Source organism: Cryptomeria japonica, chromosome 10 (assembly GCF_030272615.1).
Source record: "Cryptomeria japonica chromosome 10, Sugi_1.0, whole genome shotgun sequence".
Taxonomy (NCBI): Eukaryota; Viridiplantae; Streptophyta; class Pinopsida; order Cupressales; family Cupressaceae; genus Cryptomeria; species Cryptomeria japonica.
The window spans coordinates 737,659,661-737,731,749 of NC_081414.1; the positions used below are offsets into that span (position 1 = coordinate 737,659,661).

Genomic DNA, 72,089 nt, shown 5'->3' on the forward strand with positions numbered 1-72,089 from the left:
ACTAGAGAAGGTGTGTTATTGTAATTTTAAATTTTATTTTCTTATGTATTCTCCTACACCTTTATTTTAGCTTATTTAGGTAGGTTACCACATAAGTTGAGTTTTGGGTGTGGTAGGCGTGACACAATTCCATAATAGTCACACTTTCCCTATTTGAATAATGTGGTGTTTTCTCATGTCGTAGGAGATTCACTTCCTAATGCATGAATTTTCCACCCTTTTCTCACTTTGCATTTTCTATAAGTGTTTTCTTGTTGCTACGTATTATACATGCATTCTTGTATTGGATGAAAACCCTTTATGTTTTTTTAAAATCTTCTATTTGTTTGAACTTTTGGTGATTCTAGCTAGTTGCTTGAGGCATTAGACTTTGGTAGATTTTGTTTCACAAATTTAAGACAATGTAGGATGACTAACTCAAAAGAGGATAAGACGTTTGTAAAACTTTCAAGAATCAGAAACACAAATGTCCAACCATGTTTAAAACTTCACAACTTTTAGTAAAAGCTAAGATCCAAGCCTTCTCAGTGCATGGGGATTTTGAAATTTTAATGCTATGGAAAGATGAGAGGACATGCAAGATGACTAAGTCAAAAGTTAACCAAGAATTCCAAAATCCTTAAAGAAATAAAAATACAAGTTGTCGTCCACATTTAGCTAGCCAAGTGCTCAAATAATTCAATATCAAATGTCAACCACCCATTAAAAAATATTTCTAAATTTGATCTTGCATCCTCAAATAGATAAAAAATACTTTGCAACAGATGAATGCAAGCTTTACTAGTGATGTAATCAACAACTTACATGGAAGTGAATAGAGAATTGTTACCAATTCCATGCAATAATCTTAATTCTTGTTCATGCTAGGGAACTCGAAGAGCCTAGGACTTACAATTATAGACCATCCTTGACAACCTACTTAAGAGTATAAATATAGTCTCATGTTAAAATAATTTTTGATTAGGGTAGAATCTAGCCAGGTTTACTCTTTATCCAAGCATAACTACAATTTATCACAAGTAGGAGATTGAAGACAAATTGGGGATTTTAACCATGAGCTTCCATGATTGAATGTTTTTATGAGATATGATCTTTGACAATTAAAGACAACTTGATTCCTTTCTCTACATTAGATTACCCAGTGTTGTTGGTAACTCTTTGTTAATGTCTAGTTATTTTGCTAGTGAAAGGACTCAAACTCCTAATTAACTAATTTTGTATGTTTTTCTATAATGCATATGATGAACAGAGAAAAATGGAAAAGTAGCGTACCTCAACATTGGGAAAGTAGAGAACCTCAACATTATAGCAGACTTGAGATCAAACCTTACTACACAACTAACTCATCAACATAAATAAAAGTAATTTTTTAAAAATTGATTGATCAAGATAATAGGAAACCTTCACTTATCATAGAATTGAAGGTGTCTTGATGAGAAAAAAGGGTAGACCCTACCACAATAATGAGGCAAATCAAAACCATTCTCCCTACCATTGCTATTTCAATCTATTCACCAATTAAAATCTGATTTAATTGGGAAAATTAATCATAGAATTGAAGGCGTCTTCTTATTGAGATTTCAACATGAGCATTGGAATCTAATGCTTTTTGCTTAATGTATTTCCTTTCTCAATTGGTTGAGCATCTTCATCTTCATCATCCACCTTAAAAACTACTACTAATGATCAAAAGTTAAGTTCCCGTCGCCCTCTATGCTACAAACAAATTAGTGTTGATATAAATTTAATAATAGTATATGATTTTCTTTGATGATAAAATCAAATCAAAATTCATTTTATGTTTAATATGATCCAAATTCCTTTCTTTCGTAATATCATGTCCATAATAATATCTACCTCTCTATTAACTCTGTCATTTGGGAGGAAATCCTATTCCAATGAGAAAAAGATCGAGTTTAGTGATCCCATGAAACATTTACAAGAATTATATATCATTTGGTGAGAAACAATCATTAATTTGAACACTTGCAATAGTTCAAAACATAATGCTTTCAAACCACTCTATTTCTCTAATACGAGTTGAGAAATAGCATCTCATCACATATTTAATACAAATCATACAACAAGGAAACTCGAGTTCCTTTAACATTATGAATGAAGACAAAGACGAAGATTCACAATGCAAAAATGTCTTACAAACAATCATATACACATATGACAAAGAAGCAAATAGAAGAACAAAATAAAGCTCATTCTTAATGGATTAAGAAAAAATCATGGAAACTGCTTCCAAAAGTTTCATTACTTTATTTTCACTCTAAACTTGTTATTTCATGGTTCACACTTATTGCAAATTTCCATTATAGGAGAGTTTGCAATCAAAGAGAGAATTCAAGAATAAATAAATTACATAGAGTTTAGTGTTGACCAATCCTTGATTTGTCATGTATGTGAACTATTTGAGTGGTGTGTATTTACACAAGAAAAAGCTATCGGGCCTAATGCAAACACCGATGAAAGTAGCATGCACTAAAACAAATTTAAATGGTACACAAGAGCAAACATTAAGAACAACATATAATTGAAATCTTTCATGGTGGCATTGGAAAACAAAAACAAATTAAGTCATTACTCTATTTGACAAATTAACATGTATCAAACATCAATGTGAGTACTCCTACAAGGTAGGTTTGGAGATATCTATTGAATTTGAAATCTCATGTCTTACATGACAACATGATGCAATACAAAAACTCCTTTCAATAGACTCACAACATTCATAACATAGAAAAACCTTTCAAAGACTCCCTGTCGCAACATAAACCGTCAAATTGCAACAAAACATAAGCCTATATGCTAACTATAGAATTCTATCCACTCACCCCTCTTGGGCCCTCTCACCAAGTTTCAAGGTGTTATGACAATCGAGTCAAGGAGAAACAGTCAGATTTCTGTTAGAATTGCAAAATTCCAATCATCGGCAACAAAAGGTAACACACTGCACGTTTGAATTCATATAATAATATGCAAATACAGTAAATTGGGCAAACTACAAAAACATAGTGGAAACAAGCTTGCAATTTGGTACCAACGATTTCAAATTTGAAACAATAGTTGCAAAATTACATAGCAGAATTCTCCTATTTCCCCCCCTCTGCCTCGTTGCCTAATTCTCTATCCGTTGCTCATACAATTTTTACCAAATTTGAATTTTCCTGCCATGAGCTTTGGATTGCATGATTGTTCTAATTTAAAAACTGATGAGTCATTGTCGGACACAGGTGTCAGAATAGCAATGTCGAGCTGATAGACCAACACTAGGTACCGATATCGGAATAACAACTCCGATCACGACCTTTGATCTCCCATAAGAATAAGACATGAAGGCAAAACAATAATTTTAAGTCATCCCAATAGAAGAAACCTACCCCGATGTCACTGATTTCGGTATAACTATACCGATTGAGACATGTGGATGCTTGTCAGAATAACCCATCGAAGTCGGCTAGACAATATTTTGCAATCCCAATAGTGTAAATTATCCCGATGACAACCTTATTGGATTAGCTATTCCGATGACAAGTTTCCACCACAATGATGCTTATCGGGTTAACTATCCCGATGCCAATATTGATACCTTATCAGAATAACTAATGAAGTTGGTCGAACAAAATTTTGCAAAACCGATAGTATAAACTATCTCGATAACCACAATGATACCCTTATCGGTTTAACCTATCCCAATAACAGTAATGACAATTTTCACCCCAATTACATCTTATCGGTTAAACTTAACTCGATAACAAAAATGACAACATTTTGAGCAACTTTACAAATTTGAAAATCATGACTCCAGTTTTGACAAACAGACCCAAAAACATGAAATAACATAACAAATGGTCTTAACAGACCTTATTGAATCAAAATAGACCTAACCCTAACTCCTAAGACTCAAAACAACAAATTGACACATTAGGTGCTCCTGCACCAAACACCCGGACTTGAAAAATTTCCAAGTCCCTTGGAAACTGAATTGTCCTTCTCCATCTCTGACCTTCTGAGGTGTCATCCTTGCTTGAGTACCTTGAACTGGTTCTCTCATAGTTGCGATATTTGTCCTTTGACCCTTGCCAAACACTCCCAGCTCCTTATCCAATCACTTGTCCTTTATGCTTCAAGTTCTCTATTGCTGGAACCCCTAATCCACCATGTTTATCAGACCCAAGATGTTCTATTATTGCAGAACATGATTGCTTATCGGTTTCTTTTTTCACTATAGGACAAATTAGAGTCCCAACCAGGATTGCTTTATCCTCCTTCCACCCACCTTGTGGCTGCACATACATCTCATCTTTGGCCTTTGTTTGGTCCATTTCAAGCATCATTACCTTACCTTTGTCATCCCTGATTGGAATAGTCTGCCAACCTTCTGATTTGGTATCTCCCAACATAGGAGTGACTGCAACTTCTCTTGACTCATCTTCACTTACTTTCACCAACTCCTTCTTGCCAACCAAGATGATTTTAGTTGCCTTGCCTCTTGCTTCTTCAATCTCCTGCAATGGGGTTAATACAAAAAAATTTCCATCCCTCAATGGTGTAGGTATTCCTCTTACCATCATAAAGTGTTTGCCTATCAAATTGCCATTACATTCCAAGAATTAGATGGCAACAATCCATGGGTAAAATATCACAAAGTACCGGATCTCTGTATTCTCCAATCCAAAACTCAACATAGGCTTGTTCATTTACCAAAAGTGATTGATTATCATTTACCCAAGATGCTCTATATGGTGCTTCATGAGGAATTCTTTCTAGTTTCAATTTATCTACCATCTCTCTAGACACCATATTATCAGTGGAACTTGAATATATTACTACCTTGCATACTTTACCTTTACATTTGCATGTGGTCTTGAACAAGCTCTTTCTTTGAGTCATCTTCTTCTCCTTTGATTCTTTCAAAAGTGTTCTTCTCAGCATCAACGCTTCACCTACTTCTGGAGCAGCAATAAAATTTGGAGGGCTGACACTTTCACTGTCATCTTCTTGCACAATTTGGACTCTCTTTTCACCCCTTCTTTCACCACTTTGTCTCATAGGACACTTGAATGCTGAGTGTCCAAACTCTTGACAATTATAGCACCTTCCTGAAAATATATTGGAACTCCTACCTCCACTAAAGCTGCCTCTTGTACATCTACCTCTAAAATCTGCACCTTGCTCCTGGCTCTTGTTTGCATCTTCTTGGCTTTCATTTGATTGTCTTGAAGTAGAAAATGTTCCTTTGCCCTACTTGACTTATCTTGTCTTCTCTTGATCTTTTCTTCCACTCTAATTGCCGATTGAAAAAACTCCTACACTGTCCTTTGATTTTCCACAACTAGTTCATCTTGAATGTTAAACCTAAGTCCACCAAGGTATCTAGCAACCTTTTCAACCTCATCTTCCATCCCACTCAATCTTATGCTCAACTTGTAAAATTCATCAATATAAGTTTTGACATCTAACTCTTTTTGTTTCAAACCTTGGAGTTTCTTATACAATTGAACTTCATAATCTTTAGGAAGAAACTTACCCTTGAGTTTAGCAATTATTATGTCCCAAGAAACTATTTTTGCCTTACCTCTCTTCCTCCTTTTAGCGTGTTCATAGTCCCACCATAATAACGCATGTCCTTTCAGCGTGTTCATAGTCCCACCATAATAACGCATGTCCTTTCAGCGTGTTCATAGTCCCACCATAATAACGCATGTCCTTTCAGCGTTGTCTTTGCTATCTTCACTTGTTGCTCATCAAGAACATCTTCACATTCAAAGTGATTGTCCATAGTTACAATCCAATCTAGAAGCTCTTCTTCATCCAAATTACCTCCATACATAGGCAATTCAACTTTCACCTTATGTTTATCACCTTGAACTGCTTTTAGAAGTCTAACTGTATTCTGTTCCTCAGGGTCCAATTGCTCTTCTTCTGCTTCCTGGAACTCTTCTTCTTCCTCTTCGCTCACATCTCCCAAATCAAGATTCCTTCTTGATTAGACTCTAAGGCTTCAAGCCTTGCCAATACAACATTGTAGGACTCCTGCAGCCTTGTACTCTTCTCTATCAACTCCTGCAACTCTCTAGCAATACCAACATTCTCAGGAGGCATCTTGTCTGTAATCACTCACTCACTCACTCTTCTCTCAAACTTCCAGTTTCTCCTTTCAAGGAATCTACTCCCTTGCTCTGATACCACTTGATGCAATACAAAAACTCCTTTCAACCGACTCACAACATTCAAAACACAAAAAAAACTTTCAAAGACTCCCTGTCACAACATAAACCGTCAAATTGCAACAAAACATAAGCATATATGCTAACTATGGAATTTTGTCCACTCACCCCTCTTGGGCCCTCACACCAAGTTTCAAGGTGTTATGACAATCGAGTCAGGGAGAAATAGTCATATTTCTATTAGAACTGCAAAATTCCAATCATCGACAACAAAAGGTAACACACTGCACATTTGAATTCATACAATAATATGCAAATACAGTAAATAGGGAAATCTACATAAACAAAGTGGAAACAAGCTTGCAATTTGGTGCCAACAACTTCAAATTTGAAAAAATAGTTACAAAATTACATAACAAAATTCTCCCAGTTCTCCCCCTCTTTGTCTCCCTGCCCGATTCTCTATTCATTGCTCATACAATTTATACCAAATTTGAATTTTCCCACCATGAACATTGGACTGCATGACCATTCAAATTAAAAAACTGATGAGTCGTTGTCGGACACAGGTGTCGAAATAGCAAGCGCCATGACCATTGGATTGCATGACCGTTCAAATTCAAAAACTGTTGAGTCGTTGTCGGACACAGGGGTCGAAATAGCAATGTCGAGCTAATAGACCAACACTAGGTACCGATATCGGAATAACAACTCCAAGCACGACCTTTGATCTCCCATCGAAATAAGACATGATGGCATAACAACAATTTTAAGTCATCCCAATAGAAGAAACCTACCCTGATGTCACTTATTTCGATATAACTATATCGATCGAGACATGTGGATGCTTGTCGAAATAACCCATCGAAGTCGACAAGACAAAATTTTGCAATTCCGATAGTGTAAATTATCTCGATGACAACCCTATTGGATTAGCTATTCCGATGACAACTTTCCACCACAATGATGCTTATTAGGTTAACTATCTCGATGCCAATATTGATACCTTATCAAAATAACTATTTGAAGTCGATCGAACAAAATTTTGCAAAATTGATAGTATAAACTATCCCGATAACTACAATGATACCCATATCGGTTTAACCTGTCCCGATAACAGTAATGACAATTTTCACCCCAATGACATCTAATCAGTATAACTTATCCCGATAACAGAAATGACAATATTTTGAGCAACTTTACAAATTTGAAAATCACGACTCCAGTTTTGACAAATAGACCCAAAAACATGAAATAAAATTACAAATGGTCTCAACAGACCTTATTGAATCAAAATAGACCTAACCCTAACTCCCGAGACATTGACTAAACCTTGGGTGCTCCTACACCACAACATAATCATTTTTAACATGTAAATGGTCTTTAAACAACACTTTTGAATTCTCTACAGAGTCTACACAACATCTACACAACATCGTAGAGTATTTAGTTTGAAATGCATCTTATCATAAGCAAGATTGTTTTTTATGGTACAAATAACTTTTAACAAAATGCTTTGCTATTATTGATGTGTAAGGCTTATGAAATTTTTTAATCAATCAAAAAATTTGATAATTTTGATTGCTATAATATCTTGCTTGTGAACTAATGCCTAGATATCATTTTTACATAAGCTTAACCAATTGACCCATTATAAGAACAATTGGCCTAAGCTATCCAAAATCATAGATTACCTACTCCATAATCTCATTCATCACAATACCATGATCCTTGATGTACAAGATTTTACAAGCTATCCAAAATAGAAGGTAACAAATTGACCCATTACAAGCTCTACTCAATCGGGCCAAACAAACTGAACCCAAGCTCTATGCATCCCACGTAAGCTACTCCTACCACTCCACCTAGCATTTGGCCTACTTACAGACCAATTAGTAAGACCTCCACAAATCTATATACACTAGATATAATGTTTGATAACGTATTCACCAATTTATAATCTTGCCACACTTTCTCTACACCACTCTAGTTCCAAATTATTACCATTCATCAAATTCCCAAATTTATGTGATGTCCCTAGCAGAGCTAGGGTTTTAAATTCTCAAATAGTTAGAAGTGCAAACAATAACCAGACTGCAATTAATCACGGTGTACAGAAAGATGCGTGCATAGCAATAGGGCAATGTACAACAACATACCCATGAAGAGTTCTGAACCAATAATAGGAGCTGGTAAATACTGATATTAATCTACAACAACAAAGATTTGAAAAAATATAGTTCTCTGGTACATCTAATATTAGTTAGAAAACCCGATTTGTAGGGTGATTTGTCTGCCGTCGCCCTAGTGTTGCTGCAGGTGTTTTCGTGTTCTCTGTTGCATGTTACGATGGTTTACAGACTGATTTGATGCTTGGAACACAATGGTTCATTAGCCAACACTCCCCAAAGAATTGTTAATGAAGCTAAGGGTAGCTCCACCTTAATAATCCCTAAATCTCCTTCCTCAAATAGCTGCGCTCATCTGTAGATGGAGAAATATGGTACATATCAACTCGGAAACTAGAGGGTAGCTCATGTTCCTTGCCCAGGTCGTAGGGAATAGATATTATTAATTAGATTAATACTAGCAGTTGCACGCTTTTTTTCGTGCAACGGAAAGCCGATAGGCCATCAAGCAAGCATGCAAGGTTAAGGGAATTAGCAGTCACAAGGAATAGATATTATTAATTAGATTAATACTAGCAGTTGCACGCTTTTTTTCGTGCAACGGAAAGCCGATAGGCCATCAAGCATGCAAGGTTAAGGGAATTAGCAGTTACAATTCACTCTGTTAATCATTGTGCTAAAAAAAAAGTTCAGATTTAGAGAAAAATATAGCATAATATCTTAATATCTCAGATTTGGCAACATACAATGAAAAGCTCAGATTTGGTAACAAACAATAAATGCAAAACAAAATATACAACAACAATTTGGTTTCTGACTAGGTTAGCACTATAGTTGCACAACTTATAGCCAGAATTGTTAGTCTGAGATTTGTTAAAGTGACATAATATCCAAAATCATCTAACAGCCCAAAAGTGGCATGTTCATAAGTGGCATGTGGAACTTATATATAGCATTCATTATTATGCAGATTACTTATATATAGCATTCATGTTCATAAGGGAACTTATATATAGCATTCATTATTATGCAGATTACTTAACTTCGAATATTTGGAAATAGTAAATTGTCGTCAAGATTTTTCAGCATGTCATACAGCTAAAGGTCTTCAACGAATAGTCTTGCAATAGTAACTAAGTATGATTAAATTCCATTGCAAAAATAAATTCAGCTCCTCCATTAGTAACATTGGATTCTATTATGTTAGAAATTGCATTTTATTTAAATAGATTTGGTAACAAACAATAAATGCAAAACAAAATATACAATAATAATTTGCACTTCCAAAACATTTTTAAAAAACAAACTAAAATATCATTTGTCAATTGCAATTCTTTTATGTTTATTGACAAAATTACATTGATTAAAAGATGTACAACACTGAAAAGTCTCATCCACAATAACATGGTTTCTGACTAGGTTAGCACTATAGTTGCACAACTCAAAGCCAGAATTGTTAGTCTTCAAAATTCATATGCTGTTGTCAAAACACACAATGCTTGAAAAGAGATTGAAAAGAGATTTGTTAAAGTGACATAATATCCAAAATCATCTAACAGCCCAAAAGTGGCATGTTCATAAGGGAACTTATATATGACATTCATTATTATGCAGATTTCTCTAGGCAGTTTGATATCAGAACTTCGAATATTTGGAAATAGTAAATTGTCGTCAAGATTTTTCAGCATGTCATACAGCTAAGGGTCTTCAACGAATGTTCATAAGGGAACTTATATATGACACATTATTATGCAGATTTCTCTAGGCAGTTTGATATCAGAACTTCGAATATTTGGAAATAATAAATTGTCGTCAAGATTTTTCAGCATGTCATACAGCTAAGGGTCTTCAATGAATGTTCATAAGGGAACTTATATATGACATTCATTATTATGCAGATTTCTCTAGGCAGTTTGATATCAGAACTTCGAATATTTGGAAATAGTAAATTGTTGTCAAGATTTTTCAGCATGTCATACAGCTAAGGGTCTTCAACGAATAGTCTTGCAATAGTAACTAAGTATGATTAAATTCCATTGCAAAAAGAAATTCAGCTCCTCCATTAGTAACATTGGATTCTATTATGTTAGAAATTGCATTTCATTTAAATACAAATGCTACAAACAAATTCACATCATACTAAGAGAAAAAATGCTACAAACAAATTCACATCATACTAAGAGAAAAATAGTACTTCTAATATCTGCTCACTATTTCTAAAAACCTAATAACCTAATAATAGTTGAATAACATATTTCACTACCCTATTTATACACCTCATAGAAAGAGAAAAATAGTCTTTGTTTTTTGAAAAAACATTAAAAACCTAACAGCCCCTAATTTCTAATATTGCTCACTATTTCTAGAAACCTAATAATAGTTGAATAACTCTTCCACTACACTACTTATAAGAGTGCATTGTAAAATTGCTTGCACTTTCTTTTTCACTCAAAAGTATAGGTAAAGCAAAATATTTAATAGTTTAACTGCAAGTTATGTACACTAAGCACTATGAAGGATCAAACATTGAAAAATAATGCTTAAAAGTTATAGTTTATGAATAATTTAAGTTACTTTATCCAATCTGAGATAGATTTCCTCAGAATCACTTCCTTATGAGATGCCTAGAAGAATGCCTATAATCTTGAAGCAAAGCTTAAAAATAAGTCCAAAGATGATAGTTCCAAGTCATTTCAGAAAAATGCAAACAAGTTACTATATCCAATCTGTTTCTGATAGTTCCAAGTCATTTCAGAAAAATGAAAAAAAAAAATGCAAACAAGTTACTCCAAATCACTTCATTAGGAGATACCTAATGAATGCATATAATATTTAAGCGAAGCTAAAAAAATAAGCCCAAAAATGATAGTTCCAAGTCATTTTATAAAAATGGAGTCTCAAAACACAAATTTTGAATCTGGCCAAGGGTACACTGGAGAATTTTGATAGACATTTGTAGAAAACCACTTTGACTCACAAGATGGCCCATTAAGAGCCTATTTATTGCAAAGCACGACAACATAACAGGTCTATCAAAAAACTCCAGTCACAAGATGGCCCATTAAGAGCCTATTTATTGCAAAGCACGACAACATAACAGGTCTATCAAAAACCTCCAGTGTACTTTATTGGCCTAAGTTGGTGATGGTTTTCCAGTGTACTGCCTGGACTGAAATTTCAATTGCATTATAGTATTGTTTTTTTTTTCTATTTTACCAATTAAATGGTTCATTAAACTTTTTCTTTTGAAAATATAAATAATAAATTTTAATTAGTGGAAGTTCATAGATCTCTGTTTTGATTGGTTACGATTTAGAAATGTTTAAAAACAAATGTATGGTTAAGATCTCTATATTTTGAAAATTTCCCTTTTTTTAATCGTTGTCACTTGCCGTCCCTGAAAAATAGACAAGGCCCAAAAAGAACCCCATACTGGAAACACGTTACGAAATATTGTCTCAAGGTTTGCGTAAGATGAGAGATGCAATTTTTTTTACAATGGCAACAATACCAGTAGTTATTTCCTGTCATTGTAAACATATTACTGCACAAAATACAGGTCCTTGGTCTGACAAATGATTTCACCTCATGTACCGATGAGAACAAAAAGACAATTGGGTTGAAGCAAAGAAAGAATGATGTGATGACATTAGAAGCAAATTGGAAACTATAGAGGTGAACAATCAATAGAAAGTTACAAATAAGTCCCGACGAGAATGTAAATACAAGATTAAGATTCCGGTGATATGTTGATATAAAGAAGCTAATGGAAGTTGGACCAGATTATAAGTATATTAGTCTTTACACCAGAAGTGGAAAGAAAGAGTAATTATAGAAACTGAACTGTGACTAGGCATGACTTAGAAATGCCACTAAACATGATTGCAAGCTCTGCTGCAAATATCAGAGAAGGAGGTGAGCATACAAAGAGAACACAATCATTCAACGGCAAAAGAGGCACAACATCATAGAAAGGTTTAAAAACATGTATTTCCGAATCTCATAAATGACATTTTCATCATCACAGAATTAAATAGAGATTACATTTGATCGTAAATATACAGGATATGAAAATGCATTGGGATATTTCATGATCCAGAAATTCCACTTGGATATGAAAAGTCTCTTAATCAAATGAAAAAAAAAGAGAGGAGGTGGTTATAATGTCATATACTTGGGGCATAAACATTAGCAGCTACCAAACCATGTTACTTTAAAACTTGAAAAGGCTTCCAGCATATGACCACCATGTACAGGGGCAACTGGATAGTGTTTACATTTAATTGTATAAAACAATGATCTCTAATCTTTCCAATAATTGGTACCACAACAAAATAGTACAAAAAAATCAATTACTCGGAAACCAACTCAAAGGCGTTTGCATAATAATCTCTGTGAATTGGGTATGCTGGAATTTAAAATTAAAATGGTAAAGTGGAACTTATGCACAAAATAATTCACGTGGAGAACCCAATGGAATGTATCTATTTGAGAGAAACTCAACATGTCCATTGGAAAGCTCCGATTTGGAATAAGCACTCCAAGCATCTTTACCTTATTGGATGACTTAATATCGATTCAACGCTACCCAAATTTTTAGTCTCTCGAACCTCCTTGCATTTGCATTCTGGCGGGCAAACTGCGTTGATGTACACCCTCTCTTTTAATCTACACATATCCAGTGACAATAGTAAGTCAGGTACATCAAGATTCTGATTTTTTTTTCAAAAGATCACTCTTTATGAATTAAAAGAAAAACCAAACGACACCCAGACCTGTCATTATACGCCAATAGCTACATAAAAATAGCACCCATGTTAACATATTCTTTAAACCCTAAACTTGAAATAAGTACGGTGCAGCAAAAAGATGAAAAAAGAATATGCAAGTGTTTGAGCTGTAATGGGGCTAGCAGACTAACTGGAAGGACCTAGAAGACGTGAGAATAAACTGCGTCCCATAGGTATCATATTTTGTGCTTTCAAATACCCAGGATTCAGAGTAGACATGTAATGTGAATATCCAAAACATTTCGTAGAACAACGTAAAAGTAATGAAAGAGCTAATGTCCTATTCAAACTATTTCAACATAATCTGGCATCAAATAAATCTACCATCAAAGAGCAATCGATTTACATGGGCACCATAAACACCTATCAGTGAAAGATAGAGCTTGACTCATTTTCTTTGAAATCAATTTTTGATTCACTAAGCACTGGGTGACACAGCATCTTTGTACATGATAAGAACTTCTTCGATTTTTTTTTGGAGAAACAGATCTAGTCTCTTTCAAAACAACTCTACATTTAGTATAATGGATCTTTGTTGCCTAGAATCTGGAATAAATAAACATCTATTGTAGAGCACAAGGTCTAGCTTCTGTCAACATACTTCAAACTTCAGGTTGCAAGAAAGCTATTGTCGGCAGGAAACAAATGTATAGAGGCAAGCATAATGTGCCCTTCCTCATACCCACATCTTCTGTGGCTGTGTACATAAAAATAGCTATGCCCTTATTCACTTAATTACCCCGATTTTAAATGGTGTCCCTATTGCATAGCCCTTGCCCTACATCTCAAGGTAACTAAGCTTAAAAAACCAACTAAAATCAAGCATTGAAAACAACCAACTGTCAAATCAATGGGAGGAGAAAGAGAAATTAATCCCATAGCCAAGCAAACCCAGCACATGCCAAATTGAATATGCCAAAAAGATAACTACTTGAAATTCAAAGTAGCCAGCACAAAATTATTTACTGAAATGAATAGAGCATGTTAACAATCCTTCTCCTGTAATTAAAAAGTAAAAACAATCACGCCAAAGCCAGGCTGGGTCGCTTGTTGCCTGTACAACATAATGAATTTTCTAAAAACCTTGTGGTCATCGTACTCATGAGATAACATAACTTTTAGGCATTTTGACAAGCAATTTACATGCAACGTTTATGCTTCCATAGTTTACCTCCAGCTTGCACTTCCTGGAGGCACTAGTCAAACATTTCGCATACTTCGAGAGATGTTTATACTTGTTTCCAAAGCTTTCATCTTGGCGCAGGCATTTGAGAAGTCCTGTCAAACAAGTCAAGAATGTTGTCACCGACTCTGTATTTTTCGCACGTATCTAATAGAGCATTTCCAATTTTAATATCTGACAAAAACCCATTTTCTACAACTCTTTTTAGTCTTAGCAGCTTGAGAAAATAACATTGCAACCCCTCCAAACTAACATACTAATTATTTGGCGTGTCAACAGATATCATCAGCAAGTTTAAATAGTAAACATAATTAGATCCCTTGAGCACACAACACCTAAACTGAGCTCCAACGGCGCACCAATAACAGCGTGATCCAGATTCAAATCAACCCCATCGCAATAAGTTAGCACAAAACACTTGAAAAAATTGTTCCAAGCTAATTTTACACCTCCTTAAAAGATCACCATGACTGCTACCCTTGACCAAAATTTACCTCAAAACCAAATTGATCAGAAAATCTAGCCGAAATCTTTTAAACTCGGTCCATATCAAAATCTCAACAAATCACCAAGTACCGCCACAGATTATGTCATCTTGTTCCACAGAATACCATAAGTTAAATTATCAAAAAACACAATCTTCAGTCCAACCAACATACCCAATTCAAAACAACAAAATAGTTCAATCCTTCCAAATTGAATGATATGGGAACCAAATGCAAAGAAAAACCAAAACAAAATAACAATCGGTTCGAATCCAACCCAAATAGAGAAAACAGAAAAGCCCAAACTTACTTCATGTTCTGTGAAACAAAGTGCGGGAGCGTGCGAATAGAACTTTTCTTCACGAATTGACCAATAAATGCTTGAAGAAATCATCTTCACAATAGTCTAATGGGCGAGGGCTCTTTTGGCAAGCGCATCCTCCTCCTCATGGCTCGACTTAAAATCATAAAAATCAGAATATAAAAAATTAAGACTCAGTCTTATGGGTCTTCTGAGATTCGCTAAATCTGAGACACGTTCTGTAGAAAAATACTGTTTCATACATTTAGAACGCACTAAGTAGAATGGCGATCTGATAGAACCCAACGCGCACTATGCAAATTAAGCCGTGTTTTGTACGCATTGCAAATTAAGCAGACATTCTCCGTGCTGCAGCGATTCACTTCACAAGAAATGGGAGGAGAATGCACTCTCGAAAAATCCAGAGATTGCGAGTAGGTAGGAGTAAAAGCTCCCAGCACGGCAAACAACAAAAACCACTCCCGAGGTCGTTGCCGAGACATAACTTCATCAGCAAGCCTCGATTAACTGAAACCGACAACCAACTTCCCATTTTCCTGTAAAATGTGATCGAAATTTTTTTTTCCGAGATGGCTGACAATTTTCTGGGCATAAATGCCCGCACTGAAGCCTATTGGCTTAATTATTATTATTATTCTAATGTTTAAAAATAATATTATTAATTATTACTATTATAATAACATTAACACTAGTATAATATTAATACATAATACTAGTGACAATTTTATTTATGTACCGCAGTGTGTAGTTGCATTATAAGGAGGGGGCGAGGAAAATGTAAAATTTGCATACATAACCTTATACAAAATTTATGACTTTAATCATTTTGTTCTGGAATTGCAGGGAATCTTTGCAGACAGACACAAGAATTCAAACATCTAAATTTTATATAGTGCATCCCCATTTACAAATGGTTTTGTTTTCATTCTTTTTAATATCTTAAACATAATATCTTTCAATTTTGCTAACCACGTAGCATTATTAACAAGTGAGAGTATGAAAATATGTTTGAATAATGCCAAAATTCATATCCTAGAAAATACTATCCTCAACAACAACTACGTACTTTGTACAAACCACTGTTACCAGATTTTCTTCTCTAAATTCCCCAGTAGATGACAGAAAGCAAATGGTTAATAAAATTGAATGGAGAAACAAACCTCACTTCGAACTTCAAAAGATTAAAAAATGACACTCATAGAATGAAAGACTAGTAGAAAACCAAAATGCATCATTAACCTAATACGCTTCATTCAGTGTCCTCTAGAACTTTGTTCAAAGCTATTTGTAAAGGCCATGCTTTAGAATCACCTACAGGAAATACAGAATTAATACTCATGCCATCTTGCAAAAGCAAGAAAGAGAAAAAAATGCCTATGATTCTGTAGCGTCCTAAAATTGCGACACTTGCAATTTCGACTGCATTTCGGTCTTCACGATGGCGACGCAACACGCAACCTGAATGGAGACCCCAAAACTTGCTCGCGACACTGAAAACTGCATTTTTCAAGCACCCTGGCCTGAACCTCCTTGCACCCTGCTGTCCCGGGAGGTGGGACCAGAGCGCCCAGCGCCCTGGTCCCTGGGTCCTATTTTGGGCCCGGTCTCCTAAGGGGCTCGGGTCTTTTTGTTTGCAATTTGGAAATTAACTTTCCTGGTCGGCCTAAGGTCGGGAAAATCAGTCTATCAGCCCTAAATGACAAGTATATAAACTACATTTTCCTCTCTCATTGAGGTAGAGGGAAAAAAGGCGAAAGCAAGATTCAAACATTCAAGCATTCAAGCATTCAAGCATTCCTTCTAAGTCTCCATTCAAGGCTAAGTGTTGCATTCAAGACAAGGATTCAACCATTGAAGAGGAGATCACATACTACATGCTACAACATACAACATACAACATCTATACCTTTGCACATAAGGATACAAACATCCTTAGAACAAGGTATTAGTACTTGTTTTACAGTCATTTACATTTACAGCTCTTGCTCATTTCTTGGTTAATTCCAAAACCGGGGTTTGACCTAAAGGCAAACCCCTAATCCCTAACCCCCCAATCGTCTTCGCTTTTCTGTGTGTAGGTTGCAGGTACGCGGCTGAAATTGAAGATCTGGAATCCTTGTGCAGAGACGAACAGATCCCCTTCGTTTGACGGATTTTTCGGAGGACCGTGGCGCCGGGCACCATCGTCCCGACAACTTTTGCTCAAATTTGCAGGACAACGCCGTATCGACATTTTACTGCTAATTCCAGGTCCGCAGCTTCATACTATATTCCTATCTCAGTTTATAAGCGAATCTTTATCACTTTCTATGCATGCTTAGCTTAATTCTCCTATGCACATTCTTTACAAAAGAGGGTAGCCTTGCTTTCTTAATCCTTGAAACACATTTAGCATCCAATCTTGCATTGCGTGGGATTGGATCTTGTGGGTTTCAACCCCTCTTTTGAATGTAAAGTCTCTCCCCTAAGTGAAAACCATCGAATCCTAGCAAACCTCCCTTCTCTCTCCTCGGAGTTGGAAGAGGGGAGAACAACTAGGGTTCGATCGCGATTTTCCGCTTTACATTTTGGTGAACCCGACATGAACATCCTTTCTGATTTTTCATGCTTAGATCTAAAAAAAAAAATTGATTACATTTCCATGTTTGATCTTTTGCAAAATTTTAGAGGTGATTGCATAAAAACCCTAAAATTTCTTTTTAGTAATTAAACTTGTGAAATGCTTAGTTGTTGATGTTTGTTTCAGATCTGCCCTTCTATTACAAATTTTCAATTCATATCTGTGCTTTAATTTTGAAAATTAAGTGGTTAAATGTCAAAACCCTAATTTTTGAAACCCTCTTAATTCAACCTTTGTCCGACAATTTGACCAATCAAAACATCTCCAAATCAGCTGTAACTTTGGATTCTGCAATAAAATCACAATATCCTTCATCCCTGAAAATTTGGAAAAAAGTTGCGAGGACCGTATTGCACTCCGAGCGCCATCGTCCCCGACATTTTTTCCAAAATTTCGGGAGCGAGATCTTGCTGTATTTTCCTGCTAAAATCCAGAATTTTGGCTGATTTTGTCAATTATAACACTTTCAAAATTACAGTCAAAGTTGATCCTGTGATTGCTTGGTCTAAGGCTTCTAATCATTCAAAAATCATTGAAATTAAAATTTTGTGTCAAAATTGCGTTTTTATTATCATAAATCTGAAAATTGTGTTTGCATTCATTCGAAATTTCAGTGCTTTATTCAAATTCTTGCATTTTGTGACTTTTGAAATTAAGTGCTTAATTACAACAACTTTGATTTCCGCTTTCAAAATTGAATTTTGCGTGAAATTGAGTCAATTTTTAAATTTCAAAATTTGCATTGCTTTTGACATTCCCTCTAAAATCATAAAATTCAAAATTTCAGTTTCCCTCTCTTTTTCAAAATTCAAATTTTGCATTTTTCGACAATCTTGATAGGGTTCAATTTTGAGATTGCAACTTTAATTTTGAGATTGAAATTTCCCCATAATGGTGAAGTTGTTACTGTCAATCATAGTCTCTTTAAACCAGTTGAAAGAACTTCTAGTGTTCCTATTGATTACTTTTGGCCTAAACAATTCCAATCTCTTCCCCCGCGAAGTGATCATCTTTTCAAATCTTATCAAAAGTGGAAAATAGATATGATCCTATCTCTAAGTGAACCTAGAACACCTAAACTTGACATTCCTATCATTCTTGAGAAGGAAGTTCTTCCTTTGAAAGATAAAACTAATGTCTTTTCTCAAGAAGATTCCCAACCCATCCCTATGGATGTGACTATGTCTATGCCTAATAAACCTTCTAAGAGTAGACCTATACCTCCTCGTCATGATGGACTTGGTCTTCTCCCTAAACCAAAAATTCCTCCTTTATATGGAGCAGTCCCTCCTCCTTCTTTTTATAGAGAGAAGAGACCTTCCTCTTCTCCTATTATCCAGCCTAAGAGACCACAACCTAAACACCCAAGTGCTAAGGATGAGAACATTCCTCCTCCTCAATCTTCTCCACTTCCTACTAAGACTAGACGTAATCGTTCTGCATGTGAACGCCGACGAAAGCGTCGTCTTAGGGCTCAGGCAGCTGCTTCTCAAACTTTGCAATCTCCAAAAACACATTCAACAAGCATTATTCCGTTTTCTCCTCAGCCGGACATTGAGCCTAAATCTCCTAAACATAAGATGCATGATGATCTTGATCCTGTGCGAGTTAAAGATCCTATTTTTATAAATCTTGATGACGATATAGATGAAAATGTTACTCCTCTTGCTTCTGATAGTGAATATGAACTTGTTGATGTTGATAACCATTTATCTAATGAATTTTCTAAAGCACTTATCCTAGCTCCTAGACAAGAACAATGTGGCTCGGAACATGAACATAGCCCTTGTTTGGATCTTGTGATAGCTCCATCTGCTGTGTTGGATGTTCCTCCTCTAGCGTGTTCCCTGCCTTCCCGAAACATTGATCAGCAAGATCGGGGGGTAGATGACGTGCTAGACTAGTTACATTAGCATAGCAGATTCTTTCCTCCTCTTTTTCGTTACTTCTTCTATATGTTATTCTCATTCTTCTATTTGTTGTCCTTGGTGTTGTCTACTTGAGGACGATGCAAAGCATTGAGATCTCTCGGTCTCTCTCATGTTGACTCAAAAGACACATGTGTTCCCTTCTTCTAGGTGACCTTCCTTGATTGGGGAATGAAGAACAATTATGCATACATACATATGATATACATGAATTATCATACAGCATACTGACCCCGAGGAAAGTGAAGTCACCTCGTGCTTTATGTTTTGTGTCTATTATCCTTGGGTTTATCTCACACTTGGGGGCTAAATCCTTGCGATAACGTGCTCCTTTCTCATTTCTTATGTGTATCACTACCTTAAAGCAATCACCTCCGGTGAGGCGTGTGCGATCGCTTTAACGTAGGGGGGCATACATCCCGTTCATATCTTTTTCAAGATACTTGAAAATTTCTTGGCAAATTTAGCCTTGCCTTGAAAATTTTTGATATCTTTCTTGCATGACTCATAGTGAGGGAACCTTACTACTGACAGTCATGGTTCTCCCTCGTGATCTTCCCTTTTACTCTGTCAATCGAAGTCGTAAGATCCTTAGTCCACTGGGGGGCTTGGTGTGTCTTGCCTCCTTGACGTGGTGAAAGTCTTTCAATGTTGTTTCCTTGTACTTTACCGGAAGTATGAGCATACATACTCCCGCTAAAGTGGGGGCTAAATGTAGCGTCCTAAAATTGCGACACTTGCAATTTCGACTGCATTTCGGTCTTCACGATGGCGACACAACACGCAACCTGAATGGAGACCCCAAAACTTGCTCGCGACACTGAAAACTGCATTTTTCAAGCACCCTGGGCTGAACCTCCTTGCACCCTGCTGTCCCGGGAGGTGGGACCAGTGCGCCCAGCGCCCTGGTCCCCAGGACCATGGCGCCCAGCGCCCTGGTCCCTGGGTCCTATTTTGGGCCCGGTCTCCTAAGGGGCTCGGGTCTTTTTGTTTGCAATTTGGAAATTAACTTTCCTGGTCGGCCTAAGGTCGGGAAAATTAGTCTATCAGCCCTAAATGACAAGTATATAAACTACATTTTCCTCTCTCATTGAGGTAGAGGGAAAAAAGGCGAAAGCAAGATTCAAACATTCAAGCATTCAAGCATTCAAGCATTCCTTCTAAGTCTCCATTCAAGGCTAAGTGTTGCATTCAAGACAAGGATTCAACCATTGAAGAGGAGATCACATACTACATGCTACAACATACAACATACAACATCTATACCTTTGCACATAAGGATACAAACATCCTTAGAACAAGGTATTAGTACTTGTTTTACAGTCATTTACATTTACAGCTCTTGCTCATTTCTTGGTTAATTCCAAAACCGGGGTTTGACCTAAAGGCAAACCCCTAATCCCTAACCCCCCAATCGTCTTCGCTTTTCTGTGTGTAGGTTGCAGGTACGCGGCTGAAATTGAAGATCTGGAATCCTTGTGCAGAGACGAACAGATCCCCCTTCGTTTGACGGATTTTTCGGAGGACCGTGGCGCCGGGCGCCATCGTCCCGACAAATTTTGCTCAAATTTGCAGGACAGCGCCGTATCGACATTTTACTGCTAATTCCAGGTCCGCAGCTTCATACTATATTCCTATCTCAGTTTATAAGCGAATCTTTATCACTTTCTATGCATGCTTAGCTTAATTCTCCTATGCACATTCTTTACAAAAGAGGGTAGCCTTGCTTTCTTAATCCTTGAAACACATTTAGCATCCAATCTTGCATTGCGTCGGATTGGATCTTGTGGGTTTCAATCCCTCTTTTGAATGTAAAGTCTCTCCCCTAAGTGAAAACCATCGAATCCTAGCAAACCTCCCTTCTCTCTCCTCGGAGTTGGAAGAGGGGAGAACAACTAAGGTTCGATCGCGATTTTCCGCTTTACAGATTCTTTGAAATTTGCTCTTATTAGATTCTTATCAAGTTTAGTAGACTAACAAACCCGTCAACTCGGATAGCATATGAATTCATTCAATCTTCCCCTTAGAAATAGAGGCTACAGGTGTTAGAGATGCATTTTACAAATGTATAAGCCTTGAAATGCATTTAAATTTACCAATTTACCTTTGGCGGGTTTTCTTTTTGATCAGTGACTTGCTCATCCGGTTTATTATGCCTTAAGAGCCTTTAATTCTAATCGGTTACATGTCCCTAGTCGGTCCTAAGTCCTTCACTCCTTTTTTAATGTTTAATGCCTAGTGTTTGGCCCTGCCCTCACGATATCCTAAGGATATAAGTTGTTTTTAAGTCCGCCTATGTTTTAATGTCCCTCGACACTCGTTGAAGTGTTTTTTTGTGTCTTGCCGAGCTTCTAAGTTCCATCTGAGGTGGCAATTTAACAATCTTTCAAAGGGGTAACTTAGGACTCAATGAAACCTTTTTGAAGCATTTCACCGAGCTTTGAGTTGTTTTGTTTCGCACGTAATACCAACGGGTTGATACTCAGGCACTCGATGAGGTGTTTCTTAGCTTTTGCCGAGTCTCGAGTTCTTCTAAAAAGTGGTGAGGTTGATGTACTTGAAGCTTGTTAAGGTTTCCTTTTCGCCTCAGTGAGTGTCCGGGGAGGCTGATGATGAGGTAGTATGTGGGGTTGCTCGGAACTTTTTGAGAGGTTTTTTCCTGCCTCAACAAGTTTTTGAGGAGGTGAAGGGGTTATTGTCTCCTTTGTGGTTGTGAAGTGTTTGAACTGTTTTAAGTGTTGACTCAGTACTCGTTGATAGCCTTCAAAGAGTTTCAAGGAGTGTGTCCCGGAAGGAGATCAATCAGAGGGTGAAGTTTATGAGTTGTCCACGAAGGTAGTTGGTGCAAAGCAAAAGGGTTGCTCGGAGCTCGCTAAGGGGTTGCAAAGCCAAAATGGACAACCCCTCAGCAAGCTCCGAGCAACCCCTTTGCTTTGCACCAACTATTGTCGTTAACAGCTCATAATCTTCACCATCTCATTGATCTCCTTCTCGGACACTTGCTGAAACTCTTTGAAGGCTATTAGGGAGTACCGAGTCAACACTTCAAACACTTCACAACCGCAAAGCAGACACTTACCCCTTCACCTCCTCAAAAAACTCGTTGAGGCGGGAAAAAGCCTCTCAACGAGTTCTGACGTCATCATCAGTCTCCCCAGACACTTGTTGAGGCGAAAAGGAAACCTTAACGAGCTCCAAGTACATCAACCTCACCACTTTTCAAAAGAACTCAAGACTCGGCAAAAGCTAAGAAACACCTCACTGAGTTGCTGAGTATCAACCCGTTGGTATTACCTGCGAAACAAAACAACTCGGAGCTCAATGAAATGCTTCAAAAGGTTTCACCAAGTCCCGAGTTACCCCTTCGAAAGATCGTTACATTGCCACCTCAGATGGAACTCAGAAGCTCGACAAGACACAAAAAAACACTTCAACGAGTGCCAAGGGACATTAAATAATAGGCCGACTTAAAAACAATTTTAGAGCACGTGCGCATAAGTTATGTCCTTAGGATATCGTGAGGGTGGGGCCAAACACTAGGCATTAAACATTAAGACATTAAAAAAGGAGCGAAAGACTTAAGACCAACAAGGGACATGGTAACTGTTTAAAATAAAGGCATTAGAGCACGGGGCCTGTTACGAACGATGCAAAACCCATGAGAAAGGCTCTTAAGACATAATAAATCGAATGAGCAAGTCACTGATCAAAAAGAAAACCCGCCAAAGGTAAATTTAAATGCATTTCAAGGCAAGGCAAAACATAAACCCAAACACTAAGAGATTTGGAAAATGCAGCTCTAATAACAGGCATAGCCCAAACTGATGATAGAGAAACTTGAACCTAGAACAAGCCTTGCATTTCCCTTCACATGTGTTAAAGCTGACTTCATAATTATAGTAACAACAATGATGGAAATTAGGATGGTGAAAGCAGCTGTAAGCATCGTCGAAGGCAAGGCCATTCACTTCAATAGTTCAGCAAACACAAGTATACATACTCTATAATAGAGCAACAATTTGATAACAAACCAAGATGTATATAATGCAATACAATAGCTAATCCAATTTTCTTCAAAAGATAACGGTACCTGTTACAATTTTCTTCAGAAGTTGAAGGAATCTTTAAAATACAATAGTGCAAGGTTCAACCTACCATGTGGTCAATCCAATACAGAAATTGGACCAAGTTCTTCATATAGTAAGGTTCCTGGGCCAATTCACCTGACAAGTTAAAGTAACCTGCAAAATATGATAGCATGATGAGGGTGTTGACAGTGTCCAAACAAAAGCTTCCTTTCAGAAAACCATTCAAAGCACAATTCAAATGAACTATTCAAATTCTTGAAGAGACGCATAATTTTCAGAAGGAATAGCACACAGAGAACCAGACATTCATTTTGCGTAGATATTTCATCAGAATTTTTATCAATGATCAATGAACATGAACCTGAATAGATCTCAGTAAGTTAGCAGAGACACATCTACCTAAAACATGATGCAGTAGGAAACTACATGGAACTTCAAATCCCATCCATACAATCTAAACTTCAAAGAAAATTTATCACATTTTGTAATCATTAACTGAGAATTTCTGCACAATTTTTTCCTTATTGAATTTTTTGCATAGGGAAAGGGGCAGTTACTGCAAGTGTTCCAATAACCAATCACTGAAACATGCTTATTAAAAGCCCACCAAAAAATTATCTACTAGGCCCAATATAGCTGTCGTAGTTGAGAAAAAAGTTACTGGGCCATTTGTGCATAAGTATTGGATCAGTTGTGCAAATTTTGTCTTGTCCACTTGGTATATCCAGTAGTCGAGAAAAAAGTTACTAATTAGAGGAATTGTGCAACTTTATTGGTCCCCATAGTGCACGATTATTGGGCCATTTGTGCATAAGTATTGGATCAGTTGTGCAAATTTTGTGATGGTCAAAGTGAACGGTTGATGGGGTGATAGAGAATATGTATCGAATATCACCTCAAAATGGCCACTTTGACCTTGTGCCCATAACAAATCCTCGTGTTCATTGTAACTACGGTGGCCAAAACAATAGCTATAAGTGAACCGAGAGAAAACATAAGCAAGGATAGATTGTTAGTTTGAACCTCAAATAACATGAAAAACCAAATAAAAGCATAAACTAAACTCCTTATACCTTGCAAGAGAGGGTTCTCTCTTGTTCCTCCAATTTGGAATCTTGTTGAAGCCACGAATGCGCCCCTCCTTGACTTGTTTGGATCGGTCCAATTTCGGAATGTGGATTGCTCTCCAATATTGCACAACAAAAGGATGGATGTGGATTATGGATGAATGCAAAAAGGATGGTAAGGATGGGTCATGGATGCTAAGGGATTATGGATGCAAATTTGGGTATAATGATGATGCTTGGGCTTTGGATTCACAAGGCAAATTGACAGCATGAGATTACTTGATTGGAGATGGAAAATGAAGGGGAGGAGACCCCAATTTATAGGTTTGAGAGAGGATGAATGGATTGTCAAGATTGAAGATGAATCAAGGGTGGAGATTGAAGGAGAGGAAGCACATGGATTGAGAGGACATGAGGTGACAAGTGTGGAGATCAAGAGATTTGCCAGAAAGGCATTTCTTGTCTCCACACTCCACAATGTATATGGAGAAGATATCCCCAATAAAGACATTTCTTGTCTCCACACTCCACAATGTATATGGAGAAGATATCCCCAAGTACATTGGGAGAATAAAAAGGAATTAAAAATTCCTTGGGGGATGGATGAGGAATTTAAAAATTCCTAAATAATGAAATGCATGGGGAAAGGGAATGAGAAAAGAAATTTCAAAATTCCTTGGGAAGGTGAGAGGCATGGGAGAGTGAAATTTTTGAAATCCTTGAAATGACCCAATTGGGTTCATTTAAGGTGGAAGGTGAGGAGGGGACAAGTGGATTTAGCCATAAATGGCTATGAGTTTGACTTGGTAGCTAATCATGGGGATTAGCCACTAGCAAATAATTAAGGTGGTGATTAGGTGAGATAATGAGAGATTAGAGGACAAGTGGGATTTGTAGGAGGATTTAAAAATGGAAGAATAATGTTAAGCATGATTATGAGGGATTCTAGAAGAATTAATTAGGCTAATGAGGAATTAGAGAAAGTGATATGTAGGAATCACTTGATTTAGCTAAATAACTTAGATTAGTTAACTAAGGGGATTTTAGAATAAATAAATAATTAGATAACCTTAGAAGAATAGGGAATAATTGATTTATTTATTATAAATCAACTATCTGGACTATAGTGATAGGATTAAATTTAATTAATACTAAGAAGAATAAAGGCTAGCATAATTAAATAAATTAATTATGTAGAAAGGAGAAAATTAATTAAATATTGGACGTCTACATTTTGCCCCTCTTTTATGCAGCGGCAAAATTGGTAGTGGGTATAAGACAGAAGAAGAGGATGCCCTAGCGTGAAAAAGCAGGTGGTATATGCCCCCTTGAAAAAATTTCGGTGATTCTTTTTTTTTGAAAAGAAGGAAATGGCGGGAGAAGGAAGAAAAATGAGAGGAAAGGAAAAAGAAATAGTGAAGGAAGAAGAAAAAAACAATGAACAGGGGGAAGGACAAGGAAACGAAACCACGAGGGACCCTATATAAGCCACACAGGGCCCAAGGAGGGGTCATTCTCACACACCTATTGGAGAATAGAGAGCACAGAGCCCTTGGAGAGAGAGATGACACGTGTTTCCATTCACGAGCACCACACGGAGAGGGTCTGACAGCACGAGAGATCAACGCACTATGGCCCACCGGTACGTACCTTGGACCCACTAAGTGATTTGATAGATTAGGGTGAATTTTAGGGCTAGAAATAGGATTTAATAGGGTAGCACGGTGGAGGCACTAATCGTCGTTTCAACACCATCGCCCTAGGTTAGCGCGTTGTTGTGACGTATTCACACATCGCCCCATTACAAACGGGGACCCCTACTTTTTGCTTTCTAGGGTTAGTTTTCTTGGCTTAGTCTTTTAGGTTCTTGGCTATTGATCTTTGCATTAGAATTGCCAGAGAACTTATTTGACTAGGATGCTCTCGTTAGGATGAGATGAACCAATGGGTGGCCCAAGTCAGGGTCTCTTTGAAAGCCCTCTTTAGGTCTGGCCTTGGTCTAGTTTTGGGGTTAAATCTTGATTGGGATGATGAAGTAAAGATCAAGTGCAATCATGAAGGAGAGAATGGAGGGAGCTAAAGATTTCTTCACTTAGTTTGATGAAGTCCTTTTACTTCTAGGCTTTGATTGGCATAGAACTAACCTATTTGCCTTTAGAAAATGCCTAATGATCAAGTCTAGACTTGAAAATTTGACAAGATGAAGAGAAATTTGTACTAAAAGGCCAATTTCTCTCCTGGCCCTTTCAAAGGGTCTAGAGCGAAATTCCTCGAGGTCATGTACCTTCCAAAGGTACCTAAGCGAAATTGTTAAGATGTACTTTTGATCCAACATTTTGAACTAAGCGCCTCCTTAAGGTGATTTGTTAGCATGTCCTAAGGTGAGAACAATGTGAATGAGGGTGAGGTTTGAATGTTTGAATGATATCTAAGACTAATTCCTCAAATTCGCTCCTGACCCTTCCAAAGGGTCCAGAGCGAATTTCCTTAGATCTCCCTTCTTGCTCCTAATTTGCATCAAGCTTAGGTTCCAAAGCATTAATTGAGGTTGATTGAACTTAGAGGCACTCTTAGACATGCATTTGAGTAGGTCATGATCACTAAATGTTAAGAATTTGAGCAATTAAGCCAAATTCGCTCCTGACCCTTCCAAAGGGACAGGAGCGAATTTCCTTAGATCTCCCTTCTTGGTCCTAATTTGCATCATAAACCTTGTCCCTATAGCATGATTGAGAGAGAATTGATGCGTACAACAAAGTGAAGTGATGAAAATGTGAGGGATTTGAGCATAATTGCCAAATTCGCTCCTGACCCTTCCAAAGGGTCCAAAGCGAAATCCTCCAAAGGACCTAATTCCTCACGAGATACATTGAATGGTGGTCATGCATGGCAAGAAAAGGATTTAAAAGTTCAAGTCTAAGACAAAGTTATGGGAAAAGAAGTGTGAATTGAACCTAAAGGAGCAAATTCGCTCCTGACCCTTCCAAAGGGTCCAGAGCGAATTTCTTCAAGAAACCTTGTACCTTGCTCAAACCTTTGAACCAATCCATTCCTAAGCATTTTTTAAGGCAAATGACTTGATCTTGATAAGGTAAGGGTGAGAGATGAAGTTCTATGAAGGAAGAATTGAGCAAAATAGCTATTTCGCTCTTGACCCTTCCAAAGGGTCCGGAGCGAATTTCATCTAAGCTCCTGACCCTTCCAAAGGGTCCAGAGCGAATTTAATCTAAGCTACTGACCCTTCCAAAGGGTCCAGAGCGAAATCCTTCAAGGGACATCCTATCTCATTCAAACAATTGAATGAATCCCATTTCGAGTAGAATTGAGGGCGAATTGACTTGATTGTGATAGATGAAGAGTGGAAAAGACAAGTCCAAGGCAAGTTAAGTATGAATAGAGCTTAAAGGAGCAAATTCGCTCCTGACCCTTCCAGAGGGTCAGATCCTCCCTTTTGCTTCAAATATGGACTGATTTCATGCCTTGGAACCTCAACTAGGACGTTATCATGCCTTGGAAACAATTGAAGTAAAGAAAAATGATGAGAAAATGAAGAATTTGTGCAAAAATGCAAAATTCGCTCCTGACCCTTCCAAAGGGTCCTAAGTGAATTTCATTATAGGTCCTGTCCTTGGAGAGGGTCTAGAGCGAATTTCATTATAGTGCCTTCTTGTTGATGGTTGAAGTGAGGAATAATATGTTAGAACGAATATATCATGTGTACTTAACACGTTTTTGTTTGTTTTGTAGATTAACAAAATCAAGTTGAAGGAAGATTAGGCCAGGACAAGGACGACTTCTTCAAACCTCATCATCATCAAGGACACCTTAAATGCATGGAAGGAGACCCAAGGTGCTGCTAGGGTGAAAGGACTTCGAATGATCAACAATTACAAGCAATAGAGCAAGATATTCTCAAGGACCTCATTCTATCACATGGAGAAATCACAAAATGTCAGAGGAAGGATCTTACAAACATTTCAAGGCAATATGAGCTACCAAAGGAGGAGTGACTTGACCGTGAAGAGGCCTCATCAAACACAGGAGAGCCAAGGAAAGGTACATCGTTCCTCAAGCACATCGAGGATGAAGGAGGATCAACCAAGGTCAGTGCAAGGATACATTGAAGAAGTACATAGTTTTAGAAGAGTTGATCAAAATTAGCTTCTCATCATCATCATATTGACTATCAAGAGATACGACATTCCTTGATTAAGCAAGTACCGGACAAGGTGGCATCCCAGTCAGATAGGTCCACATCAGCATGTCCAGATTCGATGTATCATGGTTATACATGAAGGCACAAACTCCGATGTGCCTACCCCGGTTTCTTATTGGTTCACAGGCATTGAATGCAATTTTATCATTGGCTAAAGAAGTTTGTTATGACAAACCCTAATTAGGGTTTTCATCTTGTAATCCTAGCCATTCATTGTAAATCAATATGAGCCATTGAAATGTAAAGAGCTCTCTATATAAAGCTCTGGCTCTTCATTTGTAAAGGTTAGTAGTTAGTTGATAGTTAATAGTCAGTAGAATAGTCAGTAGCAGAGGAATAGTGAATAAAGTAGCAATTAAAATAGAGTAGGAGGAGAAGGCAAGAAATTGTTACCTTAATTGTAAAAGATTCCATTTTCATTGAAGATATGGTGAAATGTGTTGTTTCTTGCAATATGCATGGTTTCTTGTTGGATCTTCATTTTAGATGGTAAATGATTAGATTGAATGAAGGAAGTTATTGAATGCACTCGCATCGAATTCGCCTAGTCCAAACCACTAGCCTCTTACTGATTGTAAGTGCTCCCTGTGTGGTCAACTGGCATTGAATGAGCTTAATCTCAAATTGTTGTGTGTCTATTGTTCATGCATTAACTTGAATGGTGATCAACGTATGATAATAATGATTTGAATGTATTCAAAGCATCCCTTAGAAGATTGCACTGAGCTAGTGTCGAATTGTTCAGTTTGATGGTGAGACCTAGCCCAGTAGGACTCCACCTAGTCGTTCATCTACCTTCTTACATTCTAGGCCTTAGATTAGATTATATAAACCTTTCACCTTTTGCTATTTCTTTATTCTCCCTGGTGAGTAGATAGGACCTAAGTTCCAGCAGATTAAATGTTCAGGCAATCAAACGTAAGTCCCCTTGTGATTCCAGCAAAATCACATCACACCAATAGAGCTTATCCACATGTAGAGACCCTACATACTAGAACCTTGGAGTTTTTTCGATTGATCCTTAGGCAAATCTTCAGCATTCAGATAACTTTGTTCAAGAGAGGATAAGATACCTTGGTATTTTATTCTGTGTTCGCATGTGCATAAAAACACATCAACACGCAAGGTTAGGGTAAATAGAGGGGGATCAGGGCAGGCACACGTGGTTAGCACGTGCGCTCGCACTGATTAGCGTGAGTATGGGAGTCAACAGGGTCAAAGGGCGGAGGTTTGCGGATCAGCGCCTCCGACTATGGCGCAGCGCGTGCGCCTGAATGAATCAGCGTGTGCGCTTGGTGAGTAGAGGGGGGAAAACAATAGGGAATGAGGATTGAAAGGATCGACAGGGTACATAGATGCCCTGAGAGTAGGTTGTAGGCTAGAATTGGCTAGAATAAGAGAGGATTAGGATAGAATATGAGGGCTAATGAAGTGGATTAAATGGGTGCGGGAGGATCTAGGGCCACTCCCATCACGTGAGCACTGGTCGGCCACGATGAGGCTATACAGGCAGTTGAAAGCAGACGAATGGGAGATATTGAGCGCGGTTGGCTTGGGTTTCGTAGGTTGATGGCCAAGGATCAGGGCTCATACAGCCATGATGACTATATTAGTGGAGAGATGGGACAGTAGGACCTGTACCTTTCACCTACCTATAGGAGAGGCCTCTGTCACTTTACTTGATGTTTGGAGGATCTTGAAGATCCCCACCCATGGCATTATTCCTAAGTACTAGTTAGACGTAGCAAAGTACTACCTTCACCAGGTGTGTGAGTATGACAGGTTGCCTATGGATGGGACACGGTTACATCTTGGGCAGGCGATGCGGATCAGGCACATTCCACGCCTAGTGCTTGTTATTTGCGGACTGATTAGCGGACGAGTGTTGTCGGATCTCGATGGTCATGGCTTCCCGATAGGATGGAGCAAGTGTGTACTACATGGTACACAATCGTATGGAGTATACATAGGGAGAGTCTATGCTAGGGCAGTTGTACCACGACATGCATTTGGTTTTATATCGAGAGTATCAGAGTCTTTCTGCAAAGTGACTCTCTTGCATGTATGGGCATGGGAGCACATTGCAGTGACATGGCCAGTGGGGATACAAGATAGGTGGTGACGGTTCCCATATGTGGATCGGTACAGGGGGCTGCTCCAGGCTTGGAGCAATATGGTTTTGGAGGAGGGTCTTCGATGAGTTGATGTTCTTCACATGGAGGCCCTACTTGGACTGCGAGAGGTGGAGAGCAAATTGGCAACTGCACTGGGCACAATCAGAGATGTGGTTATTTGGCAGATCTGTGCATGTCATTGAGGACTATGTGCCACATCGGGTGGCTCGGCAGTTTGGGGATATTCAGGATACAGTAGAACCTGAGCGGTTATATCCGAGGATCACTCGAGAGATCGGGACATGGGGGCAGGCTATTAGCCCTTTGGAGGTTCGAGTGAGTTGGGAGGGTGCAGCCACCAGGGTGTGAGATGAGCAGAGGGAGGTGGGAGACGATGCGGGCATGACTGACGCGTACAAGGGTTGGTGGGAGGCTCACTTGCCAGTGCAACTCACTATTCCCGAAGTTCTGGAGGAGGATGAGCTACAACCATCGATTGATGAGATCGTAGGGGGAGAGGATGAGGGTCTTGTAGACAAGGCAGCAGCAGCAAGGGGAAGGGATGGAGGCCAGCGACAGAGGAGGGGAGGGGTGAGGAGAGGACAGGGCCGAGGGAGGCAGTCGGTGCCACTACAAGTTCAGCCACCAGTCGCATAGATTCAACAAATGGCAGCGAGGGGTGCAGGAGTGGAGAGAGGGGATCCCATGGACATCCCGGATATACAGGTACAAGATGAGGGGGCACGAGCACAGGTACATGCACAAGGGGCAGCAGAGGACAGGGTGTTGAGGGATGAGTACGACAGGGTCGTACGGGAGTGGGATGGTGCTCGAGCAAGGGCTAGGAGTCTGGAGGATGAGTTGCAGGGATTGGATGCCGCGAGGGAGAGATATAGGAGGGTGGAAGAGGATATATATAGGTGGAGAGAGCGAGGACAAACAACCTACAGACAAAGGTTACGTGGCTGAGGGGCGAGGTAGATGACCTGGTGGAGAGTTTGGAGGCAGCTCTGAGAGAGGAGAGGGATGAGATAGATTGACTTCTAGATGAGACCAGGAGTGGGGGAGCTATTGGGCAACTGAGGACAGAGCTGGAGAGGATGGATGGAGAGATGGATGCTTTCCGCACCCGGCTAGGTAGAGCAGAGGCAGATGTAGGGAGGTTGCGGACAGAGCGGGATGTTGCCCGTCGATTATTAGAGCCCACAGGATTCTCATAGGTGTTCAGTGAGTATACCGAGTATAGGGGCAGGGCAGAGAGATCAGCTAGGGAGGCAACCTACTATAGAGGCTTGTACCATAGAGTGGTGTCAGTAGAGCAAAGAGCTACATCATACATGGAGGGTGTGCGATCTCACAAGACTCAGAGTTAACACCATACCCAAAGCCAGCAGTCAGGAGGATCAGTGGCTATGAGGCCACCTAGAGGGGGTGCAAAACCATCAAGATGTACAACTGGGAGAGGAGATGGGGATGAGACAGAGAGTGTGGGCTAGCCCTGATGTATGTGACATTGTATTTTGACCCTTCAAGGATCTATATTATTGTACCATGATTGACACACATTGATTTTTTTTTATATATATGAGATGATTTTTGGCAGTGTATATGCACGGACTTTATTATGGACTTTGATTTTTATTTTATTATATGATGGATGGTGATATTATGATTATGATTTGATGTGATGCATGTGATGGATATTTATTATGGACTTTGATTTTTATTTTATTATATGATGGATGGTGATATTATGATTATGATTTGATGTGATGCATGTGATGGATATTATCTGACTTACCTGTGATACATAATGGATGCTTATATGTGCATATGTTATATGATATGTGATTTTGTTGACATGTTTGTGGGTGCAAGATGCATGATTTTGTATGCACATGTTATCTATGATGGTGCTAACATGTTTGTGGACGCAGGATGCATGTGGATGATATGTTTATATAATATGCATATTTTGGATTTTTTTGTGATGAGATCTGAAGAAGATATCCCTGAGGCTGCACCCTTTGGGACCAAATTGATAATTTGTAATGAAAAAATCCCAACCCAAAACGTCTCATCATCTTGTTGCAAGTACAGATTGTCGGGGACAGGTGACGAATTAATATGGAATAATAGTACTTTCTGCATTTAATTTGACACACTGATCAAATATTTGCTTAACGATTTGATCTAGACCTATTCAATTTATGTGGAAATGTGAGCAGGGTGATTCTTTCTTCTTTAAGTATCTTGCTTATATCTTATCCTGAATGTCCATTTTTCCTTATATCTGATTTGCTTTGCTCATAGACCAAGGATTTGACAAAAGATGTGACCTGGTATTGCCGGCGTACTGATAAATTTTACCTTTTAGGCTCTTAAATTTCTTGTCATTTTCATTGTAGATAGATGATGTCTTTGTATACAAATTGTGGAGTTTCTCTGGAAAAAAAAAAAGAGAGTAAATGATAATGAATTGATTTTTTTGGAATGTGCCAACCATAGTACAACAACATAGGACTAGAAGAAATCAAGAGAACGAATAAATTGAGGTCTCCAAAATGCATAGTGCAAATGATGAGATGGAGATGGAGGGATTCGTTGTGCGAAATGTGGAGAGCAAACCTAGTTTTGATTTTGCCAAGGATAGTCTACACCACTAATTATAGGAATCAGGATGTTATGAAAAACCCGAGGCATGGACTGACTCTCAAACAAATAGGAATCTCTAGTACGCAACGGTGTAAACACCATATAGATGTAGGTACAGGGTTGCACGTTCGTACAAGAGAGACCTTCAAACACATCATGCCACAAAAGCATGCCCGAGTATGCCCCAACCCATAACATACCAAGATATAGATTGATTTTGGCAGCCATGAGTAGGAGCAGTCATAGGACAAAGTGATGCAAATCAAAACAAACAGACCAAACCATGCAAGCAAAATGCACAAGGCCAACTGATATCTCTTGCCAAGAGTAAGATTTAGGATTTGGATAGGCTGTCGGACATGGGAAGGATGCATCCCGATGGGCAGGAGTGATTGATGGAACTGAATAGGCAATAGAGCAGATGGCATGAACACATGAATGCGGGTGTGGTACTTGACTGCAAAGACTTAATGGAGTACATGTGGATGGATGTTTGAAAAATGCGCAAGTCAAGAAGAAGCTCAAGCTCAAGCTCAAGACTCGGTATTAAGCTCAGCGTAACGGGTGAAAGCTCAATTTGATGGGATGGAAGCTCATGGGATGGATCCTTATTCACGATTCAGGTAGAGACTCATCATCATATGTTGGGGGGGTGTTGATGTGACTTTTGTACACAACCAAACACAGAATAAAATACCCAGAGGTATCTTATCCTCTCGAGTAAAGTTCTTGAACGCTGAAGATATCGCAGAAGGATCAATCGGAAGAACTTCAAGGTTCTGTTATGTAGGATCTCTACTCGTGGATAAGCACCAGTGGTCGTTGTGTTTACTGTTTTACAAGGGGCCTTACGTACTTTCAAGGAAAGCTTGTTCGTATAATTACTTTTCTAATGAGGAAACAGGATTCTCTTAATACTAACTGATGTTTCAAAAAGATCAAAAGATAAAGGTTTTAAGGAGGTGAGACTAAACTAATCCTAAGAATGACTCAATGGAGACTGGTAATGATAAAACTCTACCAATTTCAGTATTGCCAAAGGTTACAACTCCACTAGAATTGGTGCAATCTTCTAAGGGGATTCAATGGTTTTCAAATCATCAATGGGATAGATACTATCAGTAAGATACATATCAATACCACAACAATCATTGAACTTTCAAACAATCTTAATGCTTCTAGTTGACCACATAGGGCAAACTTACAATCAGTAAGTAGCTAGTGGTTTGGATTCTGAGTTTTACCCAAAGATCAAGCACAACATTCGTCTTTCAATCTTAAACTTAAATGCTATCTCTACTAAGAGTGATTCAAGAAGATAAACAACCATGAAAATAGCCACAAGGATTGCAATAAAACACCATAACTTCAATATTTCATTAATCTCATAGCCAAATAAAACAACAATTGTTCAACTTTCTCTCTTCACTACTTATTTTTCTGTTGCTGACAATATTAAACTTATAAATTCTAACTCTCTCTCTCTAACTCTAACTATTTCCTACTCTCTAACTATTCACTATCAGCGAACTATTAACTATTAACTCGCTATCAACTATTAACCTTTACAAATGAGGAGCCAAGGTTTTATAGAGGGGGCCCTTTACAAACAAACGACTCTGATTGATTTAGAATCAATGGCTAGGATTACAAGATAAAAACCCTAATTAGGGTTTTTTACAACAAACTTCCTTAGCCAATTAGAAAATTACATTCCAAGGGTGAAGACCAATAAGAAGCAAGGGTAGGTGCCTCGAAGTTTGTGCCACCTTCGGTAAATTAGGTACATTGAATCTGGTCGTGCTGAGGTGGACCAATCCGATTGGAGGAGTGATGACTGGGATGCCACCTTGTCTGAAACTTGTAACTTGGTTAATGTTCAATTTGATGATGTAAGAAGCTAACTTTAATTAACTCTTCTGAAACTATATGCTTCTTCAACGGACCCTTGCTACCGACCTTGGTTGATTCTCCTCTGTCTTTGATGTGTTTGATGAATAGAGTACCTCTCCTTGAAGTGCTGGCAGTGCCTTTCTTTGTCATCTTGTGGTAGAATGAGGTCTTGAGGCTAATTTGAACTCCGTGAACACTCCTAGTCTTCCAATGCTTCAAAGCACCTTGAGTCTTCCCTTTTTGCCTGTGGAACACCTTGATGACGATGGACTGGAAGAGGTCATCCTTGATGATGCTGGACTGGGAGAGATCCATCTGCAAAATAAACCAAAAGGTGACATTCATTTCAACATAGCATTTTCCACCTTAAATCATTAATGAGAAGACATCAAAATGGAATTTTGCTAAAGATTTTTTTTCCCCAGGGACAAGCCCTATAAGAATTTCGCCCTGGACCCTTTGGAAGGATCAGGAGCAAAATTTGCATTCCTGGCCAATTTAGACCTCATTTCATCATAATCCCACAACTAGCCCTTTGCCTAGCACAAACTTGAAGGAAAAATGATATTTTGAGAATTTCGCTCTGGACCCTTTGGAAGGGTCAGGAGCGAAATTCAAGTCTTAGGCTTGATCTTACACTTCCTTTACCTCAATTCATCTTGCAGGGCAAAGTAACATCATTTCAACCTCAACCACGCCTTAGGACTCAAAGTCCTGACTTGACACAAGGAGGAAATAGGTAGTTTGAAGAATTTCACTCTGGACCCTTTGGAAGGGTCAAGAGCGAAATTCATGTTTTGCTTGTCTTCTCCTACCTAGCTCCATTCTTTTCACTTTGTTTCCTCCAGACTCCATATGAATCCATTTCTCAACCTGGCAACATTTGTTTGATCCTAAAAAGGCTTGAAAAGGAAAATTCGCTCAAAATCCTAGCCAGGGACAGGACCTGTCCAGAATTTCACTCTGGACCCTTTGGAAGGGTCAGGAGCAAAATTCATGTTTTAGCTCAAAACTTGCATTTTTGGTGATCAAAAAATCATTCAAAGGCAATCCAAAGGGCTTCTCTCACCTAGATCTAGGTTTGACTTAGCACAAAATTTGAAGGATAAGATGGATTTTAGGGTTTTCGCTTTGGACCCTTTGGAAGGGTCAGGAGCGAAAATCTTGTATTGAGCTTATTTCCTCATTCTTTCAACCTCAATCAAGTCCAAAAGGGCAAGAACACCTCTTCTCAACTCATCCAAGCTATAAAAACTCAAAGTTTGACTTGACCTGCAAGGAAAATAGGTGATTTTAGAAATTTTTCTCTAGACCCTTTGGAAGGATCAGGAGCGAAATTCACTATTTTGCTCAATTCCTTCAAATTCCTGGATCACTAGCAACTCAAAGTCATTCTTAGGGACATCTCCTTCTTGAATTTACCTTAGCCCACACTTGATCTAGCACAAAGTTGAGAGAAAAGAGAGGTTTTGAGAAAATTCGCTCTGACCCTTCCAAAGGGTCAAGAGCGAATTTCTCATTCTTGACTTGGTTCTTCATCCTTTCAATCTCATTCTTCATTACAAGACAAAATTTCATCATTTTCACCCAAGGAACAAAGTTTTTACGCCCAAGCAAGGTTAAAAAAATAGGTTTGTAAGGAATTTCGCTCTGGACCCTTTGGAAGGGTCAGGAGCGAAATTCATGTTCTAGGCTAAAATCCTTCACATTCTTACATCCCAACACTTCAAAACTAGAATGTAGGTCCAAACAAGGAAGGGAATGAGGTTTATGGGAAATTTCGTCCAAACAAGGAAGGGAATGAGGTTTATGGGAAATTTCGCTCTAGACCCTTTGGAAGGGTCAGGAGCGAAATTTCCATTCTTGGACAAAATCTTCACTTTTCAATGCTTTCAATCATCCCCCAAGGCAAGAACACATCAATCTACCTTCCAACATGCCTTAGAGACCAACACTTTAGCCAAAATTAGGAAGGAAATGAGGGTTATGAGGATTTTCGCTCTGGACCCTTTGGAAGGGTCAGGAGCGAAAATCTTGATTTATCCAATTATCTCTCAAACTTGATCAATTTCAAGGTCCTTTCAAACTCTATTCATCATTTTAGGCAAGATAGAAGGTCAAATGGGAGATTTCGCTCTGGACCCTTTGGAAGGGTTAGGAGCAAAATTTCCATTCTAGGTTGATTTTTACCATTTTGTAGTCTTAAACCTCCTTTCCAAGGCAAACATGCATCCAAGTCTCCTCAACTATGCCTCAAAATCCAAAACTTGGCCATATGAAAGAGCAAAAAAGAGGAAAAGGTGAATTTCGCTCTGGACCCTTTGGAAGGGTCGAGAGCGAAATTCATGTTTTAGACAAAATTCACACTTTCAAACACCTCAAATCACTTCCTAAGGCAAGAATATGTCAATTTGCCCTTACCATGCCCAAGGAATCAAGGTTTCCAGTGCAAACAAGGAGAAAAAAGGTGTCTAGGGAGATTTTCGCTCTGGACCCTTTGGAAGGGTCAGGAGCGAAATTCACATTTAGGCTCAAATCTTGACTTCATTCCTCACATTTCTCCATCCAAACAAGTGTTTTGCCCTCAATAATGCCTAGGAATGAGTTGGTTCTAAGTTTGGGTCAAACTAGAATTTCTTATGGAGAATTTCGCTTTGGACCCTTTGGAAGGGTCAGGAGCGAAATTTGACATTTTGGTCTCTTCGTCAGGATTCATGTATGGAATATAACATTTAAGTATAAGTTCTTATACTTTTAAGTTATATTCCATATATACTATTAAGATGTTTGAGAGTGGTTTCGGACCTCCAGGAGTTATAATGCAAAATCTAGTTTTTGGAGGATTCTTCAGTTTTCCAGACTTGGTCAAATTTCAGGATCAGGAAGACATTCCAGACTTAGCCAAATTTCAGGGTATTTGAAGATCAGGATGACATTCCAAACTTCATCACTCACCAATTTGACCTAACTCAGACCTTCAAGGATGATACTCACTCACCGAGCAAGACACAATTAGCAACAAGAGCAAAACCAAGCCCTAAGGAAGACTCTCAAAGAAACCCTAATTTCGGAGCCCCGTGGACTCACCCTGGCTCAAGCAGAGCCTGCCATCCTAGTGATCCCTCTGGCAACACTCAGCATGCAAAGGCTAACAGACAAACCCTAAAAACCTAGAAAGCAAACCCCAGAAAGCAAAAAAGTAGGGGTCCCCATTTGCAATGGGGCGATGTGTGAATACGTCACAACAGGGGGGGGGGGCAAATGGATAACTGGCTTGTTGAGGATAGTTTGGTGGGAAAAGCGAGTAGGGTTGTTGCGGAGGATACTAAAATGAATCGCGACATCTGTGAGGTGGTCAAGAGCACCTTGTTCCTTTTCCTTTTGTTGGGGGAGGATGGCAGGTTCATCAGATCGATTTTCTTGATAGAATGAAGGAGACAACCGATAGCGATCAAGGGGACGGATGCTATGAGAGAAGGTTTATGTAGTGGCGTGGAATAAAGAATGAAGGAGGCCAGCGGGTGGAATGTGGAGGAGTATGTAAGGTCGTGTAATGACTCAAGTTACGTCAGAGCATATTGACACAACAAATCTGACTGCTTGAGTCATGTCAATTAATTTCACATACTTTAATTGATTGTCTCCATGTACACATGTTCCTATCCTTGGGTATTGGGCGGGGAAGTGCAAAAGACGTCAAAATATTCGATTTAAGGAATGTGGATATCGAGTAGGTGGGTGGGGAAGATAGAGTCTAACCTAATAGACAATGGATCTAGATTATTTATCTTGATGCCTGTAAACAGGTTTTCACCAAGGTACTTGCCCATGGCGCCACAAAGTGGTTTTCACTAATCAACAAATTGATTTTTCCTTTTTTTTTTTGCTTTTTCCATTTTTATTTTTTTGCTTTTTTATGCTTTTAGACAACTGGTGACCTTCTGAAGTTTAGGGATAAAATCTCTTCAGGTGCATGATATTCATAGGTTCCTCCAAGGGATCACCTTCAAGAGTAGCCAACTGATATACGCCCGATCCATACTTTGATGTGATCACATAAGGTCCAAGCCAATTAGGTTCAAACTTGGCTTCCGATCCATACTTTGATGTGATCACATAAGGTCCAAGCCAATTAGGTTCAAACTTGGCTTTCTTTTCTCTTTCTTGAAGGTTTCTCTAATTTTCTATAAAAACAAGATCGCCAACTTCAAATTCCTGGGTTCTGACTTTCTTGTTGTAGCTCAACCGTAAACGGTTCTGGTATACTAAAAAAAACAATTTCCAGACATTCCTCGCACTCATGCCTGAATAAAAATTGAAATCAACAACCAATATTTTCATTTAAAAGGCTGTAAAAATCTTGTCTCAAGGGCAAGAATCTAGTAGCTCTAAAACCCTGATATTTTCGTTTATTGTGAAAAGATTGAAGCAGTAGGGAGACTGATTTTGGTTCATCTTATTTTAAAAATATTCTGCTTTGGTACGGCTTCATAATATTTTTCCTGCAGGTAACAATATTGTAAGTTAAATGGTATACCTAGTGGAAAAGCAAAGCGTCGCATCTAAAGCAGTAACCCTACCAGTTGTAACAGTTGGGGCCCTGTCACCAACCCTCACTAAATAATTTAAAAGAATAACGAGTTACATACTCTTAAGAGAGTGGAATTAAAAGTCAGTTGTGAATGACGAAGCAGCAAGAAAGCAGCCAGGGGAACTGGCGATGCCTAAATTTAGAAAGGTATTTTAATTTAAAATTACTAAATTTAAGAATGCCCACTAACTACAAGAAATATTATTTTCTCAGGCATTAATGTGCTTTAACATATTCTGAAATCAAATACATACATAGAGTGCAATCCTCATTTCATTCATGAGATGCATTGAGAATATATAAAATGATACACACACGGCATGAATGATGAATGGGATAGTAGATGAATTTGTTTAGAAACTTTAAGCTTCACAGCCTAAGCAAGGATTCATAAAATCCTTACCTGTCACTCATGAACGCTGTGCTAGTCATGCTTGACCACTTTCTGCTCTTTACGGTATCACCATAGCGTTACAACTTACAACACTGAAAAATGTCACACTTGTGGCCCTTTCTATAATGGGTTCTGTTAAAAAATAAATAAAAATTAAAAATTAAATAAAGCCTATACACAAAATTAATTTTCATTTTATGGAGAAACTTTCCCAAAATTTTCAACCAAAAAACAATGGTGAGACAAAATAATTTAAAGTCTCTGAGATATGAATAATTATGGTAAGAGCAATGCTGGAACTAAGGATGGGGAAAGCAGCTGCAAGCATCATCAAAGGCAAGGCAATTCACTCCAATGGTTCAGCATACACAAGCATACATTCTCTATAATGGAACAACTAATTTGACAACAAACCAAGATGAATTTAATTAAAGGTACTAGTTACAATTTTCTTAGGAAGTTGAAGGAATGTCCAAAATACGATGGTGCAAAGTTCAACCCACCATGTGGGCAATCCAATACAGAAATTGGACCAATTTTCTTCATATGGTGGGGTACCTAGGCCAATTTGCCTTACAAGATAAAGTAACCTGCAAAATATGATAGCATAATGAGGATGTTAGGCTCGCTTTGACAGTGTCCAAACAAAAGCTTCCTTTAAGAAAACCATTCAAAGCACAATTCAAATTCTTGAAGAGAAACGAACTTTTAGGAAGGAATAGCATAATTCAAAGCACAATTCAAATTCTTGAAGAGAAACGAACTTTTAGGAAGGAATAGCATAGAGAACCAGATTCATTTTGTATAGATATTTCAATAGAACTGTTATCAATGATCAATGAACATGAATCTGATTAGATATCAATGAATTAGCAGAGACACATCTACCTCAAACATGATGCAGAATGAGATTACGAGGAACTTCAATTCACATCCATACAATCTAAACTTCAAAGAAAATTCATCATATTTTGAAATCATTAAGTGAAAAATTCTGCTTAAATTTTTTTACTGAATTTGTGCATAAGTTAATGTGAAGGTTGTGCTGATCAGAAGTAGCAATGGCTGATCACTCGTGGGAGTCAGTTCATGCACCAAATACTAAGCACTACAGAAATGCAGAGCATGCACTTTTATTCCTTTTAAGCTTTATCTGATAAAATTTGTTCTTTGGATGCTAAGGAATACCATGATTAAAGAAGAAAACATCATACACTACATATATTTACAGATTTAATACTTTAGAATATTTTTAAGTCTGCCAAAAATCTCTTTATACATTTGATAGTCTTCCAAAAGAAATTATTATATTTTAGGGCAAAAATGCATAAATACAACAGCCATCAAGTTTAGCCAACATATCCATATACAAAAATATTTGGCATGTGTATCCATGCACATTCATTCATGTGTGAAGCAAAGGGCAAACAAATATACCAACACGTATTTATGCCCCTGTGCATCATCTATGCATGGTAAATGGTTTAAGGTCTTTAATGCTGCTACTTTACCCACAAACTCTCTCCCCCTCTTTTTCTCTCTATATAGAGAGAGAATTTGTAACTATTTATATACAGAGAGACATATATACATATCTATATGCCTATACACATAGGTCTATATATACACCCACAAATTCTCTCTTTATATGTGTGTGTGTGTGTGTTGATATACATGCACACCTATACACCAATTACCAAGGAATATATAGGTTGTATATTCATTCTAGACAGCTTGGGGTATATGTGTAGACATATATGCATACAAATACACCTGTGTTTTACCAGCCAGGCAATATAAGATGTAAATCCACTCTAGAGAGCTTGGAGTGCATGGACACCTTCTAGGCAGCTTTGTCCAGATGATGTCATTGCATCTGCCCTAGTAAACATGTATCCAAAAATAGGGAAGCGTAAACAAGGCACATTAACTGTTTGTCAGAATGCCTCGAAAAAGATGTCATCTCATGGAATGCAATGATTGCACGATATGCACCAAATATATTTGTTGATAAGGCTTTAGAAACTTTCAAGCAAATGCAATTGGCATGTGTAGAGCCAAATTCCACAACCTTTATGCATTGACTAGTTGACAGAATACCTCAAAAAAGATGTCATCTCATGGAATGTGATGATTGCACGATATACATTTGTTGATAAGGCTTTAGAAACTCTCAAGCAAATGCAATTGGTAGGTGTAAAGCCAAATTCCACAACTTTTCCCAGCATCCTCCTGCCTGTGCCAAAATGGGAGCTTTTGAATAGGGCATGGGCATCCATCAGAAGCATAAAGGATGCACGTACCCTGGTAGACATGCATGCAAAATGTGGAAGCGATATGATATATTTGATAAAATGCCTCAAAGAAATGTGGTCTCATGAAATGCTACCATCGCAAGATATGTTGAAAAGGCCTTCCTTATCACCTGAATCGCATGACACACATACATATGGATCACAAACACTAAAAAAAGCTCTTATATACACACACACACACACACATATGTGTGTGCATACACACACACATATATATACATTACCATATACGTATACATATATGTATATGCATATCTACATATATGTATACGCATACGCATACACATACACACATAGACACATACATATATATATGAAATGTGGTCTCATGAAATGCCACCATTGCAAGATATGTTCAAAATGGATTTGTTGAAAAGGCCTTCCTGATCACCTGAATCGCATGACACACATACAAATGGATCACAAACACTAAAAAAAGCTCAAATATATATATATAGACACATGTATGTGTGTGTGCATATGTGTGTGTATACACACACATATATACATTACCGTATACGTATACATATATACACATACACATACACATACACATGGACGCAACTATTCTGGCTCCAAAACGACACTGTCATACGAACAACATGCATCCGAAGCCCATTTAACATACATCCCTCCCATGCCCACTTGCTAGGATGGCAAGGAGGTGACGGACCCACCCGATCGATGACATGGAGACATTTTCGGAGGTCGAAAAGTGTTGACCACGTTGTGTCTGCACTGTTAACTCCACATAACACACATCAAAAAAACATAAAACGACATTATTTAAGCATTGACGGAGACCATAGACCGCACCGGTGAGGGCTCGATTAGGACCCGGTTAGGGGTTTAGTTGGGACCCGAAAGGCGGGAAAGGGCAATGGGAGACAGTTGTCTCCCACTGTCCATATAACACGAAAGTAAATATGAGAGGTCAGCAGACTTGCATAACATGAAAGACAAGTTAGGGTAAACGCGAACGCATGTATTTTACTAGATATGTCAACTGTCACTCTGCATAGGAATTGCATTGCTTGTGGCGCAAGTAAAAATGTATGTTCATAAATACAAAAGATGACAACTAGATTAATGCATAAATACAGAAAATAAATTTCGTATTATGCATTAGGGTTTGAAATTACCACTACCGCCAAACCCTACATGCCAATCTTAACACCTCCCACCCACCTTTGTACTACAATCCCTCCTTGCACAAAAAAAAACCCTCATGTTAGCAAGTGATATCTGTAAACCCATATTGCTTGCATTGTGCATGTGGGTTTGACCTCACCTTCACAGCCACAAACCCTCGTGTCCAATTTTGACACCTCCCGAACACCTCTGTGATACAATCCCTCCTCCCTACACACAAAATTGGAGGCATGTTAGTAGACTCGGGAAAACCCGAAGGAGTTTTTTAAAAAAATATTTCATACAATGCACATGTTAAACATACCTCGACTGGATAGCAAGCCCTTCTTGTGGTGACCGCAACTCCCCTCACTCTATGAATCAACCAAAACCTCCACCTCCAAATTATCTCTCTCGCCCATGAAGTTGTACAAAAATTTGCGACACTTTCAAGTTACCAGGTTATTGAGGCTTTTTATTTCGTTTACACCCAACATTTCAAATTTTTGGACACACGTGGCTACAAATTGCAGTCGTGCCCATGACTATGAGAGCGGCCAACAAATGTTAGCCACGTAAAAATGCTTTCCGTCAACCACAAAACAGCAACATGCCTCCATGTCATCGGAAGCCCGATGGTGGGTCCCAAAACATGGATCTCATGCCATCATGCAAGGGCATGCAATTTTGGAGTGTTGGTATCATGGCACGACCTATGGATTTGGAGCCAAAATAGCTACAGCCTATACATACATATATGTATGTAAGTATGTATACATACATACATCTATACATACACATACACATACACATACACATACACATACATGCATATACACATACACACACACACACACACACATACACATACATTGCATTGCAATGTACATATGTATACATATATATTTAAGAAAAAATGGGAGCTTTTGAACAGGGCATGGGCATCCATCAGAAGCATAAAGGATGCACGTACCCTAGAACACATGCATGCAAAATGTGGAAGCAATATGAACTATTTGATAAAATGCCTCAAAGAAATGTGGTCTCATGAAATGCTACCATTGCAAGATATGTTCAAAATGGATTTGTTGAAAAGGCCTTCCTGATCACCTGAATCGCATGATACACATACATATGGATCACAAACACTAAAAAAAAGCTCAAATATTTATATACAGACACATATGTGTGTGCATACATACATACATACATACATATACATGCATACATACTTACATATATACATACATACATACACACACACATACATACATACATACATATACACATACATACATACATATACATATACATACATACATACACATATATACACACACACACATATTTATATATATATATATGCATACATACATATACACACATACATATTCATATATACATACACACACATATATATATATACATATACATATACGTGCATGCATACATATACATGCATGCATACATACATACATACACACATACACACATACACACACATATATATATTTTGCATATGTACATGTGTATACATGTATATTTAAGAAATTTCTTGTCACGCATATTGTATAGGACAGTGTACATGCACTCAAGTTCTTTGAAATAAATCTGCACCTTGTATTTTATGAATTTTCAGTTACTTTAGTGAGCACCTTTGCAACTTAGTTTTGTTCCCATTTTGAACAAAAGTTTTGATTAGCGGAAAGCCTATATTTTGTAGCATCTTTCACCCAAAAAGTTGTCTCATACTGGAAAAAACAACTTCAGACATTTGAAACATTCCTCGCCTAACACCTGAAAACAAATTTCAACTCGCAACCAAAATTTTCATTTAAAAGGCTGCAAAAATCTTGTATCAAGCTCAAGAATCAAATAGCTCTAAAACCCCGATATTTTTAGATCTATTTTTCATTTACTGTGAAAAGATTGAAGCAGAAGCTTGCTGCTTTGGAAGGGCTTCATAATAAGTTTCCTGCAAACTCTGCCCATTCTTTCTCATTGGTTGACAGCACAACACAATTTGTGCAGAATCTTGAGATAAGTCACTTGCCATGATAATTTTTTTGGGGAATATATGTGCACTGCAGGATCACTTTTTGTTGTCATTCTAAAAACAAATCTGTTGTTATCTGTTAAATGAAATGTAATGTCCCCTTTTTGAAATAGGATTTAATGATCAAAAAATAATAATAATAATAATAATAATGACGATGATGATGATGATGGCGATGTGATAAAATGTAATGTAGTGTAACAATGTAATGCAATGAAGTGTAATGTAGTGCAATGCAATGCAATTACATTGCATCGCACGCAATGTAATGTAGTGCAATTACACTACACTGCATTGCATTCCAACACAATGTGCAATGGAAAAGGCATGAAATGAAGAGTTGTGACTCTCTCATACATGAGATATAACAGGAAGAAAGAGTTCATTTGAAAGGGGGTATGGAGGAAAGAAGAAACGATGGAGCATGAGAATCAAGGAAGGATTGATGGAAGAAGAAAGAAATGGAAGAAAATAAGGAAGTGATTCTTTCAAAGGGCAGAGATTATGGAGGACTGTACTCTTTCAAAGGGTGGTGATTGTGAAAGGTTGTGACCCTTGCAATAGAGAGTGGTGACTCAATTCTTACAAAAGGTGGTGACCCTTTCACCAATAAGGTAGAAAGGAGAAGTCATTCCAAGCATTTAAGCATCACTTATCAATCATCACTCATGAATCCACAAAGCAATCATCAATTACCAAATCGAGCAAACAATCAATCAGCAAATCATTCTATCAAATCAGCATTCATTCAATCATCATTCACCAATATAACAAACCAGCATTCGTTACATCACCACTCATCATTCATCAATCATCTATTCAACAATCACTTAAAATCATCACTCACCAATACCTCAAATCATACAATCAAAGGAATTCATTCAACCAATCAATCATTCAACAACAATCCATCAATCAAGTGAAATCAAATAATAATGTTTGATTTTGGAGAAGAATTCAGAAACAAACCTGAGTTAGAAATTAAGACCAGCAGTCCATAATATTAAGGGAAATAATTGGTGTGCAAGTATTATTGCTTTTATGATTATCACAACAAAAGTCTGATAGGAAGATACAGCAGTTCTAGTCTTCCTCATCAAGTACGCCACCCCGAGTTGGATGGACTGGAGGTCCTGCCATACTTATGGGCCAAGGGGCCGAATGAATTGGAAACTCATTCAGTGCCCTTGGGCTTGGTTGAGGAAGATAGTATCCTAGCATCCTATCTTGGTTGAGGAAGATGATCTTCTGGCGTCCTATCAAGAAATATGGAATAAGTAATTAATTACCTGATTTCCATCAGGCAATCATGTTTGGAATCAATGTGAAAGGTTTTACAGGAGGATGCAGCAGTACCGGTCTTCCCTCATCAAGTACGCCAATCCCAAGATGGATGGACTGGAGTTCCTGCCATACTTGTGGGCCAAGGGGCCGAATGACTTGGAGGCTCATTCAGTGCCTTTGGACTTGGTTGAGAGGGTCCCCTGACGTCCTATCAAGCATTGCCATTGGATTCCTAGTATGATTGACTATGGAAAATAAGATATGAAATAGATATGAATGATTTTAGGATACTTCGAATTTTTGCATACAATTGTAGATTCTTGATATTGATGCTTTGATGTTTATTTAATATTGTTTATAAGACCTAAACTGGGATTTTTTCTAAATTGACATCACAATTATGTAACTTTATTATAGAACGCTATTTGTAAATGCATTGTAGTTGTTGGAATTGTCATTTTTGGGCAAAATGAGGTAATCCCAAAAGGGGACATTACATGAAAGCAGTGGTTCTGTGATTTTATCTGTGGCTGTTTTCATATATGAAATTATTGCAATACCTAGTGTTAGATCCTTATTTGTTTCTTCACATGTAGATATTTTGAACTGTTAAATGAATTTTACATCCATTTGGTGGTTTAAAATTTTTGTTTATTTTGTTTTCATTGCTCTTGAGGTTATTTTTGTGACAATTTTCCTGACAGAATTTAGTATTGAATGTATAGCAGCTACTGCTGATGCTGTAAATGCAATAGTTGCCAAAGCTATTTTCACATAGAGTGAATAGTAGAGATCGAATCATCTTCATTTTTTAAAGTATATTTATTCACAGTTTTGTGCCATTATACTGTACTGGCTCTTGTACTTTAAAGACCAAACGTCACAAGGCAAGATATTGGCGAGACAAAAAATGACTAATTTTTTTTAAAGATAGTGTTGAATAAGAGACAAACAGCTTGGTTTCCCAAATGGATACATTTTACTTGGTTAGGACTCTGGTCCAATTTGGTACCAATATGCTTTTGATATTATCATATTCTTTTCTGAAACCACGTGTCTGTTACTTAAACAAAAACAGGGGTGCCATCCCACAGACAAATAGAGCTAACATCTCTACTTTTGCATTAATTTGCAATAATTCAACATCCTTTTAGAAGCAATTCTAGACATGATTGGCAGTTCTATCCTTAAAGTATCAGGTTTCTGTAACTGCAAAGAAGGTTTCTGTGGCATTTGTCTCGTGGTCTCCAATCGTGCAGATTTCTCTTCCTAATGTTATTTTCCTTTGCAAGGCACACAAAGAGTCTCCTATAATCTGCTTTTATGCACCCCTAAAAGGTTTTATCTGATTTCCCCGGAAACATCTTAAGCCTACAGGTGATGGAAGAGGAGTGAATAGAGGAAAAAGGTGGAAGACAATTTAAGGATAAAACATTCAAGCTATAGAAGCAAAGGATAGAGAAGATGAAAATCGATGCTACAAATAGAGAAAGGAGGGGAGATGTAAGTGACGCATTCAAACTGTAGGCATACAAGCTATAGGAACGCAGGCAACAGTATTGTAAGTCCAACGGTATCCCCCCTGGATAAACATCCCATAAAAAGCAGTAACCCTACTAGTTGTAAGAGATGGAGCCCTGTCACCACCCCCCACTACATAATCTAAGAGGATAATAAGTAACATACTCTAAGGAATGTGGAAATAAAAGTCACTCGTGAATGACGAAGCAGCCGGGAATGGGCCAGGAGAGGAGGCTGAGAATGTCTAAATTTACAGGGGTACTCAGGCATTAATGTGCTTTAACTTTTTCTGAAATTAAATGCGTACATAGAATGCAAAATTCATTTCAGTCACGAGATGCATTGAGAATATATCAAATGATTCACGCACGTCATGAATGATGAATGGAATGGTAGATGAATTTGTTTAGACACTGACAGGCTTCATAGCCTAAGCAAGGATTTAGTCACTCATGTACACTCTGCCAGTCATGCTTTATCAGAGTTTCTACTTTTAACAGTATCACCATAACGTTAAATGTCGCAATTGTGACCATTTCTTTGACGGGTCCTGTTGAAATTTTCAAATCAAATAAAGTAAACGGTATACACAAATTTAATTTTCGTTTTAAGGAGAAAATTTTCAGAAATGATTCACGCGCGTCATGAATGATGAATGGAATAGTAGATGAATTTGTTTAGACACTGACAAGCTTCATAGCCTAAGCAAGGATTCATAAAATCCTTACCTGTCACTCATGTACGCTGTGCCAGTCATGCTTTATCAGAGTTTCTGCTCTTTACAGTATCACCGAAGCGTTAAATGTCGCAATTGTGGTCCTTTCTATGATGGGTTCTGTTGAAATTAAAAAAAAAAAATTAAACAAACATTATTACACAAATTTAATTTTCAATTTATGAGGAGAAAATTGAAAAAAAAAAACATTGTAGAGACAAAATAACTTGACGCCTCTGCTACTTGCATTATACTTCAAAATAAAATTACAAAAAAGGAGGCTTATTTGAAAATACCTTGGAAAGCGACATTTAAGCAATTTCGGTGAAACAGCTTGAAACTGGTAGTACTAATTGCTTGAAGGCTCATCCCTTCTTAGTTAAAAGAAATAACACAATGCCACTGGTAAAAGCCATTAAGGGTTAGCATCCATTGAATAACAGTGAAAGGGTAAACTAGCGCATGAAGCATAAAAATAGAAATTGCCTTCACACTTCCGATATTTCCTTGCTCTTCTATCATATCCGCCATTGCCAATTTCATTTAGAAGAAAGCCGCTTGAAAAAACGATGGGAATAAGCAAACAGGGTACACACACAGACGCATGCTATTTTACTTCGCAGGCAAATTTAATAGAGTGTACAGGCTATAGCTGGTACGATTTCATACTCCGTAGAGAGGAGTTAAAATAGCTTGCCCGAAATAAGATGACGCGTAGAATAAATGGAAGAGCCACTTAGCACCCTTATATAAAGACGTGGCACAAAGCTGAAGCTGTTTGAAGGCGAATTTCTCATTGCATAAATTAATAAATAAAAAATCATCTAGCCTAATAAAAAAAAATCAAATAATTTTTTTTTTGTTTAATTTATTTTGTAGTGTCAAAGATTTGAAATGCAAATATAAACAAACTGGAGAGTAAATTTCTTATTCAAAACCAGAATAAACTTCTAGATAGAGCTCACACTTAAGTTCAAAACAACATAATAACATCAACAATCAATTCAAATGTTATCATAAACTTCATCTTATTGTAATTTAGTTTCGTTCAAAGACTATAAGTTTCAACAATATGTATTTAGCACAAATGACATTGGATTGATTGATTATTAGACTTGAAATGGATTAAAGAACTTAAATTTATAGAATTTTGGACGGTGTCATGGATGGTTAATGATCTCGTGAGATAATAGTGGAGAATGGTTGAGAGGATTTCTCAAGGATATAAAAGAAATTGAATAGTTGAGATGGAGGTAGTTAGAATGTGCATGGCTAAGATGAACTTACTAAATTTAGTAAGTGATTGTGAGGATAAGGGAAATAAGGCACATGTGCATCTAAGAGAGTTATATTTCCAAGTTTAGTGGAGAAAATAATGGAACCACAAGAGTTAGTGTTTCTAGGGCTCCTTTATTCTTGAAATGTGTTGAGGGAATATCTGCAAAATTTAAATATTTATAATATTTAACTTATTTAGTCATATGTGATGTGGAAAATAGGTGAAAATATTAGTTTGCTTATTTATTGTGTGGAGATAGAAAGGTGATTAATTAAATAATAAGATTATATAATTATACAAAGACCTTCGGTGAAAGAGACTTGTTTTAGATGATGGTATTAGTCGATTATAACTAAGTGATTGGAACTAGGCCTGGGGAATCTTTTATGTGTTTGCATTTTACCCCTCCTTGATAATATGTCACAAAAGTGGTGTTGAGTCAAAGAAGAATAAAAAGTAGGAAGGTGATGAAGTTTTGGTGGTAAATTGCCCTAATCTCTTAAATTTGATGAGGGATGTGATGGCTCCTCAAGGGAACTATTGGGAAAAATGAATCCCAAGATATCTCTTGAAAATGCAAATGATAAGGAAAAGATATGTCTAATTTACAAAAGATTACTTGAGAGGGATCATTTGGGATGATATACATGCAATGAAGATACATCAAATGATGGATTGGGATTGGGCATATTGATTAAGGTTGCTAAGATGATTGGATGATGAAATCTCACAAGGATGTAATGTAACAAGATGACACACAATTGGTATTATGGATGAATGATAAAAGGGATGATGGTACAAGTTGTCATAGTAATTTCATTTGCAAGGACATTGTAAAAATCATTTTATTAATATAAGGGTGTTTCCCCTTAGCATCTTTTTACTGATAAAAAAAAAACTTCATTTGCAAGGAGCAATCTTTATTTTTGATGTAGAAGCATCTCAGAGAATCAAACTGTATCACACAACACCGGATTAATTTCCTTTGTTAAATAGAATGGAGACAACACAACAAGTCTACTGCATCATGTAATGCCCCGCCAAGAAACCCCGAAGGGATTAAGCCATAACACAAGAATAGAGTGCAATAATTTTTATTTTTTTAAAAAAGTCACACCACATAAGATACAACAAGATAGCAAAGATTCAGATTACATAGCGGAAGACAACAACTAACACCTAAAGAGTTTCCCAACGAGATTACTTAAATTTCACAATTCACTTAACTCACACCATTAATCCAATAAGCTGATAATCTAACAACGAGATATTTCTTAATCAGGATAATTTCTTTCAAAAGATGGAAATATAAATCACAACAAAGATTCATCCATTAAGATCTATTCATAATCTTCATTCAAGCTTTTCATTTAAAATTACAAGCCATACATCTAATATTCTAACACACTAGAATTCTATCATAAACATAAGAGATCTATTCAAGCATACTTCAATTCCTTAACAACAACTGAATAGATTTCATTACTCTAAGTTACATTCTTTCATATTCCAACTTATTGCATTTAAAAGACGATTGCATACATGCATCTACGATAAATCTCATCTAAACTACTTATGCATTCGATCAACATGGCATTCAAGAAAGAACTGCATATAAGCATTTAAAGTTAATTCCATTTATCCACTTAACCATTCTAACCTAATCTAATCATACATGATAAAGCTGAATAAGGAAAACATAAGAGAATACATCACATAACACCATAATGATCTCGGAGTTCACCCCTAAAGGGGCTACATCTCCGGGTCTACTCAACTGCAAGACCCCTCTAATAAATAATAAAGTTGAGAATACAAGAGGTTACACTATTACAATCCGGCCATCAAGGCGAAATATAAACAGTATACAAACGACCACATCGGTCAATTAATACATAAACGATCCTTGAAAAGAACAGGATCCAGTTGAACATAATCAAAGCTAATACAAAGGTCCAGAAGAGCATCCACAAGACTGAGCCATCACCACCCAAGGTCTAACATGAAACCGATACTCACAAGGGCAGAGACAAAAGGACGACCCACAAAGGTACTCCTAACAGGACAAAACAACAACACACTAGCGAACGTAGGGACAAGTGTCATCACACAACCTGGTATGGATACCATGGCAAGTCTTCATAGGTCCCGGCCCCATACACTGGGTTACCCTGACAACCTAATCCGAACTTCCGGCCCATCCAAGCCTCATGTGGACCCACACATCCTCTCGTGAAGACAAGGATGGTGGTTTGCCATTTCAGGCCTTCTCACAGCATGTCGAACCTATGATAGCACTCGTCCCATGTGTGAGGCACAATTATCTTACTTAGAGATTACTTTCTAATCTACTTAAAGGTTATCACTTATTAGACTCACTTTCGACGGGTTACCCAACAGCCACTTTGGGCGCGACCCCCAATCGAAAGCCACTTTCCCATACGACACTAGACTATACTCGGACGAACTCAAAACCAAGGAATACACATGGTCAGACGAACGGAGTTCAAAAAGGAGAAACAATCATCTGGTCAAACACGACTCATAGATGCACATTTACTAACGGTACTCTAACTAGAGACCCGACCAACAATGGTCAACCACAAATCATCATTCGACTCACACAAAGAGGATATGACCAACTATGACAACACCACAAAATAACAGTCAACTCGGGACCGAGGACTGAAACAGGTACCCCAAATCATGCCATACGACATGGTCCTATCAAAACAAGCACGACTTGCCATTTCATAATGAAAGCGAATACAGAAAATAAACTCGCATAGGCAATATCCAAAAGATACAATCTTTTCTAAATTGATCTAAACATTAAAAGTCGATCAAGTTTTCTACAAGATCTAAATCAGATTACAGTTATCTACCTCAACTAGGGATAAGTTGTTCTTGGTTTTCTAACTCTCTAAGGTTCAAAGCATCGAACAGACATATTAAGCCATAATGAGTTCTTAAACCAAATTCATATTAATCAAATTCAGACAACCATTAAACAATTAAATAAGATATTAAATTTCCAATCAAAACGTCATTAACATACTGGTCCAAAACCGACCTCTACAGTTTCGTATTTCAAGCCCAGATGCATTATACGGATCACAGAAATAAAAATGTAGAAAGAGAATCTAAATGAAGATAATCATTTCCAAAAGCATATCGTTTCAGTTTCTAATGATCAATGGTGAATTATCTCACTTACTTCTCGATTACTCAAATGATATGTTCTAAGATAATATTTAACATCATCAATTAGTAATTATATCATACTTCGACAATTTCCCAATAACTTAATATTCTATTTTATTTTTAAACAATACTACCTCAATTAGCCAGATGCTCTAATCAGCTAGAAGGTAAGATATAAACTTATTAATCCAAGATTGGTCCAAAGTATAGCCAATTAATATTCGATGACGAAATTATCAATTTAGAACTTAATTAGAAAAGTGCATAAACCATAAAATGAAATTGAATAATAATTAACTTATAAATTCCATTATAAAATTAATTAATATCCAAATTAACATTTATCATGATATTGCCAACCTAGTCATAATTAAGAAACTAATTTCCACTTAACAATAAAATAACTTACATTAAAAAGATATTAAATATCATATGCATTTTTTTTTTTGATAATAAAAAAAATACATTAAAAAAAAACATTTTATAAACTATGATTTAAAACAAAAAAAAACGCATTTAAAAAAAGAAGAGGCGAGGGCAGGGCCCACCTCCCAACTGGGATGGCTGGGCGCCCAAACCCTAGCCACAGGCGCGGGTATGCACGGGCGGCGCCACGGTGGTGCCCGCAGGTCTCGCGGCGCCCTGCGGCCACCACCGTGAGCCGCGGGCAACACACAACGGAAGGAGGAGAAGGGGGACGAGCGGGGGAGGGGAGGAGGAGCGGGTGGAGCTCCGCTCCCTGCCCTCCAACCCCAAACAACAGTCTAAAAACAAATGCCCAGGCCGAAACAAAAACAAACGCCCAGGCCGAAACAAAAACGAACGCCCAGCTCGCATTAAAATATATATATTTTTTTTAAAAACACACAGTCCGAACTTCCAAAAACACAACGCCCAAAAAGAGTTTGTTGAAGTTTTCGATTTGAGAAAAGTTCATATTAAAAAGGTACTATGTTCTGGTATCCCATTTCTTTGGTGATTTTCATCCTTCCCAATAACAAAGGGTTTCAAACACCCAAATAGCAATGAGGAAATACGCACCTCAATTAAAATCTCCAGCCACACTCATAATGGACAATCAAATTGATTTTTTTCAATAACAAATTCATTTCTTTCAACCAGAATAGTAAATTCTTTTGGCAACAAGAAAACAATTCAGAATCCTACCTTCATACGCAATCCTGGAATAGCTGAAGGAGAGCCCACCTGTCAGATCCAGCAAAACTTCCTTCCTCCCCAAAACCCCCAATTTTATCCAAAAATTATTTGCCAACCAAAAATTTTCCAAAAATATCCATCCTCCAATTTTCCCCAAATTTTGGGTTATATGGAAGAGTTGACCAAAATTCCATTTTTGGAATTAAAATTTTTTATTTAAAAATAATCTTCCAAAACTAATTCTCAAAATTAATTTTTTTCTGACTATAACAACAAATTGACTTGCTTTTCAACTCCAAATCGATTTCTTCCTCTAAATCAATTTAACCTTTCTAATTTCAAAAGCCAACAGAATACTATTAAATCTATTGCGATAAAATATAAAACTTTCCTTTTTAACAACATATACAAAATGCATTTAATATTCAAAATCAGTCATTTAATCGAACTTACTCCCAATTTAAAACGAGCAATCCAATATCAACGAAAATCTCATAACGAAATCTCGATTAATTTAGCCCATTAATCTTTAATGCACAAATACATAATTAATCAAAATAATTACTAAGGACTAATTAAACAATTTAACCATTCACACCACACACGCAAACCGAGGAGGTCAACCAAACAGACGACTCGCAAACTCAAACAAAAAGGGAACACCGACGACGACTGACGATGCTCACTTGAGCACGACTATGGTCAACTAGGGTCTTACGACCACCTAATCCAACTCTAAGGATAAAAGAGGTACACTCAAACCTGTAAATCCAGGTGAAGACGAACCTCGCATTCAAGTGGCATTGTACCTGAAATTTTCTGCAACCAAGAGTCATACATGCATACATATAGAAACTTAATGAAAGCGTTAGCCTGATATTAATACCACGAAATAGGAACACCGAATAACTTGCATACAACTAGAGTGAAAACCACATCAACAGCTATGCGTTAAATCCACATCTAACTATAACATTATATTAAGATAAACTAACCAAGATTAAACCAAGATTAGAGATTGATTAGGGTAGGGGTACTACACATCATGTCAAGAATACAACAACTAGGGAAACACCAAGTGGAAGATTTCTTCACCAAAAGTTTTCCCTTTTTAGGAAGCCTCGAATATGACCTAAAGGATATAACATGTGGAACTTATTTGAACCTTGTGGAGCCTACACAACTCATCACATGGTAGATATGAGGCAAGAAAACCTTTAGTTGAGTCTACACCCATCTGCATGGAGTTTTATGTCTTCTTCAACTATCTCCAGCCAACCTATACATTTCACTGGAGGTAGGGCTTGGGACCTAATGAAAGATGGCATGGAACACTCATAGTAGTTGGAGCTAGTATACAAACAACTTTAATGGTCTTTGGAAAGCAACTTTCATAGTTAAGCAGTTAGGACTTAGGAGATTAGAATCTGAAAGTCTTTTCTTCATTTTCATTGCAATAAGCCCATGGTAGCCTATGTGCAAACATGTGGGGCCAATGGGCCTAATGTATTTAGGATTTAAGGGGCTTGCAGGCATGTATGGATGCTATCTAAATCAATAAAATTGCATGTTTCTATTGTTGTTCAATTTTGTGTTTCAAAATCTATTACAAGACTAAACTAGAAATTTTAGACTCTCCATCCTTGACTACATCAAGTGGTATTAGAGTGAGATTTGAATCCTTTGGGAGCGTGTCTTTCGAAAGACCCTTTGTGGACAAATTGTTGGCCTGAGTAGGTTATGGGAGTTCTCAACTAAGCATGTTGAATTGAGGCAATTGCAACTTTATGCCAAATGATCGAGTTACAGTTGTCACACCCAATCCAAAGGAAAGATGCTTCCAAGGAGGATGCTAGTAATGGTCAACTTCACCAGAAGGGTAGAAGAGATGATGAGCACAATGAGAGCCATGGAGAAACAACTAGATATTGCAAAGAAGGATAGGAGAAAGGGCATAAACCCTAAATCGAAGGAGGAGAGTGATGATGAGGAATCAAAGATATAGGAACAAAATGAGGAGAGCCAAGAGGAAAAAGAATTATAATCAAATCAAAATGATGAAGGCTATCACTAGAATTAGGAAGAGCCCAAGGATATAGATTACTAGCTATGACATAAGTTTGAATCTAAAGGAATTGATTGACTTGATAAATGAGATGGAGTATTTCACATATGAGGAGGTTGAAGATCTGGAGCAAGTCAGATTCCCCAAGAGTTAACTAAAGGGACTTGTTTCTATCTGGTGGAAGGAGGTGCAATTGGATAGAAACTAAAGAAGAAAGGGGTAAATCACAAAAGGAGAAAAGGTTGGTGGTGAAATTGAAGTGTCAATTTATACCTACTGACTTTGAGTTGGAATTGTTGAAAAAAAGTCAAAACATACAACAAAGAGAGAAGATAGTAAAGGAGTACACCAATGAGTTCCATAAAATGATCATTAAGACTAGACATAGAAAATTTGAAAGGGAGAAGGTGGTTTGGTACATCAATGGTCTCAGAACCAACATTTAAGAGGATTTAATCTTTGTATGAATGACCACCATGGAAGAATCCTACCATTGTATTGAAAGTAGAAGAAAAGTTAACCAAGAGAGCATAATGGATGCTAGGAAGATGAAGCTGGTAAATTTTGGAAGGTTGGTCACAATGCAATGAGATGATGTCATATATCAAGCAACAAAAAGGAATGAGCCCATATTGGAAGGAGGAGAGAAAACCCAGGGAAGATTCAAACTACAATAACAGGGAAGGAGTAGGCTATTGTCATAGTGATGGATACCATGGGGATGAAAGAATATTTGACTCAGGACCATTGTAGGGAACCTATTTCAAATGTGGATAAGTGGGACATCATGCCTTTGAATGCCACCAAGGAAGCACGAGGAAGCATGGATAACTCTGAACTAGAACAAAATACACTAAGGAAGATATTCATATCCATGGGACATCTAGAAATAGGTAAATCCTTGGTCATGAGGAGATCCTTGCTATAAACAAAGGTCAAGGACAAACTGATGCAAAGAAAGAGCCTATTTTAGACAAGATACAAGTTATGAGGGAAATGTTGTAATGTCATCATTGGCAGTGATAACATAGACAACTTGGTCTCAAAAGAGATGGTCTGAAATTTGAACATGAAGAGATGAAGCATCCAAACCCATACAAATTTTTTTGGATTCAAGATGATCACAAAATCATGGTAAGTGAACAATGTCTAGTCAATTTTCATATTGGGTCCTATAGTAATAAAGTGTTGTGTGATATCATGTCAATGGATGCATTCCATTTGTTGCTAGGGGACCTTGGTAGTATGATAGGAGAATGACATGTGATGGAAGAAATAATACCTACATTGTGACCATGAATAGGAAAAAACACATTATGATTCCTCTAAAGGAAGAGAAAAAGAAAGTATTGTGTGGTAACACAAGAATATGTTTGATTGATGGGAGGAATTAGTTTCTAGATGGGTTGAAGTATGATAATACCTATTTTGCACTAATTCCAAGGAAATGCAAGTACAAGGATTTAGAAGACATCATCATAGGTAAAGAAGCACCACAAAAGGAGGTCTCATAATTTCTTAAGATATTATCTCAATATATTGTGTCAAAGAATGTTCTAGAAGAACCATCACCAATCTGAAGTACCATCCATCGCATAGATCTCATACCTGAAGAAAGATTTTCTGACAAAGAGACACATTGCATGACATTGATATAGAATGCAAAATTGAGTAGATGTGCAAGAGATGCTAGAGAAAGGATTGATTTGGGAGAGAATAAGTCCATGTACACTACATGTTTTCTTGGCACCAAAGAGAGATAGAGAATGAGGATGTGTACTAATTCAAGAGTCGCCAACAAGATCATAATTAAGCATTGATTTCCTTCTCCAAGGATGGATGACATTATGGACTTCTTGAGTGGTGCAAGATACTTCAGCAAGATTGTCATGTCCCCTTTTCAAAAATAAAACTTACTATTTATAGTAGGCTAGTTTGTCCAAAATTAGCAAGTCAAGTCCTACAAACAATTTGGGAAATAATATTCTAAATGGAGAAAAAATCAAATCTAGTTTTAATGTCAAATTATTAAATGGCATTTTAAATTAATTGGAGCCAAAAATGGCAAGGGGGTTTGGAGAATCTCAAAATTAGTAGTTATTAGTCTTCTTGAGTTCAAATGAAGAAGTTGGATAAAATGGTAATTTCTATTCAAGTGGTGGAAGTGGAGACACATTTTTTGAAAGGTTGTTACAACTTTTGAAATGCAAGATTCCATCCTCTTTGGAATGGGGATTTTTGCACCCAAAATTTATTTTTGAATATTGTGCCTTTTATAGTGATTTTGACTTGTTTTGGATTCATTCTATCTTATGATTTTAACAGAATTTTGTTGTTCTTCTTCAGAGGCTGAGAAACCATTGAAGAAATAATCTTCCAGGCTGATAAACCAGGGGGATAGAGGCTTGCAGGTAGTGTGTTTACAAGTCTCTAATGGCAATCACATTCAGGGGTTGTAGCAGGGATAACTTTAAGAAACCCCCCCCGGGCAACTGTGTAAAATCCTGGCGAATCAGACATTATTTTCAGGGGCAAATTTTCATATCAATGGCGAAATTTTTTTTTTAAATGACGAAAAAATTATTTTGTATTGGCGAATTTTTTTCTAGTGTGCGAAAATGCCATAAATTTCTGGCGAATAATACCTTGTTCTATGGGGAAAATATTTATTGTGGGAGGCGAATAATTATTGTTAAAAGGAACAAATATATAATTGTATGAGCGAAAATTTTTACTCCAAAGGAAAAATTATTTAAATGTATTGGCGATTTTTATCCACCTCTTGAAAATTATTTAAATGTATTGGCGAATATTTTGTTATTTATGGTATAATATATAATTCATTGGCGATTTCATAAATTCATTGCCATTAATAGACAAGGCACATCACATCACATCAGTACATCACATCACATAATACATTGAGTCCGGACTCTGCACGATGTATCAATAAGCGTGGCCTCTTTGACACGTAAAGGGTGACACATACCTAAAATCTATCAATGATTTTAAACCGTTCGATGATCGTATATCAATGGCTGAATTTTTATTTCGGCCCAATTTTCTGAAGAGAACATAGCTCACCAGAAAGTGCCCGGAATGGAATTGGATTCAATAGACACGTATCAAATGTCACGAATCACGATCCATAATTTCGTTCATTTAATATATATCTTTTCACTTACGGCAATCCACTCTGTCCCCACGACTTCCAATGTGATACTTGCCAATTTGGTACTAGTTCATAGCTGTTTCCAATTTCACACACTCGTGCATTTATGGGAAAGATTTGCAGAGATATGAAAGATTTAAATTTTTTTATAGCAGTTAATACTATTAAAGAAGTAATTATTACAATCAAGAGCTTCAACAATTTATATGCGATCTCTGCTTCTTTCATCTTCAATTAGCCTTTGCCTTTTAGTAGATAAATCGTCAGAGCTCACGGTATTTTAGGTTTATAGGCTCACCGCTCAGTGCTCAGGTTGTTTAATTTGTTAATCTGTTTTCTCAAGATGGACACTCCCATCCGCTTGAGAAGCATTTCTGCAGAGGACCAGAGGGCCTTTCTAGGCTCCGTTAGAGACCCAACCCTCCAATCAGTCTGCAAGGAGGTTGGGTCATTCACCAATGAAGCTGTGCGGATGGTGTTGGGCAGAGAATTTCTACGAAATGAAAATAGGTACCGTGTTAACATGGACATTACATCCCACTTCTTAGCGTCTCTTCTGGACTTGGGAGTAGACAAGGTGGATATGCTGATGCTGTTGAGGAAGGTTTTTAAGGAAGACTTCCTCGGAGATGACATTACTCTTGTCGTTCTTGTAGAAGTAGGGGTGGGGATCCCTTGGACGAGTGATTTATCCAAGCTTCTCCTCCCTGACCAAACACTGCTAGTGGCCAGGCAACCGTTTCTCCTAAACCTGAATGCGGAGCAGCTGACGCGTCACAGAAAATGGGCACGGATTGGCAGGGACTTCCTCCAAAAATGGTTCCTCCTGGACGACTTTCCAAACTACATGTGGCTTGAAGAATTCTCTCAGCTTATGCTGTCTGAAGAATTCTACATGGAAGGAGGGCCAGATTCATAGGGAAAAATTGTAAACAATTCCACTACCTATAGTTTTTTTTTCCTATGTCCTTGAACCCTAACAGGCTAAGTGCCAGAGGCTCACTCATTTTGGCTTTTAAGTTTTTGGGGGACTCAAGTCTCTGACGAAAAAATTGTAAATTTCAAAAGCATAAATAATTTAATGATAATTTTTCAAATTCCAGTTTGTTTCACTTTGCCTCTTACATTCTTATGGATATAAAAATGCTTTCTATAATTCTATTTCATTTTTATTAATTAATTTCTTTCAAATGCTTTTTGTATATGAGCTACCGGCTACGTTATTTCAATTATTTGTTAAACAATGGAAATAAATTTAATACCGTGATCTTTTTATGTAATGCTTTAAAAAAAAAAAAATTCAATTCGTTCCATTAATTATTTGTACATTGATTATGGTTGATTATAATTTTATAAATATATACTATTACTATATAGTCATTCAAAATACAAAATTTCAAAAGTTGCATGATACAAAAGTTTATCGGTCAAGGTTTTTTCATTCAATTAATTGAAACGTTTCAAGATACAAAATTTGTCCATAGCTTATAGCAAGCAAACAAAAAAACTAGTTCATTGCCGATAGGCCGCTCACTCAGTCTCACTATCCCCCTGGTCCTCCCAATCCCTTCCCTCCTCAGAGGTCGATGCTTTGGCTTTCCCTTTTGCCGCTTCAGCTTTCATTTTTGGAATGCAGTTTAGGAACCCGAAGTCGGGGTTGCCCTCCAAGCTTGCCAGTAGCTATATGGCCCTTCCTTCTTCAGCCCTATCTCTCAATGCCCTACCAACCTCCATCCTTGCCACCACATGCAAAGCATTCAGGACTTCATCCACCCTCGTTAATTTAACAAAGAGTTTCATCACTTCCCACCCCACTCAGGCTCGTTCACGGCACTGGTATTTGATTTCATCCTCTGGGCCACGAATAAAAGGAAGCAATTCCTCCTGGTCGTCCCCTTCCATAATTTGAATGCCAACTCCCGGCACCACCCACTCCAAGATTGAATCCAGGTTAATCAAAAACTCCCCATCAATCAATTTGACCAATGTGAGTTTTACCTTTTCCAGCTCCGGTTCGAATTCACAGGTCCACGCCATAATCAGAGAGTAAACCTCCATGTTAGTTCCATACTGGTGACTGATATGTGCCACCTCCTCCGCAAGCATCAGTCGAGCTGCTGCCCACAACTTCTCCTCCTTAAACCTAAATAGTCCTTGCATTCGTTTATCAAATACTTTGCCCAAAAAGGGCACCAACTTCTTGTCTGTTCGAAGTGTGAAATTGGCCTCCATTGTCTTACAGAAGGTATGATTCTACGAACTACGAACTACAGATTTGTTCTGCACTTGCAGCTGCTTCAAAGCAAAAAGTGGTACACAGATGAAAAGGTAAAAAAATCTACCTCTGTCTTAACTCTTATAGGTCGGGTAATGAATGTGCACAATAAGACATTAATGCCATGAGATCACGAAAAAGATTTCCTGCCATCCTCCCCTTCCTCCTTTTGTGCGGCATGCCGTAGACAACTCCTTGTGCAACAATTAATCGCCACCTTGACATTTGTACTTTCCAAATTTTCTCGCCTTAACAGGTTGAGGACTGCAGTTGCACATTTTTTTAAATTAATAGACTAAATTTATGTTGAAATTTTATATATATTTTTAAACTATTTTTGAAAATGATATATCGTAAACATATTTTCAAAGAATTTTGTTAAACGTTAAATTAATATTTTAGATTTAATATTGAATGTTTTCTTTTTAATATTAAACTTTTACCTTTCAAATTGCAGATCAAAATTTATATTTTTATTTAGTTATATGTTTTATTCTAGAAACTAAGTTTCATGTTTAATACTATTTTTGAATTTAAAATTTTTACAAATAATATTAACATTATTTTTAATAGTTATCTCAAACTATTGTCCAATGCCTGGAATTGAACATTTTAAATTTAATTAAATAGAATTAAGTGAAAGTCTATACTTAATACTTATAGTCTATGACTCTATAGACTATAAATCTCTTTTTCGGGAGGAATTTTAAAATGATTTAGTAGACTTTAAAAACAGACCAAAAAAGTAACGAGTATGGTGACGTGCCAGCAAAAATGGCAGAAGTCGTGGGACCCACTTCATCGAAAAATAGGTACCATCGACCGTTGGATGAACAAAGATCAACAACTAGGGTGGATTTCAGCCCGAATGTGGGAAGCGAACACCTTTCTGAGAACTTCGCCCAGAATTGGACATTTTAAATTTAATTAAATATAATTAATTCTAAAAATCTCTTTTTCGGGCGGAATTTTAAAATGATTAAATAGACTAAAAATCAAACCGGAAAAGTGACGAGAGTATGGTGACGTGCCAGAAAAATGGCAGAAGTCGTGGGACCCACTACATCTTAAAACAGGTAAGATCGACCCGCGACCGTTGGATGAACAAAGATCAACGACTAGGGTGGATTTCGGCCCGAATGTGGGAAGTGAACACATTTGGGAGAACTTCGCCCGGAATTGGACATTTTAAATGTAATTAAATACAATTAAGTCTATAAAGCTTTTTTTTCGGGCGAAGGTTTAAAATGATTAAATAGACTAAAAATCAAACCGGAAAAGTGACACGAGTATGGTGACGTGCCTGAAAACTGGCAGAAGTGATGGGACCCATGACAACTGACAACAGGTACCGTCGTCCGTTGGATGAGCAAAGATCAACGACTTAGGGTGGATTTCGGGCCGAATGTGGGAAGTGAACACATTTGGGAGAACGTTGCCCGGAATTGAAACGTTTTTAAATTTAATTAAATTTAAGTAAGACTGTAAAGCACTTTTTCGGACGGAAGTTTAAAATTATTAAATAGACTTAAAAAACTCACTCGTAAAGTCACAACAGGTACCTTGGTCCCTCATCCGTTGGATGAGCAAAGATCAACGACTTAGGGTGGATTTTGGCCCGAATGTGGGAAGTGAACACATTTGGGAGAACTTCGCCCGGAATTGAACGTATTACATTTAATGTCCTCAGAAATTCAGAATTTATACTGAAGTATTGAATGTTTTGTCCTTCGGCATCGAATAATTAATAATAATTAATAAAATTACAACATGATTCTTAATGTCCTCGGAATTTATACTGAAGTAATGAATGTTTTGTCCTTCGGCATCGAATAGTTATTAATAGTAATTAATAAAATTACAACATGATTCTTGATATTTTGCCCTTTAGGTTTTACTTTTCTACTTTTTAGAGTTTTCAAAATAAGAGACTCGTAAATCATAATCGTCTTTCATTTCTTGGATAAACTTGTAAATCGAGGGAGATTCAGAAACAACTACTAGATTGAGGAATGCAAGTTGCAACAGAGACTGTCTGTGCCAATCTAGTGAAATAGAAATTCCAATTTCCGGGTAAAATCTAGAACACCTACATCCCACCTTTTTTGCTTTTGGTAATCTCGTGGTCCAATTTGAGGGTTAGCATTTTCAGGTTTTTATCTAGCTGCCTAGCATTATTTTGAATTATTAACAATAATAGTGATGGGGAAAACGGGAAGCAGTAGTTCAATAAGAAGCCAAGTGAAAAACAAAATGTACCTAATCGAATTGGTTAAAACACCAGGTTTCACTGATGATTACCATGATATTGATGAACCTGCTATCCATGGTGAAAAGCGTATCATAGATATTAGATATACATTGTCTAGTAAGGCGACAGATGCATCCAGGGCAAAATTTTCTGTTTTCAACTCAATGTTACAAAAAATAACAAATAAAATCGCATCGTGGGATGTTGGATTGGGAAGCATGGTGTTACCTGAAGTATTCCCTTGCCCTGATTTTGTCATGGTCTTCGCCGAAAATTATGATGAAGATAAAAAAGCAATTGTCAATAAAAATACAAAAGAGGAAATTCTATCCATAAACGAGGGAGAATTTGCTCGTTTGTTGAACCTAGAATTTGAAGCCCAAAATTCAAACGTCCAAATTGACCTTGAAAAGCTGGCAGGGAATTATGAGAGTCTCGATCCAAGTCACAGGGATTCATTTATCAAAGGTCTAATAAAGATTGGTACTGGTATTGTGTTGGATCAGAATCATAAGCCTCCTTATGATTCTAAAATTTTTGTTCCATGGGTTGAGGACAGTATTTCATTGCTGTCGTTTTGCCTGGGATTGGAAAATGATAGGGAAGTGGGTGCAAGCCTTCTTGAAATGATTTATAATATCCATTGTGCAAGTCAGTCAGTAAGATATAATTTTATTGATCACATTGTAAAATCCATGCAAAAACAATTACTTATGATCAAAAAAGGTTCCTGTAAGACATTTAGGTTCTCATCCTACTCGTGCTATCTCCTTCTATTCAAGTATCATGCAATATTTGAGACCAACAAGCTTCAAATTGTGAGCTATAAGATTGATGAGAAGACTGGGAAGAGAACAGACTGTCCAATATATGATTGGAGCCCAAAGATAAGGATGCATGATAACAGAAAGAACTACAACCATTTTGTAGACTTCTTTTTGGCACCAGTGTATAATGAAATTACAAGCACTACAATGCCTAGGTTGCCTATGTCTTGTAGAGATTGCATTCAACTCGGAAGTCAAATAGAATTGGTTGACTGGTTCTTCATGGAAGAATTCACCGTGTTAAGGTTTTATGGATCGGCAGTAAAACCATACAGACTTCCAATACATGTGACAGAGAGGGTATTTGCATTAGAGTATGTACGGCAATTGGAGAGCACAGATAGGCACTTCCATGGTTAGCAAAAGAAGAGAATATTTCCTTCCTTGCCTTTCTCATGTGGAGGGTTCACATTTGAGAGAAAAGCATTCATTGTGGCACATGATTTCTTGACAGTTTTTAACTTTGGTGACGAGGGTCTCTGGCAGTATGATCCAATCGGTGTAGTTCAAGCAAGGCTTAAGAAAAATGGGAACTCTTCGGCGTTATGTCAACATGAAAGTAAACCATTGCTAGAAACGCTTAGAAACAAGGACTCCTGGGATGAGGTTAAAAAAGAGATGGAGAAAATTGCAGCTGACAATAACATTTCAAATGAAGAAATTTCATCACAAATTATGGAGGGCCAGGGCAATGAGGGCATCCAAAATAGGAGGTCCTACAATTTCTACATAAAATCTGCTAATCCATCTAAGAAAACTATTCCCAAATCAATTCTACATGAATGTAAAGAGAATTACTAGACTCAAACCAAAATAAATGATTTTTGGACTATGAGGAGGAATCTCGGTGAACCAAAGACAAGTGCAGAATTTGAGAGCATCGACGAGGATGCAGAGTTTAGAAAATTGTGGGATATGGAGCATGGTGGGACTGAAGGTGATGATGATGAGCATGAGGTTGTCATTGAGCCCCCTCCAACAACTACTACAGTGCCTAAAATATTAGGTGGAGTCAGTGAGTCCATGAAAGACAAATATAGCAAAGGGGCAAACCTTGTGGAAAAAATGGGTTTTGAAGGTGGTGGTCTAGGTCCCAGAGGAGAGGGCATTAGGTATCCACTTCAGGTACAACTTCCATCACAGTCAAAATCAAAAGGTCCTTATAAACCAGTCATTGGACTTGATTCTTCAGATTCATCAGGGATAGGTACTACTCATTACCCTCAGGGTCCACCTACATTTGTTTCTAGTTCAAATCCACAACCACCACCACATCATGGTATTCCCATTGGTGGTGAATCAAGTGCCACTGCCACTGGTGGGGAATCTGGGGATAGTATTCCTATTATTGTTCAGTCAAGTGTTGTTGTGTTTGGTGGGTCAAAATCAAAAGGTCCTTATAAACCAGTCATTGGACTTGATTTTTCAGATTCGTCACCGATAGGTACTACTCATTACCCTCAGAATCCACCTACATTTGTTTTAGGTTCAAATCCACAACCACCACCACATCATGGTATTCCCATTGGTGGTGAATCAAGTGCCACTGCCACTGGTGGGGAATCTAGGGATAGTATTCCTATTATTGTTCAGTCAAGTACCACTGTGATTAGTGATGTTGGCATGGGTACTACTACTGATACTAGTTGTCTTGGTGTTGGACAAGGGCAACAACAAAATATCTCTCACAAGAGGCCACTAGAGGTAGATACTCAATCTCATACTATTGAGAATCCTATATCAAGTGCCACTGACACTACAAATCAATCATTTGTAGCTTTAGATCACACACCTCAAAAGACTATGAAAACTACACATGAAAGTGTCAGTGGGAGTGGGACAGCATCAAGAACTGTTGTTGGTAATCCTAATCCTGGTCAAGCATTAGTTAAAACCATAGGAATAAGTGGAACTGGAGCCTATGGTATTCCTATGTCACCTGAAAAACATTCAATTGCTTCAGCAAGCCTAGATTTTCAATTTCGTGATTACTATGAAAAATATGAACACACAACAAAAACAAATAAAGAAAAAAAGAAAGCATTTCATAGGAATTCCGTGTTTGAAGTTGTAAATGAACAACCTGCAAGGAACAGGGTATTTCCAACATATGACCCACAGAAAGATATGATGGAGTTCATGGTTGTTATGCCCCCGGACACATCTAAAGATAAAAATCCACCACACAGTCAGATAGATCCCTCTCAATTTCAAGTTAGCACCCTCCAAATGGATTTTTCCAAAGTACATAATGTGGACAAAATTAGTATGTCAAAAAGGACTAACGAAGTGGTCTACACTTCACTGCTAAAGGTGGAGAGAGAAAAAAATAAACTGGAGAAACAAATAGAAAAGTTACAGGCAGACCTAGAAAATGAAGAATCAAGGAGGAAAGAAGCAGATAGCAAGTGCAATGAATTATAGAAAAGGATAAAAAATTCGGGCTCTACAGTAGAAATTGCAGAGCAGGACAAGAAGGATGCAGAATTGAAGGACCTGACAAAAAAACTAGCTAAAAGCAGTAAAAAAATTATTGAGGAAAAAGCTAGTTTTCAAAAATTATACAGAAGTTATGAGTCTGCTGCCGCTAAAATGAAAAATTTACAAGACCTATTGGATCGTGGAATGATTCTGCACACTTGTCTTCCAATCTGAAAGGTATATTCTTATGAAGCAAATGATTGAATGGAAGACATTTGTCTACTAGCTGAGCTATGAATCGTCTGATGTATTGTAGCCTTCCCTATAGAGAGCGTAGCTGGCTAATGATTTTAGGAGGTGGCATCTCCATGATAGCTTGAACATTTGTTGGATCTACTTAGATTGCCTTTTCTGATACAATGTAGCTAAACAATTTGTCGGATGTGACCCCGAAGACACACTTCTTAGGGTTTAATCTGACCTTGAATTGCTCCAATTGTTGAAATATTTTATCTAGTATGCCTAGGTGTTCTACTCTGGTGAATGATTTAGCTAGCAAATCATCCACATAATCCTCCATGAAAGTATGCATCATTTCATGGAAGATTGTTGTCATGGCTCTTTGACAAGTTGCACCAGCATTTTTCAATCCAAAAGGCATGACGTTCCAACAATATGTTCCCCATGGACAGGTGAATGCAGTTTTATCTTGATTCTCTAGAGCTATTTTGATTTGGTTATAGCCTAAAAAACTATTCATGAGAGATAGCATATCATGGCTTGTTGTTAGATCAACAATGGTGTCGATGATTGGAAAAGGAAAGCCATACTTTGAACATGCTTTGTTGACATCCCTAAAGTCTGTGCATATTCTGATAGTTTTTTTGAGTTTAGAAATTGGTACAATATTTGAGATCCATTCGGCATAGTCTATAGGTTGAATGAATCAGAGATCTAATAACTTCTTTAGTTCTGCTTTGACCAATAATGCCCCATGTGGATTCATCTTCCTTAATTTTTATTTGAAAGGTTTAGCTCTAGGAGAAATGGATAAGTGATGAATGATTAGATTTGGATCTACCCTTGGCATGTCAGCATAAGACCAAGTAAAATTGATTTTATTCTCCTTGAAGAATCTGATAAAATCTAGTTGTTCTTTTTCTCTGAGTGATTCTGCCAAATGTATGGTTTTGATTGTTGCTTCAGTGCTGATAGTTATTGATTGAGTTTGCTCAATAAAGATTGATGACCTTTCCTAATAATGTTCATGAAGAGTGTCAAGTCTCCCATATTTAGGTGCCTCAAAAATGTTTTCACCTTCATATACATCCTTTATTTTTACTTTTTTGCAATCTAACACTGCCATTAACTGGTTTTCACCTTTAGATCTGTTGTTTATTTCATTTTTGCAACTGAGAGACTTGGCACTCTCCTGATTGTAGATATCATTATGTCGTTCACTGGTGGAGCATGTTTTTGGGTTGACTAAGCATAGGTATTGGACAATGGATTCATCAATTGGGAATATCGGTATATCATGATGTTAGGGTTCTTCCCAGTCTATGAGATTGGGATATATGAGCGGTAGGGAGTCATTTGGTGGGTTAAGATTAGTTGTTGTAAGTGTCATGATGGAGACGTCATCATAGTTGTTTGGGATATCGATGAGGTCTATGATATTCTCGGTGTCTTCGATGGTACTTTCCTTGATATTTCCTTCTTCGTATTGTCGTTGCTCTTTCTCACTAGCCTCATAGATATGTTGTGGTCCGAATTCAAATGGTCGAGATCTTGAGCTTTGCCCCTCCTAAGAAGAGGGTGTGTATGCGTGGATTGTATCCACCTCAATATCTTCAGTACCATCAAAACAACTATCCCACTCATACTCATTGGAATTGGTTTCAGAATCACTACCCCAGGTTACCTAATTGAATTTGATAGGTGTGTTGTATGGTGAGAAAAGATCACTGATAATTGACACAAGTTTAGTAGCTTGTTCTGATTCAGGATCGGTGCTTGCTTGTACTCTTTGAATTTGTTCATACACTATTTCTTTTTTGCGAGTAGCAATTTCTTTAGGTTACGGCTCAACCTTGATTTGATTAGGTTCTTGTACATGATGTACTTTTTTATAAGAAGCTTCCTCCTTTTGAATAGCGAGCTCTTCTTGTCGTCTTTTGTTTTCTTGATGCTTTTGCTCCTTCCTTGTCTTTTATGTTGCTTGGTGCAGTGCTTCTTTCCATGAGTCTTCATTATATCTTTTCTTTTCCTTCCATTGAGGTTTTTGATGATGATTTTTAATTTGCATAGGCGGAACATGTTTACCATACCCAAGTCCTATTTTGTCTTTTGCAAATTTTAAACGGGGTTGTATGGGTTCTGTGATGCCTTCTTAACGCTTGCGAATAGGTCCTTTTCCTTTGTACATCCCATTCATTGCATGATCTAAAACTCATTGCCATACTATTATGTTGGTACGACCACTTCTATTGTAGCATCTTTGATTTCTTCTTCATCTTTGTATAGCTAGCTAAGGATGTCGTTATCTTTTGATTCTTCAACCAGTGTGCCCATTTGGATAAATTTACCATCAAACTTAGTGATGGGTTGTGTTTCCTGATGTCTTTGATGTGGAAGGTTTTCCATAAGACCTTGGTGAAGTTGGCAATTTAGATAGACACAAGGGTTCAAAAGAGTACTCCCCCATGCCTTGGTCCTTTATTTTCATCTTTTTCTTGAAGTTCATGGATAAGGACTTGAGTTCTTCTTGATGGTTAGATGTCGAGGAAGCTTGGGCCTCCCTGTTGTGTTGAACCAGGCTATCTTGAGCTACCCCCATAGCATTGCAATACTGAAAAGGATTATTATCTGTAGATATTGAAATTTCATGTCCGTTGTAGGGGAAATTGATACATTGATGGTACGTGGAAGGCGCCGCTTGCATTTCATGGATCCATTGACGCTCCAATAGTATATTGTCAAGTCTATGTCCAAGACTTGGCACATGGTGTCTCTTTGTACAGGACCTACCTGAATGGGTAGTATTACAGTTCCTTCGAATGATCTCTCTTCATCATAATAAGCTTTGATAGTGATTTTATTTTTGGGATCAATACCATGATAAGAGAAGCCCAATGCATAGATAAGCTTTAGAGTACATATATTGAGACCAACTCCTCCATATATTAATACTCTTTTTACCTAATGTTTATAGACTAAGACCTTGATATGTAGTGGGGTATTATGCAAATGATTCAAGGAGACGTCATCATGTTCAGAAAAAGATATATTGTGTGGCACTGTCATATGGGCCACCATGGCTTGGAATTGATTAATATCCAGATTATTTGGAATGGTTCTTTCGATAAGAGCTTGCTCCAAAAAATCCTTGTGTTTTGGTGAAAGTTTGAGTAACTCAAGTATAGATATCTGAGTAGGAGTTCTCCATAGTTGGTCGACCAAGTTATATTGAGTCTTGGGAAGAGTTGTTGATGTTGATGTCTTCCCTTTCAAGACATATTTATGCACTCTTGTTGTCACATTTATCAACGCATGTTCTTGTTTGTCTTTGATTTTTATAAAATTCACTTGATTGTCACATGCTGAGATGTGATTGATGGTGTTTTTGTATATGTGATTAATACAAGCTCATTTGGTATTGTTGGGCATTGATGCTCCTCCCTTGTCATAATTGGGAAGAGGATTTTTGAAAGATTCATGGTCACCATTGGTTTTATGACCATCAAACGTTAAGTCACCCT

At 37.6% G+C, this 72,089-nt stretch overlaps 1 long non-coding RNA gene across 3 annotated transcripts; it reads right to left on the reverse strand.

Moving 5' to 3' along the window:
* Nucleotides 1-12,224: 12,224 nt before the first annotated feature.
* LOC131047330 (uncharacterized) lies at nt 12,225-50,377 on the reverse strand. Of its 3 annotated transcripts, none has more exons than XR_009106108.2 (7): nt 49,973-50,377; nt 49,690-49,796; nt 41,158-41,244; nt 40,664-40,786; nt 23,792-23,877; nt 14,270-14,376; nt 12,225-12,976 (listed from the first exon to the last, which is right to left on the reverse strand). It is a non-coding gene; the product is annotated as an uncharacterized LOC131047330 (long non-coding RNA). The 3 variants fall into 3 exon arrangements; XR_009106109.1 differs by having other exon boundaries at nt 23,727-23,877; XR_009106110.2 differs by lacking the exon at nt 23,792-23,877.
* Nucleotides 50,378-72,089: the final 21,712 nt, after the last annotated feature.